Here is a 72,089-nt window from a genome sequence, read left to right on the forward strand (position 1 = left end):
ATCCAGGTTTGTGGGCTGCCTTGCTCGCACCTGCCTTTTAAGCTTTGCCCATAAATTTTCAATAGGATTGAGATCAAGGCTTTTTATTGAATGCCACTCCAGAATATTGATTTTGCTATCCTTAAGCCACTTTGTTACCACTTTGGCAGTATGCTTTGGGTCATTGTCCATTTGGAAAACTCATTTCCACCCATGCTTTAACTTCCTGGCTGATATCTTGAGATGTTGCTTCAGTATTGCACATAATCTTCCTTTCTCATGATGCCATCTATTTTGTGAAGTGCCCCAGTACCTCCTGCAGCAAAACAACCCCACATCATGATTCTGCCACCCCCGTGTTTCACAAATAGGGATTGTGCTCTTAGGCTTCCAAACTTCTCCCTTTTTCCTTCAAATGTAACGATGGTCATTATGCCCAAAAAGTTCATTTTTTCTTTCATCAGACCACAGACCAGGGATTCAAGCTTGAGGAGGATAATTTGCATATTCCAGGTTCCTTCTGGGAAAAGCGAAGAGTCTCCCTCAGCAAGAAGATCGTTGGGTACAGCTGGGACCAGCTGCTTGGAAAGCATCACCAAACCAGGGATTCAAGCTTGAGGAGGATAATTTGCATATTCCAGGTGCCTTCTGCAAAAAGCGAAGAGTCTTTCTCAGCAAGAAGATCTTTGGGTACAGCCGAGACCAGCTGCTTGGAAAGCATCACCAAACCAGGGATTCAAGTTTGAGGAGGATAATTTGCATATTCCAGGTGCCTTCTGGGAAAAGCGAAGAGTCTCCCTCAGCAAGAAGATCGTTGGGTACAGCCGGGACCAGCTGCTTGGAAAGCATCACCAAACCAGGGATTCAAACTTGAGGAGGATAATTTGCATATTCCAGGTGCCTTCTGGGAAAAGCGAAGAGTCTCCCTCAGCAAGAAGATCGTTGGGTACAGCCGGGACCAGCTGCTTGGAAAGCATCACCAAACCAGGGAATATTTGCCTGTTGGACATTATTGCATGAAAGCTTGGCTGAGTAGATTACACAAGAAGGAAAACACACAGCAAGTCAGCAGGATCTAGGAGCAACATGGCAGATGTGACAACCTACATGGTGAGCTGCTGCATGTGCTACATGTTCACAGATCGACCAGAAGAAGAATCCAATTTCACCTGTCAGAAGTGTAGACTAGTGGCCCTTTTAGAAGAAAAGGTGCGGGGTCTGGAAGAAAGAATATCAACTTTGAAACTCATCAAAGAGAATGAAGACTTCCTAGACAGAACAGAAGCATCTCTACTGGTCACAGAAGGTGAAAAAAGTGTCAGAGAACTTCCAAAAGCAGATGAGTGGAAGCATGTGACCAAAAGAAGCAAGAAGACCATAGAGAAAACACCAACCACACAACTGAAGAACCGATATCAAATCTTTGTAGAGGATGAAGATGGCACACTTAAGGATGAAGCAATACCAGCAAGCAAAAAAGAAAAGAGCACACAGCAAGAAGTGACAGCAAAAAGTACAGCCAAGAAGCAACGAAGAGTGGTGGTGGTGGGAGACTCACTACTGAGAGGCACAGAAGCAGCCATCTGCAGACCGGACATAACCGCAAGAGAAGTATGCTGCCTTCCAGGTGCGATGATCAAGGATGTGACCGATAGGATACCAAAGCTCTTCAGCTCCAAGGACGTCCACCCATTTCTTCTGATACATGTTGGCACCAATGACACGGCAAGGAAGGACCTACCGACAATCTGCAAGGACTTTGAAGAGTTGGGGAAGAAAGTAAAGGAACTGGATGCACAGGTAGTTTTTTCTTCTATCCTTCCAGTAGACGGGCATGGCACCAGGAGATGGAACAGGATCCTTGATGCGAACAACTGGCTAAGACTATGGTGCAGACAACAAGGATTCGGATTCCTGGACCACGGTGTGAATTACTTGTACGATGGACTCCTCGCCAGAGACGGACTACACCTCAACAAACCTGGGAAACACACATTCGACAGAAGACTCGCTACACTCATCAGGAGGGCATTAAACTAGAAGAAGAGGGGACAGGAAGAAAAACATTAGACTCGAACAAAGAAGACCCAGGAAAACATACTCAGAAGGGAGGTAAGAACATTTCTAAAACAATCCACAGCGAGGAGATTGGAACAAAACAAAATCCTCTAAACTGCATGCTCGCAAACGCCAGAAGCCTGACAAACAAGATGGAAGAATTAGAAGCAGAAATATCTACAGGTAACTTTGACATAGTGGGAATAACCGAGACATGGTTAGATGAAAGCTATGACTGGGCAGTTAACTTACAGGGATACAGTCTGTTTAGAAAGGATCGTAAAATTCGGAGAGGAGGAGGGGTTTGTCTCTATGTAAAGTCTTGTCTAAAGTCCACTTTAAGGGAGGATATTAGCGAAGGGAATGAGGATGTCGAGTCCATATGGGTCGAAATTCATGGAGGGAAAAATGGTAACACAATTCTCATTGAGGTCTGTTACAAACCCCCAAATATAACAGAAACCATGGAAAGTCTACTTCTAAAGCAGATAGATGAAGCTGTAACCCATAATGAGGTCCTGGTTATGGGGGACTTTAACTACCCGGATATTAACTGGGAAACAGAAACCTGTGAAACCCATAAAGGCAACAGGTTTCTGCTAATAACCAAGGAAAATTATCTTTCACAATTGGTGCAGAATCCAACCAGAGGAGCAGCACTTTTAGACCTAATACTATCTAATAGACCTGACAGAATAACAAATCTGCAGGTGGTCGGGCACCTAGGAAATAGCGACCACAATATTGTATAGTTTCACATGTCTTTCACTAGGGGGACTTGTCAGGGAGTCACAAAAACACTGAACTTTAGGAAGACAAAGTTTGACAAGCTTAGAGATGCCCTTAATCTGGTAGACTGGGACAATATCCTCAGAAATAAGAATACAGATAATAAATGGAAAATGTTTAAGAACATCCTAAATAGGCACTGTAAGCGGTTTATACCTTGTGGGAATAAAAGGACTAGAAATAGGAAAAACCCAATGTGGCTAAACAAACAAGTAAGACAGGCAATTAACAGTAAAAAGAAAGCATTTGCACTACTAAAGCAGGATGGCACCATTGAAGCTCTAAAAAACTATAGGGAGAAAAATACTTTATCTAAAAAACTAATTAAAGCTGCCAAAAAGGAAACAGATAAGCACATTGCTAAGGAGAGTAAAATTAATCCCAAACTGTTCTTCAACTATATCAATAGTAAAAGAATAAAAACTGAAAATGTAGGCTCCTTAAAAAATAGTGAGGAAAGAATGGTTGTAGATGACGAGGAAAAAGCTAACATATTAAACACCTTCTTCTCCACGGTATTCACGGTGGAAAATGAAATGCTAGGTGAAATCCCAAGAAACAATGAAAACCCTATATTAAGGGTCACCAATCTAACCCAAGAAGAGGTGCGAAACCGGCTAAATAAGATTAAAATAGATAAATCTTCGGGTCCGGATGGCGTACACCCACGAGTACTAAGAGAACTAAGTAATGTAATAGATAAACCATTATTTCTTATTTTTAGGGACTCTATAGCGACGGGGCCTGTTCCGCAGGACTGGCGCATAGCAAATGTGGTGCCAATATTCAAAAAGGGCTCTAAAAGTGAACCTGGAAATTATAGGCCAGTAAGTCTAACCTCTATTGTTGGTAAAATATTTGAAGGGTTTCTGAGGGATGTTATTCTGGATTATCTCAATGAGAATAACTGTTTAACTCCATATCAGCATGGGTTTATGAGAAATCGCTCCTGTCAAACCAATCTAATCAGTTTTTATGAAGAGGTAAGCTATAGGATGGACCACGGTGAGTCATAGGACGTGGTATATCTTGATTTTTCCAAAGCGTTTGATACCGTGCTGCACAAGAGGTTGGTACACAAAATGAGAATGCTTGGTCTGGGGGAAAATGTGTGTAAATGGGTTAGTAACTGGCTTAGTGATAGAAAGCAGAGGGTGGTTATAAATGGTATAGTCTCTAACTGGGTCGCTGTGACCAGTGGGGTACCGCAGGGGTCGGTATTGGGACCTGTTCTCTTCAACATATTCATTATTGATCTGGTAGAAAGTTTACACAGTAAAATATCGATATTTGCAGATGATACAAAACTATGTAAAGCAGTTAATACAAGAGAAGATAGTATTCTGCTACAGATGGATCTGGATAAGTTGGAAACTTGGGCTGAAAGGTGGAAGATGAGGTTTAACAATGATAAATGTAAGGTTATACACATGGGAAGAAGGAATCAATATCACCATTACACACTGAACGGGAAACCTCTGGGTAAATCTGACAGGGAGAAGGACTTGGGGATCCTAGTTAATGATAAACTTACCTGGAGCAGCCAGTGCCAGGCAGCAGCTGCCAAGGCAAACAGGATCATGGGGTGCATTAAAAGAGGTCTGGATACACATGATGAGAGCATTATACTGCCTCTGTACAAATCCCTAGTTAGACCGCACATGGAGTACTGTGTCCAGTTTTGGGCTCCGGTGCTCAGGAAGGATATAATGGAACTAGAGAGAGTACAAATGAGGGCAACATAATTAATAAAGGGGATGGGAGAACTACAATACCCAGATAGATTAGCGAAATTAGGATTATTTAGTCTAGAAAAAAGACGACTGAGGGGCGATCTAATAACCATGTATAAGTATATAAGGGGACAATACAAATATCTCGCTGAGGATCTGTTTATGCCAAGGAAGGTGACGGGCACAAGGGGGCATTCTTTGCGTCTGGAGGAGAGAAGGTTTTTCCACCAACATAGAAGAGGATTCTTTACTGTTAGGGCAGTGAGAATCTGGAATTGCTTGCCTGAGGAGGTGGTGATGGCGAACTCAGTCGAGGGGTTCAAGAGAGGCCTGGATGTCTTCCTGGAGCAGAACAATATTGTATCATACAATTATTAGGTTCTGTAGAATGACGTAGATCTGGGGATTTATTATGATGGAATATAGGCTGAACTGGATGGACAAATGTCTTTTTTCGGCCTTACTAACTATGTTACTATGTTACATGACTCCCCAAATTATGTCTCCTTCCTGAGCAGTATGTTGGCTGGACATTCCCATCTTGTTTGTACATGCATATAATTGTTTTGTTCACAATTACTGAATTAAAGAAAAGCTAATCTTTTAAGTTTGTCAATTTTGTTGACTTTTCCAAAATAATTTGAATTTCAACACCTTCAGGCACATTGCAATTGTATGCAAGGGTGAGCCAGGATTGTGCAAGTCCACAATTCTTTTCCTGATACCTTGGCAAATTTCTTGAGACTTTTCCCTAATGCTACACAAAGAAGCAGTGTGTTTCAGTTGTGCATTAAAATATATCCACACTGTTTCTCTAATTAACTCAGATGATGCAAAAAAAACAGAAGCTTCCGAACACATGACATCATCTTAAGGGCAGTCCAGAATTGTTTAAAAAGGCACGGATGATTGACCTCGTGGAGACCAAAACATCCAACACCACGGAGACACCATCATGTGTTTCTCAATGCAGTGATCCAGAACACTGCCCCCAAATATGCAAATGCATGTAGAGGAGCTGCGGAGACACCATCACGTGTTTCTCAACGCATGCAGTGAATAGCCAGGCCTTTCTCTGGGAAGGAACAAGCAAGGGAATAGCAGCATCCAATAAAGGAAAACATCCAATAAAGGAAAACCACCTATGCCAAGCATGGTATCCATCCACAGACAGCTGTTTCGGGGTTTTTGCTCCTCATCAGTGTGGAGTAGGAAACTGGCTATCAGGAGCAGTGCCTAGTAGAAAGTCTATAAAGGCACGGATGATTGACCTCGTGGAGACCAAAACATCCAACACCACGGAGACACCATCACGTGTTTCTCAACGCAGTGATCCAGAACACTGCCCCCAAATATGCAAATGCATGTAGAGGAGCTGTGGAGACACCATCACGTGTTTCTCAACGCATGCAGTGAATAGCCAGGCCTTTCCTTGGGAATTGTTTAAAGGCATAGTAATCTTTGCAGTAAGTAATAATGCCTTAAAACATTCTCTCTCTCTCTCTCTCCATCTCATCATTCTGGCATTTGGCAAATATTAATAATTATGAGATTTTTGGTTAAGCAGATCAATTCCCTCTGCCTAACAACAAATGCCAGGAGATAGGTACACTTCTTCCAAATGCAGCAACAGTCCTTAATACAACAATGGAATGTACTGTTGCAAAATTAGATTCATAGTTAAACAAACAGTTATGCAAAACACTAACAAGTTTTTGCATTTTTACAGTTGTACTCAAAGGTTTACATACCCCAGTAGAATTTTTGCTTTCTTGGCCTTTTTTCAGAGAATATGAATGATAACACCAACATTTTTTCTCCACTCATGTTTAGTGGTTGGGTGAAGCCATTTATTGTCAAACTACTGTGTTTTCTCCTTTTAAATCTTACTGACAACCCAAAACATCCAAATGACCCTGATCAAAAGTTGACATACCCTTGTGATTTTGGCCTGATAACATGAACAAAAGTTGACACAAATGGGTTTGAATGGCTACTAAAGGTAACATCATCATCTGTGACCTTTTTGCTTATAATCAGTGCATGCATAAAAGCTGAGTGAGTTTCTGGAATCCAGACAGACTCTTGCATCTTTCATCCAGCCACTGATGTTTCTAGATTGTGAGTCATGGGGAAAGCAAAAGAATTGTCTCCGTATCTACGGGAAAAGGAAGTTAAAATGGATAAAACAGGAAAGGGACACAAAAATATATCCAAGGAATTGATAATGCCAGTCAGCAGCTTTCAAACTGTGATTAACAAATGGAAAATCAGTGGCTCTGTAAGAACAAAACCACGGTCAGGTAGACCAATAAAAATGTAGTCCACAACTGCCAGGAAAATTGTTCAGGATGCAAAGAAAAACCCACAAATTACATCAGCTGAATTACAGGACTCTCTGAAAACCAGCAGTGTGGCTGTTTAAAAATGCACAATAAGGAGGCAATTGAAGAAAAATGGGCTGCATGGTTGAGTCACCAGAAGAAAGCCATTACTGCGCAAATGCTACAAAGTCTCACCTACAACGCACAAAACAGCACAGAGACAAGCCTCAAAACTTCTGGAACAAGGTAATTTGGAGTTATGAGACCAAAATTTAACTTTTTGGCCACAACCATAAATGGTACATTTGGAGAGAGGTCAACAAGACCTATGATGAAAGGAACACCATTCCTACTGTAAAGCACAGAGGTAGATTGCTGATGTTTTAATGATGTGTGATCTACAAAGGTACAGGAAACTTGGACAAAGTTGAAGGAAAGATGAATGCAGCAAGTTACCAGCAAATACTGGAAGCAAATTAGAACTCATCAGCCCGGAAACTGCAGATGGGACGTACTATGACATTACAACATGACAACGATCCAAAACACAAGGCCAAGTCAACCTGTCACTGGTTACAGCAGAACAAAGTGAAGGTTCTGGAGTGGCCATCTCAGTCTCCTGACCTCAATATCATTGAGCCACTCTGGGGAGATTTCAAGCACGCAGTTCAGGCTAGACAGCCCAGGAATTTACAGGAAATGGAGGCATTTTGCAAAGAAGAGTGGGCAGCTTTGCCATCTGAGAAAATAAAGATCCTCATCCACAACTACCACAAAAGACTTCAAGCTGTCCTTGATATTAGAGGGGGCAATACACGGAATAAAGAAATGGGGTATCTGAACTTTTGATCAGGGTCATTTGGATGTTTTGGGTTGTCATTATGATTTACATTTAAGAACACCTAGAAAAGTAAGTGGTACATCACTGGAATCAGGGTCTGTTTTCCTCCATCATGCTGCTCTCAGATGAGGTAGCAAATATCTTGTGACAGATTCACTTTTAAAATAGAGGGACTGCATGCAAGAAAATAGAAAAGTGAAACTTTAGGAAGGGGAGGATGGTGACACTTTCTCAAATTTAGATAAAATTGCAAAAATTAGAGCGCTCTCTTATGTAAATGTAAAAGAATTCACAAGAATCAGCAGTAACCATGTAAGCAAGAATAAATATTTAGTAGTCTACATCTTATCTTTAACCCTTATCCGGCTGAATAGGTACAATTGTAACTGTTCCGTTTTAAAATTGCAATAACTTTTTTTTGAAAAGACGTAGAGGGCTGAAATTTCGTGACATCTCTACATTTTTGGTCCAGAATATATTGGCCAAATTTCAATAAAATATCTCCACCCGCTTCCGAGATAAGGGGTCGAGATCTTTTTGCATCCATAACAAGCTGCATAGGTACAAATGTACCTCATATATTTTGAATGAAGATAATGCAAGGGAAAAAGCATAAATTTTTTTTTAATGATAATGCTATTTAACTATTATAAACAAGTAAAAAACTGTTCATTTACATTATAAAAGAAAATGTAAGAAACTTTTTTTTATTGATTTTCTTTGCAAGTAATGCATGTTGGCTTTGCTACAGAGTGTTCATCGCAAATGGGTTTCACACAAACCACACAAGACTTTCTAGTCTTGCGTTGTTTTCGCCTCAGGTCTCTGCAGACATAGCAACTACCAACAACAGGGGAGGGTCCACGACTACCATGAGGTATTTTGGGGCCAGCTGCTGGCTGCGATGCTACCACAATGCATCGTCCAAGCACCATTTCTACTGCACCTCGAAGAAAATGGTTTCTCATTATCATTTTGTTTGTACTACGATCTTCAATTGCAATCATACACAGCTGATTTGCGAGATCTTTCAGGAACTTTCTTCGTTGATCCTTTGCCCTGAAGCTTGGATTGTGTTCTCTGTAGATGATGTAGGATGCTAACCCACTGACATCAATCATATTGTAGAAAAATGCCAAAGTCCAACGTGATGTTCGTCGTTTCACAGTGTACTCTCCCAACATTTTATCCATAACATCAACGCCACCTTTTGTTATGTTGTAGTATTTTATTATCTCTGGCTTGGCTGCTAGTGTCTCTTCAACTTCTCCCGTCATGTGCATAGATGATAGAAGCACGACTGATTTGTTCTTCTTTGGTACATATGAACAGACTGTTGCATCATGATTGTAGGCAAAATTTGTCGAGTATACAGGCCTTTCTTTGGCAGGCTGCATGTTGTTAGGTAGGAACCTTTTGTTTTTTCTCACTGTACCAACTAGTGTCATGTTCCAGGAGTTCAATACCTTAGCTAGTTCCATGGTTGTAAAGAAGTTATCGGTGGTGACATTTCTTCCAGAGCCTTTATACGAGCTCACTAGGTCCAATACTGTTCGTTCTCCAATGTTTACTTGTCGAGGACCATCAGTTGGTTTCCCAGTGTAGAGCTGACCTTGTAAAGGGTAGGCATTTGATGAGTCACAAGCCCAGAAAATCTTTATGCCATATTTAGCTGGTTTTGAAGGTATATACTGGGTAAATTTAGTATGACCTCTAAATGGAAATAATTGCTCGTCGACGGTGATACAATGATATGGCTTGTAGGCTCTCTCCAGATTACTGTTCAGCATTGTCCAGATGTCCCGTATTGGTGCAGCTTTATCTGTTTGCACACGTTCTGCACGTGTATTTTCGTTGTCAAACCTGATAAATCTGAGTATCATCTTGAAGCGGTCACGAGACATGGCTGCACGTATAAGAGGCAGAGCAGCAACATTCCACATTTCCTCCAGATTCTCTTTGTTGGCTCTGTGCACACCAGCAGCAATCAGTATGCCCAAAAATGCATGAAGTTCAGTTTCAGTAAATTGCTTGAATGTTTTTTGTGGTGGCCGTTTGGAAGAATCAGCAAAACGTTGTACCAGTTCGTTGTTGTAAGCATCACAAACTCTCTTGGCCTTTCGATTCGTTTCCCATAATATGATGTCACACATCTCGGGAGTCATGATGGACTTGAATAGCTCTTTTGCTGTATATAGGTTGCTGATTGCTGCAGGGCCACCTCTTTGTCGTAGGACATTACAAGATTTTGTTTGTGCATTTGGCAGTGGATTACTGCACCATTGAGTTTCATCCTTAGCAGTCCAAATGTCGCCTGCACTTTGAGGCACAGAATCATCCTCAACACTTTCGTCTGATTCGTATTCATTTTCATGCTCTATGACCATTTCTTGTTCAATGTCTGAATCTTCTTCAGTAACATCCACTTGTGGTACATAGTTTTCATCATCAGATGGAACATATGGTTCATCCTCATGCTCAGAATCAGATTCTTCTAGCATTCGCATTATTTCGTCAGACGTAAATCTGTAAATATGAAAAAATGTAAAATAAATAATTTTCCGAAATACTACATTATTGGCTTTTCACAAAATTATACTAACCTGCAAACACGTTTTCTTGGATTATGGCGGAAACTAGATCCAGCATTACTATCACTCATGATGACTTGCTAGATGAATTTTGGCTTCGTATTTTGTGCTGAATATAAATAAAACATCGTAAAACAATATGTAGATACTAATTATTATCCATTTTTCGTATAAAAATTATACCTATAGTGATAAGTTTCATACAAAATATATGTAAGCCAAGTCCAGGCTGAAAGACAATTTGACTGTTCTGTCCCCACATAATGAGAATAAAGGTATAACTGGCTGTTAGATGCTGTGAGACTTTCCTACCTTCGTTTCCAAGAAATTGAAGACTTCACAAGCCTAGAAATGTGTGCTCACAGCAATGAGATGAACAGCAAAATGGCTAATGAGAGGAGGGAGGCAGGAAGACAAGTAGAAGCCACTCCCAGTTTGAATTAACTTAATTGACAGCAACATAAGTGACCAGTAACAACACTGAACAATAGATATCAGCATAACATTTGTAGCTGAATGAACTTTAGTTTCTGAAACCAAGTAAAGTCTTCCCACAGTGGAGGTATATGTGAAGGTACAATTGTACCTATGCAGCCTGTTAAGGTTGTAAAATTATGCAGCCTGACAAGGGTTAACACTGTCTTTCTGAATCATATACATATCTATGATGGTCCAGTTCTGTAAAACATTTGGTAATCTGGCATATGAGATGTCTCGCCAATGTTGTATTAAGGTAACTTAATTGTATCTAAGCAGACTATGTAATGTAATACACTTTGACATGAATCTTTTCAGGCAATAGCATATAAGGGGTTAATCATTAGTTAATTTGTCATTGATAAAGAAGAATGGAAAGATCTGCCCATGTAACTGATACAATAGCATGTGATTTAATTGATTACCTTACTATCGTCAGTCTATTAGTTCGTACATTGCACACTATCAAAAATAACAGGTTCCGAGGGCTTCTTCCCCCGAGTGCTTCAATTCTAGAAAGATTAAGGCTAAAGGTGACAAAATATATGGGGAGGGGGGAAGGTGATAAATGGGATGAGTACACCAGGTAGTCAGTCCTTTTGGTTTCTTATTAGATTTAATGAGCAGGTGTAAAGTGAGGTAGGAGATATGATAGATGAGTATTTGTGCTAATGTACTGTAGGAAGCACTACATCCCTGACCACTGCTTAGTTCATTTTCCTAATGCCTGTGAACCATTTGTTGTGCTGTCTACCACAGTGGTTGAGCACATCTTTCTAGCAGAATGTTAATTATAACATATCTAGATAGATTACTGATATTAATATCAATTTTGATATACTAAATATGAAGGATAGGTGTTCAGAGTCAAACGTAATACAGCTATCCGTTAGGAAAAGTAGCATCCAATTTGGAAGTTGATCACTTTAATGTGTTATCTATGTTGTCTTAGTAAATAGTAATTGCAGCTCGTATGCATTCGAAAAATAACGTAACAAAAGGAAGCGCCGGCATAATACGCTCCCAGGTGCTTCATAAATTACACAGGTTACAGGAACCATGATGCATTCAGGCTTCTGGAACATTGAAATCCTTAGAGGTTGCCCACGATCTCAGACTGGGATAAACTCCTACAATAAATGGGTTTACCCTAAAAGAAGCAAAGATTTTGTTATGCCGGCTATAAAAAGGTAACAAAAGTCACTTACATGAATATAGTCTTCTTTCACGCCAAGACTATCCCAAATAGGCCGTTGCTACATTGTAAACTTTTACTGGCTCATATAATGACAGTCTCTTGGCTTCCTCTACAATACTGTTATAATGTTTCCTCATGTATATAAGTCTCCAAAGTCTGTTTAGACAATGCCAGTCAGCACATTACCGAAATCTGGAATACATCACTCTCAAAGTAACAGTAGTCAAGAACATCACGCCATCATATGTGATTATGAAGTTGTTAAGTCTACCCTGAATATGTATATTTAACAAGGAAAATAAGGAAGTTATTCTATTTCCCCTGATTTACTAGTCAAATGTTTTCTCATTTTCTAAAAAATCTGAAATGTTAGGCCAATGTCACACTTGCGAGTGCAATGCGAGAAACTCACGCGAGACTCTCGCATCCATACCCAGTGCTGCCGCCGGCGCTCGGGACCGGAGTGTGCGGCTGCATGTATTTCAATACAGCTGAACGCTCTGGTCCCAGTGCCAGCGGCAGTTCCGGGTATTGATGCGAGACACTCGTGCGAATTACACTCGCAAGTGTGACACTGGCCTTAAGATCCGAATTATATTGATATTTATTGAAAAACAATTTCAGGAAAAAAAAAAATTTCTAAAAATTTCTCTATTGGGGGTGAACAAGTGAACAACCTTCGGCTCCGGGGTCACTTGTTGTTCTTTGTGGATAACAATCATCTAGTTGCAGTCATGTTTGTCCATGTCTGTATTGACAAAAGAAAAAGATATTACAAAATCAGAGATGTCTCAAAAATATTGGAAATGTTATTGATTCAAAAAACAAGCCAGAAATACTTTAAGAACACTTAAAAAGCCCATAGCCTAGCAATACCGACCATGTAGGTGACTGCTTATGTGTATTTCATGCCAGAGAGAAGAGGAATGACATGTAAGTGTGAGCAGTGTTACATAATGTTTCACTTTGTGACCATCTCTGCCACTCCCATATAGTGCAGGTAATGGAGAAACAAATGGGTTAAATCTGCACAGTCATATGGAAAGGATGAAGGATGCTAATCGTGAGAATAAGTGGTTTTTTAGGTAACGCGTTTCGAGGTATGCATACTTCTTCCTCAGGACAACCACGTATTGGCATCTTTCATCCTTTCCACATGGTAGCGCAGATTTAACCCACTCTTTTCTCCATTACCTGCACTGTCATCTTCTCGTGTGTCTGCAGCAGCCTAAGTGTTATCAGCGGTTGTGTGCTCACAACCCGACCAAGTGAGTACCTTTAGACAATTCTTTTGACATTTGTTTCCCAGATAAGACCCTATCTGCACTTTGTGTCTTTCCAGTCTTCTTTTATTTGACTCCCATAGAGTGGCAGAATAGCAATCACCTGGATCTTTTGTGGCACTTCAATAAGAAATGGATGAACAGGAAAGGTGGCAATATACCGTGCTTTCCCGAAAATAAGACGTATTCCAAAAATAAGCCCTAGCATCATTTTACAGGATTTGAGTATGCTTCAAATATAATACCTACTATAAAAATAAGTTCTAGATAAAGTCAGGGCCGGGATTAGGTGTAAGTCGAGCAAATAACCAAAGCCCCCTCACTTAGTGGCCCCCAGCAAGATTATGACTGCTTAAGGACCTTTAGTGACATCATGGTCATGTAACCATGATGTCATCAAAGGTCTTTTGACTTTAGGAGTTTAGAGAAACTGAAGAGAACACAGGCTGGAATACAGGGCCTGCATTAGGGTAAAGGGGGAAAGCTGGGCAATTTCTCAGGGCTTCGAATTTCTTAGAAGACCCCAGCATTTCTATTCCAAAGTTAAAGGGACACTGTCACCTGAATTTGGAGGGAACAATCTTCAGCCATGGAGGTGAGGTTTTGGGGTTTTTGATTCACTCTTTCGTTACCCGCTGGCTGCATGCTGGCTGCAATATTGGATTGAAGTTCATTCTATGTCCTCCGTAATGCATGCCTGCACAAGGCAATCTTGCCTTGCGCAGGCATGTACTATGGAGGACAGAGAATGAACTTCAATCCAATATTGCAGCCAGCATGAAGCCAGCGGGTAAGGAAAGGGTGAATCAAAAACCCCAAAACCCCGCCTCCATGGCTGAAGATTGTTCCCTCCAAATTCAGGTGACAGTGTCCCTTTAAGATTGCTTAAGGACCTTTGGTGACATCACCATCATGTGATCATGACAATGTTGGATATCATTTTGCTGAATTCATGCAAATCGAATAACAAAAATTTGTGTCTACATGTATTCTTTACAGATCGAATGGCTCATCTCTACACTTGACTCTTTTGATCTACATATAGAGAAATCACTGCCAGAGGAGCTAGGCAGTCTATTACTTGGCTCTGCCAATGAACAACATGAAAATTTAGCTGAGCCAAATGTTCATGTGCATATGGGAGAGATAGGTGTCTGCCTAATAAACATTTACCAACAGTTATCTAAGCTGAATCGGAAGCTTAAAGCACCACTACATTTTTTTTAAGCGCTGGAGTGGTGCTTCTAACCTGAGGTTTCTACTTGTAGTCTTATACTTACCTGCCGCCATCTTCACCTTCTATCAGTGTTGCTCTCATTGACTTGCATTGAAAAGTGATCTCCTGCTCCCCCAGCAAACACTGGATTGATCCGGCATGTCACAAACTGCTGGACATAAGGATGAATGACCTCGGGGAGATCAAAACATCCAACACCGCGGAGACACCATCAAGTGTTTCTCAATGCAGTGATCCAGAACACTGCCCCCATCCCTTATGGGAAATATGCAAATGCATGTAGAAAAGCCACGGAGACACCATCACGTATTTCTCAACGCAAGCAATAAAGAACCAGGTCTTTCACCGGGAAGGAACAACCACGGGAAGGGCAGCATCCAAAAAGAAAACCACCTATGCCAAAACATGGTATCCGTCCACAGACAGCTGTTTCGGGGTATTTGCCCCTCATCAGTGTGGAGTAGGAAACTGGCTATTAGGAGACCAATAGAAGGTGAAGAAGTCCACAGATAAGTATGAGAGTAGATTAGAAGCATCACTCCAGTATTAAAATAATAATAAAAAAGACACTGATGTAGGTTAGGTTTACTTCCCGTTTATAAAGCTCACTTATGCACTATAGATATTTAAAGGACAAGTAAATGTTAATGTAAAATACACACACTCAATCTGTTTACCTTCTCCTACAATGTAACAATTCAGAAACTTGCCACGATATCTGCTACATAATGCATCATTCTGACCTTATACAAGCTATGCCAATATTATAATATACACACAGCAAATAATCACCCCAAATTTTAATTTTCTGCAAAAAACGATGATATTTTATTTCCTATTCATTATTGCAGTCACCGCAAACTAAAAAAAGAAGGTTGAACGAAAATCTTCAATTTAAATCAGGACATCTATGAAAAATAGATACCTCGGGCCTGAATTATTTCAAATGCAGCTCTGAAATATGAATTATTTATAAGCGCCCAGCAATAAAGGGGAGGACTCCTGTATACCTTGAGAAATGGTCTCATGTGGAGTTGAACATTTGAGAGTGCGATTGTTCTTCGAAGGACAATTGTTTCCTTTGAATCTCTATGTGTTTATGGAATGTTCTTTATAACTCGACTTTTATAGACATTTTAGTATTTGGCGTCTTATGCAAGTGACAAGATTTATCTGGTATTTTTTTTTAAGAAAATTGGAATGCTGTTCTAAATCTTAAATATTAAAATGCCTTTATGAGGTATACATATTTCATCAGTAGCTCTGCTTAAAGGGACATTTGCTCATCACATTACATAAAGCAAACTACAAGGATGAAGTAGGATTTTTTTGTATTTGTGCTTAGTCGATGCTTCAATGCATATGTATTATTTCAGAATAAAGTGCTGAGGAGAACCTTGACTTAATATGTAACAGTTTATAAGAATAAAATGTGAGGAATTGTAATTCCAAATATAACTATAATTTGTATACAAGATGATTTAATCTACAGTACAAGGGGATTGTATGTTTTAGACAATGACTTTTATTATATGGGTCCTTCATAAAGTAATGGTGTTTTTTCTGCTGGAACCTCCAGCAATCAGCTTTGTGGGAACCTGGTAAAATCTGTTCAATGCCTTCGCATTGGTACCATAGGGATGCATTGCATGGTCCTCCAGATAGCAATCTCTTCTCAACTGTGGCTCATTTAGGCTAGGTTCACATTGCGTTAGGGCAATCCGTTAAGGGCATAGCGCTAGCGGATTGCGCTAACGCAATGTTTCTAGAGGGTCGGCGTTCACCCTCCCCGCTAGCGCAGATCCCCGATCTGCGCTAGCGAGGAACGGGCCTCGGACGCTTGCAGCGTCCGAGGTCCATCACAATAGAACGGCACATCGCTAGCGCGTGCTGAATATGGTATGCGCTAGCGATGCGCTTCAGCTAAAAATAACATTGCTGTCAATGGGTGCGCTAACGGACCCGTTGCACGGCGTTAATTGCGACATTTTTGCCGTGCAACGTAGTCCGTTAGCGTTAACCCATTAGCGCAATGTGAACCTAGCCTAATAAAGTAAGCAAATGATTTGCTCACAGGAAATATCAGTCCTAATTTAAATTCAATAAATGATTTTCCTTTAAACAGTTAACTATTTAAATCTTTAAAGACAAGGATTATTTTATGTGTCATAGCACTTTTTTGCTTTCTTAAATCCCCATATTCTGTCATAAAATTTCATATGCAGGTGCAACATGAGAGTCTGTCTTGTTTGTTCATTTGTTCAATGGTGTTAACGAGGGGTACCTTTAATACTTTTAATCATTTTTGGGAGGGGTGGGGTGGTATGAGAAAAAATTATCAATTCCTCAACATTTTATTTTTTATAAGTAAAGGAGAGTGGAGTGCAGTTTAACCACTAAGGAATGTACTGCAATAAATAAATATGTGGGTATACTAATTATATACAGTTTATAAACTGTTTATAGCAGTGGGAGGTTTGTTGTTAGACCCCCATTGAGCTACATCTGTATTTTTAACAAAATTTGCTATGCTATTTTATATTTAATAAAGTTGATATATTTGTGAGATATATTCTAGCACCATCTTTATTTCGCTTTATCTCGTGATTAGTGTTGAGCGATACCGTCCGATACTTGAAAGTATCGGTATCGGATAGTATCGGCCGATACCCGAAAAATATCGGATATCGCCGATACCGATATCCGATACCAATACAAGTCAATGGGACATCAAGTATCGGAAGGTATTCTCATGGTTCCCAGGGTCTGAAGGAGAGGAAACTCTCCTTCAGGCCCTGGAATCCATAGGGATGTGTAAAATAAAGACTTAAAATAAAAAATATTGATATATTTACCTCTCCGGCGGCCCCTGAACTCAGCGCGGGTAACCGGCAGGCTTCTTTGTTCAAAATCAGCGCTTTTAGGACCTGAGAATCACGTCCCGGCTTCTGATTGGTCGCGGGCCGCCCATGTGACCGCCACACGACCAATTACAAGCCGCGACGTCACCGCAAGCTATTAACGCGCTCATTTTTAAAAATGAGCGCGGTAATGACTTTCAAAGACGTAGCGGCTTGTGATTGGTCGCGTGGCCGCGACCAATCACAAGCCGCTACGTCTTTGAAAGCCATTAACGCGCTCATTTTTAAAAATGAGCGCGTTAATAGCTTGCGGTGACGTCGCGGCTTGTGATTGGTCGCGTGGCGGTCACATGGGCGGCCCGCGACCAATCAGAAGCCGGGACGTGATTCTCAGGTCCTAAAAGCGCTGATTTTGAACAACGAAGCCTGCCGGTTACCCGCGCTGAGTCCAGGGGCCGCCGGAGAGGTAAATATATCAATATTTTTTATTTTAATTCTTTATTTTACACATCTCTATGTATCCGATACCGATACCCGATACCACAAAAGTATCGGATCTCGGTATCGGAATTCCGATACCGCAAGTATCGGCCGATACCCGATACTTGCGGTATCGGAATGCTCAACACTACTCGTGATATTTAGGTACATCTCTGTTCTTCAGCCAGATACCTTTGGCTACAGGAATATTGGTTGGTCTTAATACGGCAAGAATAAGATTTTTTATTTCTATAGTGCCAACATATTCTGCAGTGCTTTGCAATTCAGAGTATGAAGTGAGGTAGCATGTAAAAGTTTGCGCATCCCTGATCGAAATGACTGTCATTGTCAACGATTAAGCAAGTTGAAGATGAAATGATCTCTAAAAGGCCTAAGGTTAAAAATGACACATTTCCTTTGTATTTTAGGATATACAGTTATATGAAAAAGTTCGGGCACCCCTATTAATCTTAAGCTTAATATTTTATAAAAATAGTTTTTTTTGCAACAGCTATTTCAGTTTCATATATCTAATAACTGTTGGACACAGTAATGTTTCTGCCTTGAAATGAGGTTTATTGTACTAACAGAAAATGTGCAATCTGCATTCAAACAAAATTTGACAGGTGCATAAGTATGGGCACCCCACCAGAAAAGTGACATTAATATTTAGTAGATCCTCCTTTTGCAAAAATAACAGCCTCTAGTCGCTTCCTGTAGCTTTTAATGAGTTCCTGGATCCTGGATGAAGGTATTTTTGACCATTCCTCTTTACAAAACAATTCCAGTTCAGTTAAGTTTGATGGTCGCTGAGCATGGACAGCCCTCTTCAAATGATTCCACAGATGTTCAATGATATTCAGGTCTGGGGACTGGGATGGCCATTCCAGAACAGTGTAATTGTTCCTCTTCATGAATGCCTGAGTAGATTTGGGGCGGTGTTTTGGATCATTGTCTTGCTGAAAGATCCATCCCCTGCGTAACTTCAACTTTGTCACTAATTCATGAACATTATTGTCAAGAATCTGCTGATACTGAGAAGAATCCATGCGTCCCTCAACTTTAACAAGATTCCTGGTGCCGGCATTGGCCACACAACCCCAAAGCATGATGGAACCTCCACCAAATTTTACTGTGGGTAGCAAGTGTTTTTCTTGGAATGCTGTGTTTTTTGGCCGCCATGCATAACGCCTTTTTGTATGACCAAACAACTCAATCTTGGTTTCATCAGTCCACAGGACCTTCTTCCAAAAAGAAATTGGCTTCTCCAAATGTGCTTTTGCATACCTCAGCCGACTCTGTTTGTGGCGTGCTTGCAGAAATGGCTTCTTTTGCATCACTTTCCCATACAGCTTCTCCTTGTGCAAAGTGCGTTGTATAGTTGACCGATGCACAGTGACACCATCTGCAGCAAGTTGATGCTGCAGCTCTCTGGAGGTGGTCTGAGGATTGTCCTTGACTGATCTCACCATTCTTCTTCTCTGCCTTTCTGATGCTTTTCTTGGTTTGCCACCTCTGGCCTTAACAAGAACTGTACCTGGGTTCTTCCATTTCCTTACTATGTTCCATACAGTGGAAATTGACAGGTTAAATCTCTGAGACAGCTTTTTGTATCCTTCCCCTGAACAACTATGTTGAATAATCTTTGTTTTCAGATCATTAGACAGTTGTTTTGAGGAGCCCATGATGCCACTCTTCAGAGGAGATTCAAACAGGAGAACAACTTGCAAGTGGCCACTTTAAGTAACTTTTCTCATGATTGCATACACCTGGCTATGAAGTTCAAAGCTCAATGAGGTTAGAAAACCAAAAAAAGTGCTTTAGTAAGTCAGTAAAAAGTAGGTAGGAGTATTTAAAACAAGAAAATGATAAGGGTGCCCATAATTATGCACCTGTCAAATTTTGTTTGAATGCAGATTCCACATTTACTGTTAGTACAATAAACCTCATTTCAAGGCAGAAACATTACTGTGTCCAACAGTTATTAGATATATGAAACTGAAATAGCTGTTGCTAAAAAAAACAATTTTTATAAAACATTAAGCTTAAGATTAATAGGGGTGCCCAAACTTTTTCATATAACTGTATATATATATATATATATATATATATATACATGTATATATCCACTATATAATTGTCTAAGGGCCACTTCCGTCTGTCCTTCTGTCTGTCTGTCTGTCACGGATATTCATTGATCGCAGACTCTGTCTGTCATGGAAATCCAAGTCGCTGATTGGTTGTGGCAAAACGCCCATGACCATTGCCACGACCAATCAGCGATGGGCACAGTCCGGCGGCAAAACGGCCGCTACTTCCTCCCCACAGTCAGTGCCCGCTCCATACTCCCCTACAGTCAGCCCTCACACAGGGTTAACGCCAGCGTTAATTGACTGCATTATGCCGCGGTGTAACGCACTCCATTAGCACAGCTATTAACCCTGTGTGACCAACTTTTTACTATTAATGATGCATATGCAGCATCAATAATGTTAGGGGTTGAGTTCCCGCTTCTGCACAGGGCGAATCTCGGGCCATTTCTGCTGCGGTCTCCCATTCTTCTCCTGCTGCAGTGGAGCCTGCTCAGCGGAGACGTCGGTCCTTGCATCTGGCTCAGTCTCACTTTTGTGCTTAGGCTTGCTGTTGCTTTCCCAGCTTTTGCCATTAAAACCAGTGCTGGGCAGCAGCGAGCGGACGCTTTTGGGACACAGTCCTGCTTTTTCCCTTCTGAGCATGCCCAGGGTGAGATCTCCCATTGGAGATCGAGGGTCACATGCTCAGATGCTGCGGTGGTTCCCATTGGTCCTCCTGGAAGGTCCTGAAGGTGCTAACTTCTGTGGCAGCTTCCCATTGGTCCTTTATTGGAAGGTCCTGAATGTGCTGCAGCTATATAAGCTTCGCATGACCACACGGCCATGCGCTAGTGTACATTTGTATACGTGTGTTTGTTGTGAGTGCAAGTCATTCATTAAATACCCCTACCCTATTGTATGACTGTTCGCATAAGGAGTATGGCTGCTATCTAGCGCCCGACTAACCTCTCAACGTGTTACACACTAATCAGCATCTATTGCTGTGACCGCCAGTGCGGCGCCACGTGCCAGTAGTGCGCTTCCTAATCCACGTCCGGGTGCTTAGTGGTGTCTGCCAGCACGGCACAGTTCGCACTTCGGTGCTCTAACTATATCTAACAGTTACCTAACACAGCCAGTTGCGGTGTTGTGCGCAAGTAGTCTGTACAGACTTCAACCCTGAGTCTTGGGATTGAGTTTGCTGACTCCTTGCTTACACTCATTAGTGTGGTATTGCGGACCTGTGGCTTTACAGGGTTCGCTTCCACCGCCATATAGCGCTGCCATTTACTAGCAGCAGGTTTTCACCTGCACGGTGGACCCCGGACTGCGAATGCACCAATATTATTTCACCTTATACTTGGTGCGTTCCGCCAGTCCTAACAAATAGTAAAAAGATCTAATGTTACAAATAATAATAATAAAAAAAAGGTTATTCTCACCCTCCGACATGGCGCGCTGTCCTCGGCAGTGCAAGCGGCAGGTTCCGGTGCCAAGGATGCTATGCGAGAAGGACCTTCCTTGACGTCACGGTCATGTGACCACGATGACATCACAGGTCCTGCACTCATACCAACACTGGCACTGGAAGCTGCCACGTGCACCGCACACAGGCGCCAGGACTTCAATTGGCCTTCGGAAGATGAGTATATGTTTATTTTTTATTTTAAGTCTTTTTTAACCATGCATATAGTGCTCACATTGCTATATACTATGTGGGCTGTGTTACATACTGCGTGGGCTGCGTTATATACTACATGGCTCCTATGTACTGCGTGGGCAGTGTTATATACTATGTGGGCAATGTTATATACTGCGTGGACTGCGTTATATACTACATGGCTGCTATATACTACATGTGCAGTGTTATATACTGTGTGGGCTGTGTTATATACTACATTCCTGCTATATACTACGTGGGCAGTGTTATATACTATGTGGGCAGTGTTATATATTGTGTGGGCTGCATTACATACTGCATGGCTGCTATATACTACGTGGCCAGTGTTATATACTGCGTGGGCTGTGTTATATACTGTTTGGCCTGTGTTTTATACTGCGTGGCCACTGTTATATACTGCGTGGCCACTGTTATATACTGCGTGGCCTGTATTAATGCATCGGGTATTCAAGAATATGTCATGGCCTGTGCTCTATACTATGTGGCTGTTATATATATACGTATTCTAGAATACCCGATGCGTTAGAATTGGGCCACCATCTATATATATATACACACACAGTACAGACCAAACGTTTGGACACACTTTCTCATTTAAAGATTTTTCTGCATTTTCATGACTATGAAAATTGTACATTCATACTGAAGGCATCAAAACTATGAATTAACACATGTGGAATTATATACTTAACAAAAAAAAGTGTGAAGCAACTGAAATTATGTCTTATATTCTAGGTTCTTCAAAGTAGCCACCTTTTGCTTTGATGACTGCTTTGCACACTTTTGGGATTCTCTTGATGAGCTTCAAGAGGTAGTCACCGGGAATGGTCTTCCAACAATTCTGAAGGAGTTCCCAGAGCTAGTCATGAAAATACAGAAACATCTCTAAATGAAAAGGTGTGTCCAAACTTTTGCTCTGTACTGTGCGTATATATATATATATATATATATATATATATATATATATCTGGGATGATGCAATTGTTTGGGCGCCCTTGGAGATTTGTGTGCTCAGATAATTTTGACCAAGGTTTCAGACCTTAATTAGCCTGTCTAGATTATGGCTTGTTCACTATCATCATTAGGAAAGGCCAGGTGATGCAAATTTCCCAGCTTTAGAAAAACCCAGCCTCCTCTAACCTTGTGTCAAAAAACAGCAACCATGGGTTCTTCTAAGCAGCTGCCTAGTAGAAATAAGCAAACTTAAATGTTTCAAATTCAACATGAACGTAGCTCATTCACATTCGTGATCGGCTTCCTCAAAGTCGGCTAAATTCGGGAGCAGTTTGGTGAACGATAGCATTTCCACTAATGCTTTCATTAGGACTTTGCCTAGGATAGTAGTGCTGTATGCTGAGCTGGGGAAGGCATGTCTTATGAGTAGCATTCCGATACCACAAGTATCGGGTATCGGCCGATACTTGCGGTATCGGAATTCCGATACCGAGATCCGATACTTTTGTGGTATCGGGTATCGGTATCGGATCCATAGTGAGGTGTAAAATAAAGAATTAAAATAAAAAATATTGATATATTCACCTCTCCGGCGGCCCCTGGACATCACCGCGGGTAACCGGCAGGCTTCTTTGTTTAAAATGAGCGCGTTTAGGACCTGAGGAATGACGTCGCAGCTTCTGATTGGTCGCGTGCCGCCCATGTGACCGCCACGCGACCAATCAGAAGCCGCGACGTCATTCTCAGGCACTAAACTCCTCATTCTAGGAATTTAGGACCTGAGGAATGACGTCGCGGCTTCTGATTGGTCGCGTGGCGGTCACATGGGCGGCACGTGACCAATCAGAAGCCGCGACGTCATTCCTCAGGTCCTAAACGCGCTCATTTTAAACAAAGAAGCCTGCCGGTTACCCACGGTTATGTCCAGGGGCCGCCGGAGAGGTGAATATATCAATATTTTTTATTTTAATTCTTTATTTTACACATTAATATGGATCCCAGGGCCTGAAGGAGAGTTTCCTCTCCTTCAGACCCTGGGAACCATCAGGATACCTTCCGATACTTGGTGTCCCATTGACTTGTATTGGTATCGGATATCAGTATCGGCGATATCCGATACTTTTCGGGTATCGGCCGATACTATCCGATACCGATACTTTCAAGTATCGGACGGTATCGTTCAACACTACTTATGAGGGGAGAGGGGAGCAGCAGACTGTTATTTATTTATTTTTTTAATTAACTTAATGTGTGTAGAGTCTGGCAGCCAATCAGGGCACAGAAATCATCCACAACATCCAGGAACAAGGGCATCTATCATTGGCTGCCGAAGTCACCTGTCCCTCTCCACATAGAAAGCAGTCATGTTGTTTTGTTGGTGCCATTTACTCAGTTTAACAGCACAGAAAGGGTGCTCCTGCTGTTGTAAGTTTTCATATAGTTAGATAGGATGCTGTTCTGTGTGAAGTTGATGTTCCAGCATTTATCCAGTTTGTGCTAATAGTGTTGTGCTAATTAGTGTTCCTAATCCATATGACTTGCAATCAGGACTGAGTAGGTCACATTTAGTAATCAAAATTGTTTGGGCTAATATTGAGGTGCAGGCCCCATGCCTCATTTCATAATCAAAATCATTCGGGCTAAAACTGTGTTGCAGTCAGGACTGAGGATGTCACATTTAGTGATCAAAATCATTTGTGCTTATACTGTGTTGCATGCACCAGGCCTCATTTCAAAATACTCCAATGCAGGCACCAGGCCTTTGTTACGCAATCCAAATTGTTTGGGCTAATACTGTTTTGCAGGTAGGACTGAGGAGGTCACATTTCCTAATCAAAATCGTTTTGACTAATGTTGGGGTGCAGGCACCAGACCCCATTTTCTAATCCAAACCATTTGTGTTAGTACTGCGTTGCAGTCAGGACTAAGGAGATCACATTTCCTAATCAAAATTGTTTGGGCTAATAATGGTGTGCAGGCACCAGGCCAAATTTTCTAATCAAAATTGTTTGGTCTAATACTCTGGTACAGGCACCAGGCTTCATTTTATAATCAAAAACGTTGGGTCTAATAATCTGTTGCAGACACCAGGCCTCATTTCATAACTCAAATTGTTTGGCCTAGTTCTCTGGTGCATTATAAAAATCATTTGGGCTAATGCTTTGGTGCCAGCAGAAAAGGGGGAATAGGCTTGGTGCTTGAGGGGTAAGTGGGGTAGGTGGTAATGTCACTGAAAGCTCTACTCAACAAATACCAGATTGTACTATCCAAAGACAACTGACAACTTCTGTTACTGGATGGGCTACTCGACTCCCTTTCTTTAGTAGCCACACAGAGATATGGCTTCTTGATGAGTCCCAGACAGAGCATGTGCTCCAGTGGATAGGAAGTGCTGCATCAAGTGGTCTCTCCTCCTGTTCCTCAACCATAACATCACACACAGTACAGTCCTCAGAGGTGACACCACAATTACCCTTATTTCCTCCTGCATCACAACTCTCCAACCGACCAACTGACTCAGAGTACAAATAGTATAATTGCGCAGCATGGATTCATGGGGCAGGCCAGGGGCAGGGCTTGGACAAGCATTTATGGTTAGGGTACCAGCAGAAGCAAACTGGGTTTCGATGTTAGTAATTTCCTCTTTGGTTTGGGAAATGGCTGTTTGAAGATGTTTAATAGTCAGTGTCATTAAGGCAAACGAACACTTGTGTTCGAATCGAATTTGAGGCAATATTCAGAAGAATCACAGAAAATAGTCGGTTGTAATGGTACCCTGAGACCTCTTGGAATCCTCTTCACCTTAAGGTATTCGGTAAGAGTAGCATGATAGACCATTGATGCATAAGTCTTGGACAATGCTTTTAAAATCATTTTCTCAAAGTAAGCCATTATTTCAGTTTTTATGACCATGAGTTGAAGCTCAGCTGTAATGTCTGACTAGCATTACCTTTTGTAATTAAGTAAGGTAATATGTTTATTGTGAAATGCCCAGAGTTCCTGAGCGGTCAATCACTGACATTAATAACTGTAAGCAAGTAAAAACAGGCACAGTATTTGGAGGGTACATCAATACCTGCTCATGTCAAAGCATGTTGGAATTAGTATAGGTGGAGTAAGTAAGCCATTTAAAAGGACATTATGAAGCATAATTGTGAAGTGAAGAGCCTGAAGGAATCAACAGTTCCACTGATAAAAACTGACCTTCTATGACGGGATACGCATGAACATGTACCAGCAAACAAATTAAGTTGTGAAGAATATGTGATGAACAATTTAGCTTTTCAAGTGCTATCAATAGAATATGACTACTTAGGAATGAATGCATAATTTAATAATGTTCAGCCCTGAAACTGGCTAAGCCTCACTAGTTATCTAGGGAACATTTGAAAATGTATCTTAGTCACAATGAATGAACACTCATTAATCCAATGAAAAATTATCAACTACCTGCAAATCAAGTGAATAATTGGATCTACAGGTATTTTGCTTTGTTTAAATTTATTTACCTTTAGTTACATCTTCATTTGCATTTTTTGTATGTTTATTCATTTTTTTCTGCAAAGATAGTCTTTGCTACTGGTGCTTGTTAAAATGAAAGCTCATAAAGAAATGATTCCATGAGACAACATTAGTATAAGTGCCCCTTTAGATGATATGGATGTCATAGCACAGAGCTGTGGCTTGGCATCTCAGCTGTCGCATGTTGGTGGTGCCAACTGGCATTTAGAACCTGGATCCTGGTCTCAAAAGTATAAGTACCATGTAATAATACTCATGTATGGTTGGTTTTAGCTTTCAATGGATAAATAAGAATCTATGCTGGCGTTTTGGCTGCTGGAGCTAAACTCAGGGGCGCTTAACAAGTAAACCTAAACTGAAAAAAAAAATTTAAAAATATTTTTATTAAATGCTTTTTAAAATCCAGAATAATAATACAACACAAACAAACACATGCATATGCACTGAATTGAGGGGGTATTCAATATGCTATGAGGTCCCTAAATGGAACCCTATTCTTACCCCTACCTGTCAGCAGAGGTTGGCACCCTAATAGGTTATTTACATGGCTAACCCACTCAATGTAGGCTGACCCTTTAAATCACTATACAGCCCTAAATCCTAAAAATAACATCAAAAAGAGATAATATCAGTTGTCAATGGTGTCAAGCCACCAACATAGAAAATAGAATCACTTTTTTTGAACCATACTATCAATTTGCAGAGGGTGAAATGGCCAAAAAGGTATTTGGAACAGAAGCGTAAAGCAGTTTCTCCATAGCACCTACATTCAACTCTATTCTTCATCTGCCTGACAGCCTAGGCTCACACCATAATACAGTCATGGCCAAAAGTATTGACACCCCTGCAATTTTGTCAGATAATGCTCAGTTTCTTCCTGAAAATGATTGCAAACACAAATTATTTGGTATTATTATCTTCATTTAATTTGTCTTAAAAGAAAAAACACAAAAAGAATTGTCCTAAAGCCAAATTGGATATAATTCCACACCAAACATAAAAAAGGGGGTGGACAAAAGTATTGACACTGTTGGAAAAATCATGTGATGCTTCTCTAATTTGTGTAATTAACAGCACCTGTAACTTACCTGTGGCACCTAACAGGTGTTGGCAATAACTAAATTACACTTGCAGCCAGTTGACATGGATTAAAGTTGACTCAACCTCTGTCCTGTGTCCTTGTGTGTACCATATTGAGCATGGAGAAAAGAAAGAAGACCAAAGAACTGTCTGAGGACTTGAGAAACCAAATTGTGAGGAAGCATAAGCAATCTCAAGGCTACAAGTCCATCTCCAAAGACCTGAATGTTCCTGTGTCTACCGTGCGCAGTGTCATCAAGAAGTATAAAGCCCATGGCACTGTGGCTAATCTCCCTAGATGTGGACGGAAAAGAAAAATTGACAAGAGATTTCAACGCAAGATTGTGCGGATGTTGGATAAAGAACCTAGACTAACATCCAAACAAGTTTAAGCAGCCCTGCAGTCCGAGGGTACAACAGTGTCAACCCATATTATCCGTTGGCATCTGAATGAAAAGGGACTGTATGGTAGGAGACCCAGGATGACCCCACTTCTTACCCCAAGACATAAAAAAGTCAGGCTGGAGTTTGCCAAAACTTACCTGAAAAGGCCTAAAACGTTTTGAAAGAATGTTCTCTGGTCAGATGAGACAAAAGTAGAGCTTTTTGGGCAAAGACATAAACATAAGAGTTTACAGGAGAAAAAAAGAGGCATTCAAAGAAAAGAACACTGTCCCTACAGTCAAACATGGCGGAGGTTCCCTGATGTTTTGGGGTTGCTTTGATGCCTCTGGCACTGGACTGCTTGACCGTGTGCATGGCTTTATGAAGTCTGAAGACTACCAACAAATTTTGCAGCATAATGTAGGGCCCAGTGTGAGAAAGCTGGGTCTCCCTCAGAGGTCATGGGTCTTCCAGCAGGACCATGACCCAAAACACACTTCAAAAAGCACTAGAATATGGTTTGAGAGAAAGCACTGGAGACTTCTAAGGTGGCCAGCAATGAGTCCAGACCTGAATCCCATAGAACACCTGGGGAGAGATCTAAAAATGGCAGTTTGGAGAAGGCAGTCTTCAAATATCAGGGACCTGGAGCAGTTTGCCAAAGAAGAATGGTCTAAAATTCCACCAGAGCATTGTAAGAAACTCATTGATGGTTACTGGAAGCAGTTGGTCACAGTTATTTTGGCTAAAGGTTGTGCAACCAAGTATTAGGCTGAGGGTGCCAATACTTTTGTCTGGCCCATTTTTTGAGTTTTGTGTGAAATGATCAATGTTTTGCTTTTTGCTTCATTTTCTTTTGTGTTTTTTCATTTAAGACTAATTAAATGAATATAATAATACCAAAGAATTTGTGTTTGCAATCATTTTCAGGAAGAAAATTAGTATTATCTGACAGAATTGCAGGGGTGTGAATACTTTTGGCCATGACTGTATATACGGCACCCCCACTCCATGTCGATTGACCCTGTTAGTCCCTTGTACAACCCTGTTTCGCACATTTAGTATGTATACCGCACATGGACTTCTAATGGAACTAGAGCGAGTAAAAAGGAGGGCAACGAAATTAATAGAGGGGATGGGGCAACTACAATACCCAGAGAAAATATCAAAATTAAGAATATTTAGTCTAGAAAAAAGATGACTGAAGGGCGATCTAATAACCATGTATAAGTATATAAGGGGACAATACAAATATCTCTCCGAGGATCTGTTATACCAAGGAAGGTGACGGTTATAAGGGGACATTCTCTGAGTCTGGAGGAGAGAAGGTTTTTCCACCAACATAGAAGAGGATTCTTTACTTTTAGGGCAGTGAGAATCTGGAATTGCTTGCCTGAGGAGATGGTGATGGCGAACTCAGTTGAGGGATTCAAGAGAGGCCTGGATGTCTTCCTGGAGCATAACATTATTTTATCTTACAGTTATTAGGTCGCCACACCTTAAGTACCACTAGTGCCAGCACACAAGAAAATGTATATACATACACATTTACAGAACAGAAAAAGACAAAAGTTGTGACCAAAAAACTCTCCCCAATTAGGATGTCAGAAGACTTAGATAAGGATTCATACTTATCCCCTTTAAAAACTTAATAATCATAACAGCTCTAATAGGTTTCAATCTCTCATTATAATTACTGCACAATAACTCTTTAATTTGGGTAACATAATCACTATTCAATGATTTTTAAATAAGGGTATATACTTAATTTTTAAAAGACCAGATCACAACACTTTCCCCCCCTTTCCTCATTTCTGGTGTTCATCATGGGACAATGGTGAAAAATAAAGGTGCTGCAATTTGCACCAAAGTATGCAAGAAGAAACCCAGTGGACGATCTACTAATAGATGCTCCTTTTCTCGTGCGGCGGTGGGCTGTTATTTTTAGGCTGTTTGCTTTAGATTGCCCGGTTGTGAAAAATGGGGGGACACCACACCATTTTATTTTATTATTTATTTAAATAATTAAAAAAATTGGGGTGGGACCCTTGTATTCTTGATAACCAGCCATGCTAAAGCTGACATCTGAGGGTTGACATCTCCTGATGAAGCCTTAGTGGCCAAATGCACGTCGAGGTGCCCACCAGTGGGATAGCAGGGGAGATACACCATCTTCAGCCATTTCCACAGGTACTACATGAATATTTGTTGAAGCTATGACCAGCTCTCATCTTTCTACAAGCTGGAAGCTGTACTTAGTTAAAAGTTTACAAAGGTTCCATCATTTATGTACTGTTAATGGGACTTATGCTATATTAATGATGTTATAACGGTACAGTTCTTTCACTTGTATAGACATAATTTGATATCTTAAAAATTCTGGTCCTAGTTACTTGTATTTCGTATTATAGGTATGCATATGTTTCCTCTTATTGGTTTTTTTTCATGCCTTCCAGCTCTAGTGCCGATGGCCAATAAGCACCCCTGTTTAGTCCCACTATGGTGGATGTTGCTGTTACATTTCGTTATATATGTACAGATTATTATTCTGTCTCCTTTTCAATCTATATAGCCTGGGATGCACTTAACAACATTATCTTGTTGTGGCATATCTAAGACTATATGGCCATGGGTAAAATGTGTATACATCGATTGTTGTATTTGGGAGCTCTAAATATATTTGGAAGCGTAAATTTATAGGTTTTGTCACAGCTGTCAGTTTTGCCTGCGCTGGTTATCAAAAAAAGAAGAGACCCCACATCATTTTAAAATGTATTAATTTATAGCACAGGCTCCGGCTGATGAATAACTCAATTGGCGGCGCCAGCTCTCGCTGTTATCAGCTAGATATGGTTGTTTATTATTTTCTGTCTTATACAGGTGACATGAGCATTGGTGGATTAGGCAAAAGTGAGTATAACTTTGCCTCATTGCTTTATTGTTTATAAGACACCCCCTTTACTAACCTCATATTTACATTGTAAAAAATACACAGCCAGAATAAAGTCATTTCACTTAAATAAATACACTGACACCTTTATTTGAAAAAAAAAAACAAAGTTATACTCACCTTATGTCTAATCTACCAATACCCATGTCACCTGTAAAAGACAGAAAATAAAAAACAGCCATAATACTCACCTTACGCCTATTCAACCGATTTCCATGTCCCCTGGAATAGAATCATAAACAACCATATCCCTCACCTGTCCAATGTGAAGTTAATCCATACTGTGTACAAAAGGAAAAAAAAGAGAATGAACTGCACCTCCAAAAATCATACGTTGATCTAAAGCCGCTAGGCAAAAATTTATATAACTAAACATGAGGTTTTCAGTTTAACATTCTGATCAGACTGTATGAAGCCCACTGCCACATCACGGAAAACCTCGTAGTGGGTCCTACTGCCCTAATTGAGTTTCAGTGCTTCTTTCATTTTTGGTGCTGGTGCTGTGTGGTGACCATTGTTGCTGTGGCTTTGTGCTGGTGGGGCGGCACGGTTTGGAGTCATGGGGCTCAGTCTTGCAGCATGGGTGCTGTGGGGCAACAGGCCATCTGCCTTGCTGGTGCATTGCTGCTGTGGCGTTGGTCACCACATGGCTCCACTCTGTTATCAGTGACAGCAGGTGTAGGCTGATGGGAGTAATACTCTCTTATCAGCCGATGCCTGTGACTGATGGTAACCTTTTTACCGCCGGTCACAGCTGCTGGCTCATGCTGTCATCTGTCAGTCGATCAGAGCCCGTGTTTGCCACGCTGTCATGCAGATGGCAGTGTGGCAAACAATGAATGTTTGAGCCCCCCCATTCATCTGAATGGGGTTCGGGTTTGGGTAACATTCTGGCATCCAAGCCAAACTTTTTTTAGATGTTTGGCCGAACTCACCGGAGCCGAACATCCACGAGTTTGGCCATCACTAGTTAATGCCCTTTTAGTTTATGATTTTTTTTACAGGTAAACTGTATATGAATAGGATATAGTATTAACTAGATCTACACAGGCTTGGACTGGCCTATAGGATTACAGGAGAATAATATTAATTTAACACTGCTGTTCTGATCGCATTTACTATACACTTGCACTGGTTCGGGTCAATATGACCCGACTTATTAAAATGTTGATTTTAGCTACTGTGTTTTATTCAATACATATTTCATTATTAAACTGTATGTGAACATGGTTGATCATAAACAAATGAAAAATGAAATTAAAACATAATTTTTATTTATTTTTTGGGGAAAAAGGTTACATGGGCTGTTTGCAATTATGTTCGCTTTATAGCATTCTGCACACAAGTAACAAACATGCTTTAGAATCCTATTACTATAATATGAAATCTAACTAAATATAACTTTGTGTTAACGTATTTTATAAAACAACAGATGAAAAATAATGAAAACTTCAGTTTTTCTTTTATATCTCTAAAAAAGTTGAACAGGTTCATGCATTTTACATTGAACACAATAAAAAACACATGTCCTTTACATACATATTTTACGCACCCAGCACATGTCAGATTTGCTTTATTGTCACAAGGAGATGGACAGAAGCTACATCTCTTCTTTTTTTGGCTAGTAGCTGTGCTGGTGGAGGCCGTGGAGTCTCTTTCTTGATCATGCTGCTGGGCACTCTTCACAATGGCTGCTGCTTCTTCACTTCTGGGGTTTTTCTTTTCTGGCTTCAATATATGGCCTAACTAGGGATTTTCCTAATTCTTCAAAAAATATATTTTATGCAGCTTATTTCTGTTCAAATTGGGTTGATTTTTCTCTGTACAACAAATGTGTTATATGCCAAAACATCCAGAATGTTGTAAAATATTATCATTGGCCAACGATTAGTTTTGCATTTGCACGAGTATGATGATATTGCTTGATCTAGTCTATCAACTGCCCCTTTTGTGGCATTATAATCTAATATCATGTCTGGCTTTCTGTCTTCTCAATTACTTATTGCATTGTCATGGTGCATTGTGCTCATTAGAATTACATGTTTATTGTTTTGGGAACGTAAGACACAACTGTTGTATCTCCAGTAAGGTAAAAATTAGAAATATACACATTTTATTTACTAAGGATACTTCGCGATTGTGATGTTCAAAATTGCAGGGTGCATCTGTGTGTGTGTGTGATGGGCCCTAAAACAGACCCTGTTCAAATCTGTACTCATTGCTCATCCATGCAATTAATATATTACAGCAGTGAGAATACACCCCCCCCTAGACAATCATTCAGTCTACACAAGCCTAAGGGCACCTTTAGACAGGCGCACATTAGCTTACATCATGACACAGTAATCAAAAAATGGCTTTACAATGTACAATCTTAGGCTACTTTCACATTTCCGTCGGTACGGGGCCGTCGCGATGCGTCGGCCCGACGTACCGACAGATGTCGTGAAATAAATGAACAACGGGGGCAGCGGATGCAGTTTTTCAACGCATCCGCTGCCCCATTGTAAGGTCTGGGGAGGAGGGGGCGGAGTTCTGGCCACGCATGCGCGGTCGGAAATGGCGGACACGTCGCACAAAAAAAGTTACATGGAACTTTTTTTGTGCCGACGGTCCGCCAAAACACGACACATCCGTCGCACGAGGGATGCGATGTGTGGCCATACGTCGCAATGCATCGCTAATGCAATTCTATAGAAAAAAACGCATCCTGCGGGCAACTTTGCAGGATGCGTTTTTTCTCCAAAACGATGCATTGCGACGTAGTCACTTTGACAGAAGTGTGAAAGTAGCCTAAAGAACAGAATTGAATCATTTGAGAAGAAAAGCATAGCTTAAATGCTATGTAAAGATATGTATTCACAGCTCAGTGTCCTCTCTCACAGAATCCAGGGTCTTCTCTCTCAGGACTGAAAGTGAAACTACTTGTTCGAAGAATTGAAAGAGAAATGACTGGATGAGTACTTGCTCACTGATAAGAACAGCGAAACCTCCACCCTTTTGAATAATGAGACGAAGTACACAGGAAAACAAATACATTTTGCAGGCAGAAATAATTAGTGACCTGTTGAACAGTATAAAATGTTATCAGGTCATATTGACCCGAACAGTACAAGTGCAACAATCAGCGTGTAGCAAAAATTAAACAAAAAAAAAACAACACTCATAGTAAGAAAAGTCAATTAATCACAAGTTTCAGATCCGCATAATCAATAATCTGCAGGGTCAAAAATTTCATTTCAGGTCACATGGACCTGAACAGAACAGCAGGGTTAAGCCCAGTTCATTGTAATGTAAATTTGTGATTGAGGATAATGTCACATTTGCATGAAGCTGAAAAGTGGGGACATGGAGTTGATTACTGGTGGGCCCTTGGCACCCCAGTCTGACACTGGATCTAGGGCCTTGTCCTGATCTATACGATCAGCAAAAATTTGCTGTAAGAGAATTGTCTATAAATTTGTTATTACTGTGTGTTTCCTTGATTACAAAGTAAGTGTGGTAATTGGGATGCCGGCTTAATTGGGGATGTTATTTTAATCCATTAAAAACTATTATTTACTGAACAACCCTTTTATGAGGAGACTATGAAGTTATTCAATATTATATTTGTTTTAAAAAAAAGTTTTGAAAAATTGATCAACCAAAGAACTTTCTTTGCCAAGGATTTAGATATTGTTTTCCATTAACTATTATACGTACCCTCAATACAATAAGCTTTTAGATTTCAGCTCTTGCATATACTGTTTAAGAATTTTGGCCCTGAGTCATCAAGATTAGCATTTTTTATGACAATCCTATTGGAAGGTGCAGTGACATAAGATGTGTAAAATTAAGTAATGTGTAATGAGCCTTTTAATTCTATATATATATCATAAATCAATAGTAAACGTGAACAGAAGACACTTTGTAATATTTCCTATCGGATATATCTGCTTCTTTCTCATCCAGGACTGATCTTTACTTCTTAAATTTTTCTTAATATAGATTTTTTTGAGATAAGAGATGACAGTTTATGCCTATAAATTTCTACTAGATGGTGGCCCGATTCTAACGCATCGGGTATTCTAGAATATGCATATAGATTATTTATGAAGTTTTCAGAATAAAGCAATTTATACACAGGATTCAGCCGGCCGGCCACGACCAATTAGCAAAGTGTGGTTCAAGTTCCACACCAATTTGCAGGTGGACTGCACCTGTCGCTGATTGTTCGTGGCTGGGCATGACCAATCAGTGAAGCCAGGGCCGGCTCCAGGTTTTTGAGGGCCCTGGGTGAAAGAAGTCTCAGTGGGCCCCCCTCTTTAACACATACCATGATTCGTGATGCACAGATTCAGCAGAGAAATATAGCACAGCCATGTAGCATACAACACAGCCCACATAATATATAACACAGCCAAGTAGCATATAACACAGCCACATAGTATATAGCACAGCCCACATAGCATATAGCACAGCCCACGTAGTATATTACCCAGCCACGTAGTATATAACAGAGCCACGTAGTATATAACACAGCCACGTAGTATATTGCCCAGCCACGAAGTATATAGAACAGACAAGTAGTATATAGCACAGACATGTAGTATATTGCCCAGCCACATAGTATATTGCACAGCCACGTAGTATATTGCATAGACACGTAATATATTGCATAGACACGTAGTATATAGGACTGACACGTAGTGTATAGCACAGACACGTAGTATAATGCCAGCCATGTAGTATATTGCCCAGCCACATAGTATATAGCACAGCCCATGTAGCATATAGCACAGAGATGTAGTATCTAACACAGCCCACGTAGTATATAGCAATGTGGGCACCATATCCCTGTTAAAAAAAGAATTAAAATAAAAAATAGTTATATACTCACCCTCCGTCGGCCCCCCCGGATCCAGCCAAGGCATTTACCGATGCTCCTTGCGACACTCCTGTCCCAAGAGTGCATTGCAATCTCGCGAGACCGCAATGCATGGAACGGTCAACGGAGCATCGCGAGGAGCGGGAAAGGCCTCTGCTGGATCCGCGGGGCTGACGGAGGGTGAGTATATAATGATTTTTTATTATTTTTAACATTAGATCTTTTACTATTGATGCCGCATAGGCAGCATCAATAGTAAAACGTTTGTCACACAGGGTTAATAGCAGCATTAATGGAGTGCGTTACACCACGGCATAACGCGGTCCTCTAACGCTGCCATCAACCCTGTGTGAGCGCTGACTGGAGGGGAGTATGGAGCGGGCGCTGACGGCAGGGGAGTAGGGAGTGGCCATTTCGCCGTCAGACTGTGCCTGTCGCTGATTGGTCGTGGCCTTTTTGCCGCAACTAATCAGCGACTTGGGATTTCCATGACAGACAGAAAGACGGAAGTGACCATTAGACAATTATATAGTAGATGGAGAATTGCACCAGTCGTTTCAATAAAATTGGCAGCGGAATGTATATGTCTGCCTCTTGCCCTTCCCTCGTCCCTCCTGTGACAAAACACTCTGGGATCGCCTTTGCTGGGGTCAAAGGACACGTGGTTTGTGCATTGAATCTGAGGCGTACAGCAGGTTTCTGAGCAGGCTGACCTCAGGTCAGATTTATTAACGTGAAAGCAACACAAAAAACAAAACATAAAAATAAACCCTAGCCTGTCCGGCACTAACTAAACAAATACGTTGCTATCTCAACAACTGGGGGGGCTTCTCCCACCCAGCTAACATCATACAGATCTTGAGCAGAGCTCTTCACTCACGTTTGTCTCACACAGGCAGGCAATCTGTGTGCCCCAGGCAGACACTGGAAACACCCAGCTGGTCATCTTTTATTCCTGCAATCATTAACCCATTAGCACCCTGAAGATACTGAGTGGCCTAATTCACATAGGACAAACACCTGGGTGAGATATACCTGCCTCCATCTACCACACCAGCATGAGTCTTACATATCCCCCCCTTGCTCAGACCACTCCGGTCGAGCAAGAACACTTTTGAAACAGTGCACTCGGGATAGGGCATCGGCGTTCCCCATCTGCACCCCAGGTCGGTGCTCCACCGTAAAAGAGTAAGCCTGCAGGGCAAGGAACCACCTGGTTACCCGACTATTACGGTCCTTGTGGAGGTGCATCCACTTGAGAGGGGCATGGTCTGTGACCAGCCTAAACTTCCTACCAGCCAGGTAATACTTGAGGGAGTCGAGAGCCCATTTAATGGCTAGGCACTCTTTTTCAACCACGGCATACCTCTGCTCATGTACATTCAGTTTCCGACTGAGATAGAGGACCGGGTGTTCGAGTCCGTCCCTCACCTGGGAAAGTACAGCTCCGACACCAGTATCAGAGGCATCAGTTTGTACCACAAACTCGCTGCTGAAATCAGGAGTCACTAGTACGGGCTGAGAGCACAAAGCCCGTTTCAGGCTGTGGAAGGCCTCTTCAGCAGCTGAGGTCCATTTTACCATGACGGAACCCTTCCCCTTGGTAAGATCCGTCAAGGGAGTAGCCATGGCTGCAAAATTGGGTATGAACCGGCGATAATAGCCGGCAATCCCCAGGAAAGCCTGCACTTGTTTCTTGTTCACTGGTTGTGGCCAGCCCTGAATTGCCTGTATTTTGTCGATCTGGGGTTTAACCACTCCTCGGCCAATCACGTAGCCCAAGTATCGGGCTTCTTCAAGCCCGATGTGGCATTTCTTGGGGTTTGCCGTTAAACCTGCATCTCGCAGGTCATCAATCACGGCTTGTACCTTCTGGAGATGAGTTTCCCAGTCCATGCTGTAAATTACGATGTCATCCAGGTAGGCAGAAGCGTACTGTCTGTGAGGCCTCAAGACTCGATCCATCAATCTCTGGAACGTTGCGGGAGCTCCGTGAAGTCCAAACGGCATATAGACATACTGGAACAGACCTTGAGGTGTAGCAAATGCCGTCTTCTCTCTGGCCGCCTCGGCCAGAGGAATCTGCCAGTACCCCTTTGTTAAATCCAGGGTCGTAATGTATCGGGCTTTACCAAGCCGGTCGATCAACTCATCGACCCGGGGCATAGGGTACGCATCAAATTTAGAAACTGCATTCAGTTTCCTAAAGTCATTACAAAACCGGATGGAGCCATCCGGTTTAGGTATCAACACAATTGGACTGGACCAGGCGCTGTGTGACTCCTCAATGACTCCTAAGTCCAACATTGCCATCACTTCCCGGGAGACGGCTTCACGGCGGGCTTCCGGAATCCGGTAGGGCTTCACATGAACAGTGACGCCAGGCTCTGTGACAATCTCATGTTTCACCAACTTCGTCCGGCCAGGTTTTTCGGAGAAAAACTGTCGGTTCTGTAACAAAAATTGCTTAACCTCAGATTTTTGTCGTTCTGAGAGAGTCTCAGCAACCTACACCTCTGGTACAGTAGGTGAACAAACCGGACGGGGCAGATCCGCCGTTAGGGCAGAGCGGTCTTTCCAGGATTTTATCAGATTCACATGATAAATCTGTTCCGGTTTTCTCTTACCCGGCTGGTACACTTTATAGTTCACTTCACCAACTCTTTCTCGGACCTCAAATGGGCCCTGCCATTTCGCCAGGAATTTACTATCCACCGTAGGGATTAGGACCAACACCCTATCGCCGGGTGCAAATGTACGGACCTTAGCGCCTCTATCATAACTTTGCCTCTGTGCTCCCTGGGCCTGTAACATATGGTCCCTAACAATGGGCATGACAGCGGCAATACGATCCTGCATTTGTGTTACATGGTCGATCACCGTTTTAAAGGGAGTGACTTGACCTTCCCAGGTTTCTTTTGCGACGTCCAGCAGTCCCCGGGGACGACGGGCGTACAACAGTTCGAAAGGCGAAAATCCTGTGGAAGACTGGGGAACTTCCCTAATGGCAAACAGCAAATAGGGTAACAAGTAATCCCAGTTCTTCCCATCTTTGTCTATCGCCTTCCGGAGCATCTGTTTTAAGGTTTTGTTGAAGCGCTCAACCAGGCCATCTGTTTGAGGGTGATAGACAGACGTACGCAACGGGTCTATTTGTAAGAGCCTGCAGAGCTCCTTCATTACCCTCGACATAAAGGGAGTCCCCTGGTCGGTGAGTATCTGTTTTGGAATTCCCACCCGACTAAACACTTGTACCAATTCCTTGGCGATCGTCTTGGTAGCTGTGTTACGCAAAGGGACGGCTTCCGGGTAACGAGTGGCATAGTCCACGATGACGAGGATATGTTGGTGCCCACGTGCGGATCGGGGAAGGGGCCCAACCAAATCCATCCCAATTCTCTCAAAAGGGACCCCGATGATAGGAAGGGGTACCAAAGGGCTACGGAACTGAGATTTAGGGGCCGCGATTTGGCACTCTGGACAGGACTCACAATAGTTACGCACATCACAATGTATTCCAGGCCACACAAAACAATGCAATATCCTTTCTGTGGTTTTCTGTACCCCCAGATGTCCCCCCATTATATGTCCGTGGGCCAAATCCAGTACCTTCCGCCGATAAGGTTTGGGTACCACTAACCGTTGCACTGTGTCTTCCCCTTTTTTTTCTACCTGGTAGAGCAAATCATTTTCAAGAACCATATACGGGTACGCTAGCCTAGTGTCAGGTTCTACGGGTACCCCATCTATCATTTTTACATTTTTCCTAGCCGGAGTCAGGGTAGGATCTTTCATTTGCTCGCTGTGGAAGTCATCCACCTGGACTCCCAAATCTGGCAGGCAGGGTGCCGGATGGCTGTCTGCCTCCGCCTCTCGCTGAGGTTCCTCAGTTTCCTCTGTTTCCCCCGCCATGACGGAGAAGGGGTACTGAAGGTTAGATTCATTAACCTCCCCAGCAACATCTTCCTGTGGGGTCTCCTCTAGGGACTCGGGACCTCCAGATGGCATGGGAGAAGATTCACGGGTACAGCTACCGTGAAGGAGTAACTGATTCTCCCACAACTGCCAGAAATAGGGAAAATCCCTGCCCAGGATTACATCATGTAACAATGCGGGAACGAGTCCCACTTTGTGCTGCACTGACCCATAGGGAGTAGAAATCCATATGACCGCTGTTAAGTACGAGCGGGTGTCACCATGCACACACGTCACAGAAAACTTGTCAGACGGACCAGACGGAAGTGCCACCAGACTAGCTTTCACCAGAGTCACCACACTTCCAGAGTCTAGTAATGCCACAACATTTTTCCCATCAACAGATAATTCACACAGGTGTTTCACTGTATCATTTTGACCCGCATTCACACTCACTAGCTGTGTAACCAAAGACATGCGTTTTCTAGAGTCTATAACGTCGCACTGCATGGGTTCAGCGGTAACAGGACAGTTCGCAGAAACATGACCCTTCTCATGGCAGCGGAAACACCTAACAGGTCCCCTACTGAGACCACCGTCCAATACTCTTGGTCTCGGAGTGCGAGCAGTCCCGGACTCCTCCCCCACAGTTTTAAGCGATTTTCCTTCACCCGTGGTCCCTGGAACAGTCTTACCGGTTCCACGAGGAGGAGGCACAGTCCGGGGTTTGGCGGTGTCGTCGGGAAGTCCTTCTGCCACGGAATAACGCTCGACCAACTCCACAAGTTGATCCGCTGTCGTGGGATTTCCTTGGCTTACCCACCTTTTCAGCGCTGGGGGTAGTACTCTCAGGTACTTGTCCAGGACAACCCGCTGGATTATTTCGGGTATTGTCAGTACCTCGGGTTGCAGCCATTTCTTTGTCAAGTAGATCAGGTCGAACATCTGAGACCGCGCTGGTTTATCTTGCTGGTATGTCCACTGATGTACCCTCTGTGCACGGACAGCCGTCGTCACACCCAGCCGGGCCAGGATCTCAGCTTTCAGCTTCTCAAAGTCCTGAGCGACCTCCGGGTCCAAATCATGGTAAGCTTTTTGGGCCTCGCCGGAGAGAAACGGGGCAATCAAATCGGCCCATCGTGCCTTCGGCCACTTCTCTCTCAATGCCGTCCGCTCAAAAGTTGTCAGATATGCCTCGACGTCATCTTCTGCAGTCAGCTTTTGCCAGTATCGACTCACATGGATCCTTCTGGACTCTGCTTCTGGGTCAGCGTCAGGCATGCTCACCAGGCGCTGCGCCACCTGTTGGAGAAGTTGGCGGTCTGCAACCGTCATGTCCAGTAACTCCTTCAGCTGTGCGGCCATCAAGCGATTAGCTTCGTGCTGTGCGGCAGTGGCCTGCTGCTGTACGGCAGTGGACTGTACTAAGGCTTTCACCACGTCTTCCATGCTGTCGCCTGTGCCACGGTATGCCCGCATTCTCCACCACAATGTGACAAAACACTCTGGGATCGCCTTTGCTGGGGTCAAAGGACACGTGGTTTGTGCATTGAATCTGAGGCGTACAGCAGGTTTCTGAGCAGGCTGACCTCAGGTCAGATTTATTAACGTGAAAGCAACACAAAAAACAAAACATAAAAATAAACCCTAGCCTGTCCGGCACTAACTAAACAAATACGTTGCTATCTCAACAACTGGGGGGGCTTCTCCCACCCAGCTAACATCATACAGATCTTGAGCAGAGCTCTTCACTCACGTTTGTCTCACACAGGCAGGCAATCTGTGTGCCCCAGGCAGACACTGGAAACACCCAGCTGGTCATCTTTTATTCCTGCAATCATTAACCCATTAGCACCCTGAAGATACTGAGTGGCCTAATTCACATAGGACAAACACCTGGGTGAGATATACCTGCCTCCATCTACCACACCAGCATGAGTCTTACACTCCATAGAATTTTATGATCGCCAACACTCATCTTCTATTTCAGTAATGGGAAAATCTGTCTTCACTAAATACAGATATAACAGATTTTACCCAATAATTGGGAGTGAAATAACAGTCCAGGAGGAGAAATAAGTATATTTCCCTGATAAAATATTTTGTAAAGTTGCTTATTTTCATATGCATTATTAATTTATGTAATAAAACTTAAAATCACGGCCATTCTTTCACGGATGTTACCCTCTCAATGAGTAAGGTTAATCTTTCAGCTGCAATGTGCCACCTTGAGAAACGTACACCAGTCAGTGATTTGCTCAGAAATTTGGTGACATTTTAAGCAGTTTTATGCAAAATAATAAGCATAAATTGATATACATTGCTTGGTGAATCAAACTCCCTGGCTTAGAGAATGTAAATGAGCGAAAATAGAAAGGTGACATCAATTTATTTATTTATTGTTATTTTTAATACATATACATGAAATAAAAACTTTGCCTGAATACCTATACACTTACCTAATCCAAAAGTACAATATAATTATATATATAATGGGATACAAACCACTTTACCACTTATAAAACTGCTGAAAACTTATGATCTATGGACAATGACAAGCAGTCATTGGTCATGATTGATAAGAAAAGACAAGCACATGTGGGTGAAATACACTATTAAAGGAGACCAAGAATGGAGATTAATTAAAAAAATGAAATACAATAGTATCAATATATCAATATTTTAACATTCCATAATCGGATTATCAAGGAAAATCCACGCAAACAGACAAATTTAAAGTTTGCCTAATGTGTTTATCTTTACATAGTTATATCAAAATGAATTGGGAAAAGTCAGCTCACTACACAGCATTTAATCTGAATTATCCAGATTTATTATTTCAGTAGGTTCAGGGACATGAGCTAGAGTCCTTGTGAGAATAAATGTTGACTCTTATTATCATTAATGTTCAATTACCGCCATTTATTGACTGGCTGCTGATTAGCTATTGTATCTGTTCTACTATCTTTGGGAAACAAAGGCTCAATGTTTGTTAATATGTTGATGACTGATAGGTGCTCTGCAAATATCAAGGACAAACTATGCATGTGGTTTGAACACTCCAGCAGTGAGGAATGGCCTCCTTCCATCTTCCCCCAAGCCTGTGGTGGAATGCCTGCATGAGAAGTTGTGAACCATAAAAAGGAAGATCTGCCTGTGTCTCTGCATTACAGTAACCATGGCATCATTGCTCCAGCTGAAGAAATACAGAGCTGCATCATTGACCATCACTGACCCGTCAAAGAAGTTTAGAGAATCCAGGTTGGGACAATAAAGTCACCTGGCCTCATACATCAATGGATTGTCAGCTTTCTAAACTTGTTACCTTCTCTCAGTTAATGCCCAACAAACGTGGGGTGCCACAGCTGGGGTATATAGCCCTAGAATGCCCCAAAGTTGAAGTTGCTCTAATCCCATCGAGCCAGCGGAAAGGTGGGACTCTGTAAGGTGCACCATCTTGGGTTTTTGCTGGGACTGTTATATATGTTATTGTTTGTTGGTGGTTCAGTAAATTATTGCCACACTATTTCACCCTCACCCTGTATTGTGTGAGTAGTATTATGCCCACAGTAAAAATAGAGCAGGTATTCAGTGGGATGATCCAAGATCCATGCGGTCTCAAGACGAGAGCATCTACTGACTCCGCGTGTCTTCACATGAGGCTTTTTCATTTGAAAGAATGGATGTCATCAAATACACTGTCAGAGTACATCATACTGTATAAGCCACATCTGAGCTCCAATTTGAAATGATAAAGAACTTTCCAACATTTGCAAAACAAGTGTTAGATGAAAGACATTCTGAAAGCAGAGCTTTTTCTACTGTTATATAGCACTGAGATGTTGGGCACATACATTTCTGTTCAAATACAGGCTTCTCAGAAATGATTTGTGCAAGAAAATATATACTGTGAAGTAATTTTTGTGTATGAAGAGTTGGAGAAGGACTGTATAAAATGAGGTTCTTTTTAAAGTTTTAAAAATGAAAACAGGATATCAAATCAGTTCTACTCTTTTTTTTGGTACATTAAGATTTGTGAAGAAGGAGTTGACCATATTCTGAAATGCCTTGTTTGAAAAAGATTCTGGAAACGCAGATCTAGGGTCAGCATTTTCTGGCAGCATCTGTGAAACAGAGCTCCAATTTTTCTTTTGAATCCTTCACAGCTCTTTCCAACAGTGTGTGGGTCAGTGGCTCGAATGGTATTCTACCCTATTGGTACACTAGTCTCGGATTCAGAGTTGTGCTGGGTCACATCTCATGTAGGTGAGCGAATAGTCTTATCTGCTCACTCTATTTAATTGTTTGTGGTAACACACTTGGAGCAAATCACGGAATGTGAAAAAAGGCAATTTATAAGTTATAAAAATGCAAGCCTAGCCCTTCCATTTAGACTTAAAGGGACTCTGTCAGCACAAAATGACTGTTCAAACCAAGTAGAGATGCTTGGTGCTTCATGGCCGGGTCAATTATTTAAGTTCACCTTCCCACCTGCTTGTTTTTCATTTATCTCTGCCCTTCTCTGGCTCTATGAAGCCAGAGCTGTCAATCAAAGAAAAGTGGGTTGTAGATTGAGGAAAAACAAGCAGGTGGGAAGGTGTGTTTCAATGTGTGGCCCCACCGTGAAGCACCAAGCGTCGGGCCTTAGCTTGAACTGTCATAATGTGCTGACAGAATCTCTTTAGGATAAAGCAGTTAAACTTTTAATAAATGTTATATGTTGGTAGCCAAGAATTTAATATTTCTGAAAATTGTATGCATCATGATATGTGTCCTTGTCCCCACACTTAATACATATTCCTCATGAGTATATCTCAGCAGTGCCGAGGTATTATTTTTATACCTTCTTTTATTGACATGAAAAAAAAATAAAATCATATTTGGCTGTATATAATAGAAAGATGAATTCTGTACTTGTAAAAATTCACATTACAGAAACATATTATCAAATGACCAATAAATGCCTGCTAAAAAATGGTAAGGTTTCTCCTTGTGGAGAGTGACATACCAGCTCTGGCTTGTCAAGGTAAGAAGGCTTATTCACCGTGCAATGCTCCTCTGGGAAATTTAATATGCAAATTGCCTCTTAAGAGAAAAAGAGGACTTGAACTCTATAGCACCACCTATTGGAAGTAGAGATCCTATAAGTCACAGTCAACTCTTTAACAAGTCTTGCAATATGACTTAGTATAAATAGGCAAATCAGTATCTCAATTCGCAGTATCTCAACACCGTGTCTGCGAATTGAGATTCTGATTTGGCTTTTATCCTAAGTCATATTGCACGACTCGTTATAGGGTTGATTGCGACTTGAAGGATTGCTATTTCCAACAGGTGGCGCTATAGAGTCCAAGTCCTCTTTTTCTCTCTGAAGAGTCAAAGTGCATGCTAAAAAATAGACATTAAACAGTACAGTATTACAGGACGTCTTACTGCTTCATAAGAATACACATTATAGAATGTACTTTAGTAGTGTTCTGTGGTCACAAGTCCAAGAATAAGTATCTGGCAGAGACGCACTTAAGCATTTCCATATCCACTATATGGTGTCGCCATTGTTAGGAGTCAAGTTTCCTCTGCTGCACAGGGGGAATCTCGATCCGTGTCTTCTGCGGTCTCCCATTCTGCATCAGCCGCAGTGGGGTTTGCTCAGCGGAGATGTTGCTCCCAGCGTCTCGCTGAGGCTGATTCTGTGCATAGGGTTACTACTGCCTCTTTTGGCTCTCCTATTGTACCCTGCACTGATCTGCGGCGAGCAGGCTTCTCTGGGGCTAAGTCCCTATTTACACACACTGAGCATGCCCAGGGCAAGATCTCTCAGTGGAGGTCTAGGGTCACATGCTCAGGTACTGCAGCGACTCCCATTGGTCCTTCTCACGGAAGGTCCTGCAGGTACTAGGACTAGTTCTGCTTTGCACACTGAGCATGCCCAAGGCAGGATCTCTCAGTGGAGGTCTAGGGTCACGTGCTCAGGTGCTGCAGCAATTCCATTGGTCCTTCTTTCACAGGTCCTAGACGTGCTGCAGCTATTTAAGGCTCGCATGGCCGCACGGCCATGCGCTAGTATTGTCTAAAGTTATGTGCTTTGCGCCAGTGTGGTCACATGTGAGTGTGTTCAGGGACCCGGCTGAAATAAGCCCCTAGAATGCTGGCTCCTCTGGCGAGGAGATTGAGTCTGTGTGTATTCAGGGACCCGGCTGAAATAAGCCCCTAGAATGCTGGCTCCTCCAGGGAGGAGTTTTGTGTGACTGCGTGACCACTGACTGCTCTCTGTTTGGGCAGTTAGCCTGTGCCTCTATGGAGTCTAACAGTGCTTTCCTTTCACGGCTACTCAGTGAATTAACTGAGTTAGTCTATACCGCCATATAGCTCCGCCGTTTGCTAGCAGCAGGTACTCCTGCACGGTGGACCTAAGGCTGCGAACGCACCAATACCAATAAATCATCTCTATTTACTCGGTGCGTTCCGCTAGCCTTAACAGAATACTAGCGCCAGGGTCTGGCTAGTAAATGGCGGACATTCAGCAATCTTTGCGGTATATCCAGCAGCTGGAGGGTAGGTTTGCGGCTCTCGAGAGCTCAACCACAGCTGTGGATGTTACCGCAGTTGCTGTACAGGCTGCTAGCGTGGCTGCAGCAACCTTGTCCACTGCCACCCCTGTTCCGACATTATCTCGCCTCCCGCTGCCAGAAAAATTTTCTGGAAATAGCAAAACTTGTAGGGGATTCGTGAGTCAGTGCTCTATTCACCTCGAGCTCCTGGCTGCATGTTTTCCTACAGAGCGGGCTAAGGTGGGATTTATTGTGTCTCTCTTGTCGGACAGGGCGTTGGAGTGGGCTACGCCGCTGTGGGAGCGTGGTGATCATGTGGTGCAGAGTGCTCCATTGTTCCTGAGCACTCTGAAAAAGGTCTTTTTAGGACCTCAAGTCACCCATGACACAGCGCTCCAACTACTGGCATTAACTCAGGGTGAGTCCTTGGTCAGCCATTTTTCCGTCCGCTTCCGTACTTTAGCTTCCGAGCTGGAGTGGTCGGATAAAGCCCTTATCCCCATATTTTGGAGGGGACTGGCTGACCACGTTAAGGACGCTCTGGCCACTAGGGAGATTCCTGCCACACTGGAGGAGTTAATAACTGTCTCTACTCGTATTGACCTCCGTTTTAACGAGCGGAGGTTGGAGCGAGCCCAGTGTAGGCAGAGGTTTCGGCTTGCTCCCACCTTCGCCAAACCTTTGGAATCTCCAGTCCAGGCATCCGAGTCACATGAGGCCTTAGAGGTGACACGAGCGGGATCCAAGTCTCAGTCCACCCGTGCACATAAGGTCCGTCATGTTTGCCAGCAGTCAGGACATCTTGCCTCCAAGGGTCCTCAGCGGTCGGGGAAACATCAGCGTCTAGTGGCAGTTGGAGGAGGTACACTAGACACGGCGACGTTTGCCTCAAAGTTGTCATTCAAGGGGACAATTACCATAGGCCCATCCACTCTTGTGGTCGAGCTATGCGTGGATTCTGGGGCAGAGGGTAACTTTATGTCTTCCGCTTTTGCCCAGCGTCACGCAATACCCTTGGTAATGTTCGCCAAGCCAGTAACCGTTCGAGTGGTAAATGGGTCAACACTAGTGTTGAGCATTCCGATACCGCAAGTATCGGGTATCGGCCGATACTTGCGGTATCGGAATTCCGATACCGAGATCCGATACTTTTGTGGTATCGGGTATCGATATCGGATCCATAGTGAGGTGTAAAATAAAGAATTAAAATAAAAAATATTGATATATTCACCTCTCCGGCGGCCCCTGGACATCACCGCGGGTAACCGGGAGGCTTCTTTGTTTAAAATGAGCGCGTTTAGGACCTGAGAATGAAGTCGCGGCTTCTGATTGGTCGCCTCACTATGGATCCCAGGGCCTGAAGGAGAGTTTCCTCTCCTTCAGACCCTGGGAACCATCAGGATACATTCCGATACTTAATGTCCCATTGACTTGTATTGGTATCGGATATCGGTATCGGCGATATCCGATACTTTTCGGGTATCGGCCGATACTATCCGATACCGATACTTTCAAGTATCGGACGTTATCACTCAACACTAGTCAACACTACCTTCACAGATTACCCACCAAACCATTCCTTTCACGCTTTCTGTGTCTCCATCTCATCAGGAGATAATCTCCCTATTAGTCATTCCTGAGGGAATTGTATGAGGTCCTGTTGGGGATACCATGGCTTCGCTACCATTCTCCTCATATTGAGTGGTCCTCTGGGAGAATTTTGGGATGGAGTAAATCCTGTGAGGGTAGATGTCAGAGGGAGTGCGTTCAGGTTGCTACTACACAGGTACCCGCAGATCTTTCCTCTCTCCCCAAGCACTATTGGCCCTATGCAGACGTGTTCTCCAAAAGAGCTGAGAGACCCTTCCGCCTCACCGCCCCTATGAATGTCCTATTGACCTCTTGCCTGCTGCTGAGCCTCCACGGGGTCGAGTCTATCCATTATCTCTCCCGGAGATGGAGGCAATGTCTCAGTACATCCAAGAGAATCTGGCAAGAGGATTCATTAGGAAGTCAGTGTCACCGGCAGGGGCTGGGTTCTTCTTCGTACAGAAGAAGACTGGAGACTTACGTCCATGCATAGACTACAGGGGTCTTAATGCCATCACAGTTAAGAACAAGTACCCATTACCCCTGATACCCCTGATACAACCGTGGCACACGCTGCAAACACGTTTCCTGCAGCGGTGCTCCAGGTGCGCAGAACGTCTGTGGAGAAAATCTAATCTACCCGAAGATTTCATCCATTATAAGTTCATGCTAAAGACATACAATTCTGCCCTTCACCTCTCCAAACAAACCTACTTCAACACCCTCATCACCTCCCTGTCCAATAACCCTAAACGTCTCTTTGACACGTTCCAGTCCCTACTCAACCCAAGAGAGCAGGCCCCAACCACGGATCTCCGTGCTGACGATCTGGCCAATTACTTCAAAGAAAAAATTGACCACATTCGACAGGAAATCATCTCCCAATCTCTTCATACCATGCACTGTCCTCCCTCCCCCACTGCATCTAGTTCACTCTCTGACTTTGAAGCAGTTACAGAAGAAGAAGTAAGCAGGCTCCTTGCATCTTCGCGCCCGACCACTTGCACCAGTGACCCCATTCCGTCACATCTCCTCCAGTCCCTTTCCCCGGCTATCACCTCTCACCTAACAAAAATATTCAACCTTTCCCTCACTTCCGGTATTTTTCCCTCCTCATTTAAGCATGCCATCATACATCCATTACTTAAAAAACCATCCCTCGATCAAAACTGTGCCGCTAATTATAGACCTGTCTCTAATCTTCCCTTCATCTCTAAACTCCTCGAACGCCTGGTCCACTCCCGTCTTACCCGCTATCTCTCAGATAACTCTCTTCTCGACCCTCTTCAATCTGGCTTCCGCTCTTTACACTCTACTGAAACTGCCCTCATTAAAGTCTCTAATGACCTACTAACAGCTAAATCTAATGGTCACTACTCCATGCTAATTCTCTTGGATCTCTCTGCAGCATGTGACACTGTGGATCATCAGCTCCTCCTCACTATGCTCCGCTCCATCGGCCTCAAGGACACCGTTCTCTCCTGGTTCTCCTCCTATCTCTCTGACCGATCCTTCACTGTATGTTTTGCTGGTTCCTCCTCCTCTCACCTTCCCCTTACTGTTGGGGTTCCTCAAGGATCAGTCCTAGGCCCCCTACTCTTCTCGTTGTATACTGCCCCTATTGGACAAACAATCAGTAGATTTGGTTTCCAGTACCATCTCTATGCTGACGACACCCAATTATACACTTCTGCTCCCGATATCACACCGACCTTTTTAGAAAACACCAGTGATTGTCTTACCGCTGTCTCTAACATCATGTCCTCCCTCTATCTGAAACTAAACCTGTCAAAAACTGAACTCCTCGTGTTCTCTCCCTCTACTAACCTACCTTTGCCTGACATTGCCATCTCCGTGTGCGGTTCCACCATTACTCCAAAGCAACATGCCCGCTGCCTTGGGGTCATCCTTGATTCTGACCTTTCATTCACCCCCTACATCCGATCACTGGCTCGCTCTTCTTACCTGCATCTCAAAAACATTTCTAGAATTCGCCCTTTTCTTAATTTCGACTCTGCAAAAACTCTGACTGTTTCACTTATTCATTCTCGTCTGGACTATTGTAACTCTCTACTAATCGGTCTCCCTCTTGCAAAACTCTCCCCGCTCCAATCTGTCCTGAATGCTGCAGCCAGGATCATATTCCTCACCAACCGTTACACCGATGCCTCTACCCTGTGCCAGTCATTACACTGGCTACCCATCCACTCCAGAATCCAGTACAAAACTACTACCCTCATCCACAAAGCACTCCATGGCTCAGCACCACCCTACATCTCCTCCCTGGTATCAGTCTACCACCCTACCCGTGCCCTCCGCTCCGCTAATGACCTCAGGTTAGCATCCTCAATAATCAGAACCTCCCACTCCCGTCTCCAAGACTTTACACGTGCTGCGCCGATTCTTTGGAATGCACTACCTAGGTTAATACGATTAATCCCCAATCCCCACAGTTTTAAGCGTGCCCTAAAAACTCATTTGTTCAGACTGGCCTACCACCTCAATGCATAAACCTAACGATCCCTGTGTGGCCTATTTATAATAAAAAAAAAAAATAAAAAAAAAGGTTCCTCGCATCATGTTCTCATACACTTTATGCAGTATTAGCCCTCTGTGTCTGTACTGCTACATACTTAGGCAGGTAACTGGTTCATGCAGCTTTACATGAACACCTGAGCCTTACACTATAGCTGGTCCGAATAACTAAAGCAATTGTTACCATCCACCTCTCGTGTCTCCCCTTTTCCCCATAGTTTGTAAGCTTGCGAGCAGGGCCCTCACTCCTCCTGGTATCTGTTTTGAACTGTATTTCTGTTATGCTGTAATGTTTATTGTCTGTACAAGTCCCCTCTATAATTTGTAAAGCGCTGCGGAATATGTTGGCGCTATATAAATAAAATTATTATTATTATTATTATTATATCTGAGCTTTTTGATAGGCTACGGGGAGCAAGGGTATTTACAAAGTTAGATCTGCGGGGTGCTTACAACCTGATTCGCATCCGTGAGGGGGATGAATGGAAGACGGCTTTTAACACCATGGATGGGCACTATGAATATCTGGTGATGCCCTTTGGGCTCTGTAATGCCCCAGCCGTTTTCCAAGACTTTGTGAACGACATCTTCTGGGATATGCTCACCACCTCGGTCGTAGTCTATCTGGATGATATTCTCATCTACTCTCCAGATATTGACTCCCATCGGAGAGATGTTCGCAAAGTCTTCGACCTCTTACGGGCAAACTCCCTCTACGCCAAGTTGGAGAAGTGTGTGTTTGAGCAGGAGTCCTTACCTTTCCTTGGTTATATCATCTCTGCCCAGAGTTTGGCTATGGATCCTGCCAAGCTACAGGCGGTAATGGACTGGCAGGAACCCCATTCTCTTAAAGCGGTGCAGCGCTTTATGGGGTTCATTAATTACTATCGCCAGTTCATTCCACACTTCTCAACTTTGGTAACTCCCTTGGTTGCCCTCACCAAGAAGGGAGCAAATCCCAAGTTGTGGTCAGAGGAGGTCTCCAAAGCCATTCTCTCGATTAAGTCACACTTCACTAGCGCTCCCATCCTACATCGCCCCGATGTAGATAAACCATTTATCTTGGAGGTGGATGCCTCATCCGTTGGTGCTGGAGCAGTCCTTTTCCAAAAGGATGCTCAAGGTCGGAAGCATCCTTGCTTCTTCTTCTCCAAGACCTTCACACCAGCGGAGAGGAATTATTCCATCGGGGACGGGGAGTTGCTAGCCATGAAGTTGGCTTTTTCAGAGTGGAGACACCTCTTGGAGGGAGCTCGCTTTCCCTTCCAAGTCTTCACTGACCACAAGAACTTGGTGTATATACAGACGGCCCAGCGGCTGAATTCTCGCCAGGCTAGATGGTCCCTGTTCTTCTCCCGGTTCCATTTTACTCATTTTACTCTCCATTTTCTCTCCGGGGAGAAGAACGTTCGTGCCGACGCTCTCTCCTGCTCCGTAGTGTCATCTGAGGAGGAGGAGGAGCCTCGGCTTATTGTCCCTTCTGAGAGCCTGAGAACTGTAGCTCCGGTTTCGCTAGAGTCTGTGCCCCCGGGCAAGACTTTCGTGCCAGCTAACTTGCGACCGGAGGTTCTCTCTTGGGCTCACTCCTCCAGAGTGGGTGGGCATTTTGGGACCAAGAGGACATCTGAGCTTTTGGCGAGAACATACTGGTGGCCACATATGGCCCGAGATGTCAGGGACTATATTCAGGCGTGCGTTTCTTGCGCCCAGAATCGGTCTCCTTGGCAACGGCCTGCTGGGTTGCTTTACCCTCTACCGGTGGCAGACAGGCCCTGGGAGATGGTTGGGATGGACGTTGTGGTGGGCTTACCCAAGTCGCGTGGCTGCTCCGTTATTTGGGTTGTCACCGACCATTTCTCTAAGATGGTGAATTTGGTGCCGCTTCCTCGGTTACCTTCTGCACGGGCCTTGGCGGTGTTGTTCATTAAGCACATTTTCCGATTACATGGTATGCCTGATAAGATTGTCAGCGATCGGGGTCCCCAATTCGCGTCTCGGTTTTGGAGAGAGCTCTGCCGTTTAGTCAGCATAGAGTTGAACCTCTCCTCTGCATATCATCCCGAGACGAATGGGTTGGTGGAGAGAACCAACCAGACTCTGGTGACATATTTGCGACATTTCATCTCTGCTAGGCAGGATGACTGGGCATCTTTGCTACCTTGGGCGGAATTTGCCTTGAACAACGCTGTAGCCGATTCCACTGGTCAGACTCCTTTTCTCCTTAATTACGGCCAGCATCCGCGTGTCCCTGTGCCAATGCCGGTGTCATCCACCGATTCTAGGGTGGCAGACTGGGCGGTGGAGGCAAGTGACATCTGGGACCGCACACAGGATGCCATCCGGGCCTCCAAGGAGAGAATGAGGGTTTCGGCAGATACACACCGGCGCCCCACTCCGATCTTTGCTCCTGGCGACTTAGTGTGGCTCTCCGCCCGTAACATCAGGCTGCGAGTTGAGTCCACTAAGTTTGCTCCTCGCTACATTGGCCCGTTTAAGGTTCTGGAACAGGTCAACCCTGTGGTCTACCGTTTGGCTATTCCTCCACGCCTTGGTATCACCGATACTTTTCACGTTTCCCTCTTAAAGCCCGTTCATTTGTCCTGGTTTTCTGAGTCTTCTGCCGGGACATCGTGTTCATCCACGGATGAGTTTGAGGTGAATGCTATCGTGGGGTGCAAGGTGGTACGTGGCAAGAAATTTTATCTGGTGGACTGGAAGGGTCACGGCCCAGAGGATAGAACCTGGGAGCCTGTGGAGCACATTCGGGCTCCGCTGCTTATTGCAGCTTTTGAGCGTAGCGAGGCTCAAGGAGGGGGGGCCCTAGGAGGGGGGTAATGTTAGGAGTTGAGTTTCCTCTGCTGCACAGGGGGAATCTCGATCCGTGTCTACTGCGGTCTCCCATTCTGCATCGGCCGCAGTGGGGTTTGCTCAGCGGAGATGTCGCTCCCAGCATCTTGCTGAGGCTGATTCTGTGCATAGGGTTACTACTGCCTCTTCTGGCTCTCCTATTGTACCCTGCACTGATCTGCGGCGAGCAGGCTTCTCTGGGGCTAAGTCCCTATTTACACACACTGAGCATGCCCAGGGCAAGATCTCTCAGTGGAGGTCTAGGGTCACATGCTCAGGTACTGCAGCGACTCCCATTGGTCCTTCTCATGGAAGGTCCTGCAGGTACTAGGACTAGTTCTGCTTTGCACACTGAGCATGCCCAAGACAGGATATCTCAGTGGAGGTCTAGGGTCACATGCTCAGGTGCTGCAGCAATTCCATTGGTCCTTCTTTCACAGGTCCTAGACGTGCTGCAGCTATTTAAGGCTCGCATGGCCGCACGGCCATGTGCTAGTATTGTCTAAAGTTATGTGCTTTGCGCCAGTGTGGTCACATGTGAGTGTGTTCAGGGACCCGGCTGAAATAAGCCCCTAGAATGCTGGCTCCTCCGGCGAGGAGTTTTGTGTGACTGCGTGACCACTGACTGCTCTCTGTTTGGGCAGTTAGCCTGTGCCTCTGTGGAGTCTAACAGGGCACAGTGCTTTCCTTTCACGGCTACTCAGTGAATTAACTGAGTTAGTCTATACCGCCATATAGCTCCACCGTTTGCTAGCAGCAGGTACTCCTGCACGGTGGACCCCGGGCTGCGAATGCACCAATATCAATAAATCATCTCTATTTACTCGGTGCGTTCCGCTAGCCTTAACAGCCATATGACAAAATATTACATTACATATACAAGTCTTTGTGGAATGTATGTCTTCAATGTTGTTAGTCTCTTTTTAAGAAATGGCAATAAAATATGGTGCTGGAGTAGAGCAAAGGATAAAAAGGATAAAATCAAAATTAGCAAATACCCTGTAGTAAGTAAATAAATGGTAATAGCACATGTAAATAGCATAGGGTACTCAGTTGACTATATTTTGATAAAAAGAACGTAAAAGCCATCCCATCACGACAATGTGTACCCAATCGGGATGGTCCCTCTAGTAGTTTACCTTGCTATGTGACAGCAGATATTGTAGAAGACGAGGGAAGAACAAGACCCAGACCAAACTGTTTTGCACCTGCCCATGGAAATCTATATAGACAAGATGCACAGCCTAAAAAGGGGGAGACAAGCCCCTATATCTACAAGATACAAAAAAGCAAACTAAACTTAAGCAAAACTAAAGAAATGAGCTGCAACACATATTTGTATAAGTTCAATATGTAGGTGCTCATTCACACCTTGGCGGTTTAACTGACAGAAACAAGGTTAAAACAAGCTAAGCAGATACCCTGTAGTAAGTAAGTACATAGTAATAGTACATGAGTACATGGAAGCAACATAGGATATACAGCTGACCTTATTTTGATCTAAAGGGCGTAAAAGACATTCCAGCACGACAATGTGTTTCCAATCAGGATTGACTCTAACACTTGTATTTCACCATGCTATTTTTCAGCAGACCTTAAATTAGTATCATTTACTCTGTTATTTAGATGTACTACTACTATTTACTTACTGCAAGGTATTTTCTTATTTTGTGTTTTTCCTAGGTTTTTTCTGTTTTTAGATGGCCACAGTGTAAATGAGCACCTACATATCCCACTTATAATATCAGGTTTTCTGGCTCTTTTCTTTTGATATGGTGGTAGAGTAGCATGCCAACCTATGTGCATAGTGTGCCACTGATTCATATGAATGAGAATAGCTGTGATACTCAAGTAGTGTAGATTGCCTAGCTGCTCAATGCCATAAACGATGCATGCCAGCCATCAAGCTGGTGGTTGCTGCATCATTATAAATTACAGCATCTGGAACCATATTTTGACATTAAAACAGAAACTTGGGCTTTGATTCTTCAAATCTTTTATACCAGAATACTGTTGTGTTGTTAAAAATGTTTTGTGCAATGTGAGAAGCAGCAAAATTTAGCAACACTTGGCATTTTCATGCTATTTTCGTCCAGCTCCAACATAGTGGGGGTTGCTGGGTCAGGATGAAGCATGGCGACCCACACTCGTCAAATTGTCAAAGGAATTGAGTGCTGGAGTAAAATGTGCCACATTCATTTTCAGACATGCACCTATTAATACATTTGATACTTCTTTCAAATGCCGTGCTCTACCAACTGAAGTTTTATGCCAGTCATCGGCTGGGGTATATTTATGTCCTAATTTATACCCCCCCAAACCTTGCTCTATTCTCAAAACATTGTTGGAGCTGGCAGAGAATGGTGTGAAAATATCAAGTGTCGCAAAATGTTGCAACATTTGACACTGTTTTATGCCTGAATTGTGGTGAAGACAGCCTGATGAATTTGACCCTCTGTCTCAGATTCGATTTTCATTTTAACTGTTTACATTATTTTTAAAATATTTCTTTTCCACCAATATCTAATCTACACTATGATATGTTATCAAATCCCCCAAAATTCAGCTTGTATCAAATCCCCAATGTGAAATTTCAATTACTAATCTATGGGTCACTAGGTAATACTGCAAACATTTCCAAAGTTTTCATGTTGCTCTTTTATTATTGTAATTTGACATTTCCGGTGTAAATGCAGATCTGTTGTTTTAGCCAAACAGCTGTAAATGAGTCCAGTACCCAAGAGAGTATGATAGTCTTGAATCTCAAATAGTAATAGAAAGACCATGAGAGACTGACCATATTTTATTATAATTTATGTTAATAGTCAGCAAAATGTGTGTTTCTCTTCATATTAACATATTTTGGAAATTAGCCATTCTTGCTTTACTTAAATATTTTGAAAACATTTAAATTAATAAACATTAATAAACAACACAAGTCTATAGCAGAGATTTAACAGTAGTATTAAAATATGCAAAAAAAATATAGCAAATGTAGCTGAAATGATCAAAACAACACACATAGCATAAGTACTGTTGCATCTATTGAAGCATGATAGAAATATAGCCCTTCAAAATGCTACCTGACACTTTGACACCTTGTTATTGTTTGAATTTTTTAAATTGAAAACAGCAAAAATGTTGCACCTTTTTGCTAAAAAACTTAATTTGCTATAAAGATTGAATCATTTTTATTGCAACAATACAGCCACCTATATATCCAGAGAGGATTCACTCACTCCCTTACAGCAATTCAAAACAGCCTTTTCTCGGCGCAAATGAATAACAAAAAAAAAAAAATTCCTTCCACTGGGTATGTATAAATGGTCTGACCCCTTTAGATTATACTTCACCTCTCAAGGTCTGCTACTTGCTCACTTAGAATGGGCATCTAAACTGACTGCTTCTCCAACACCACCTACTTGAGCTAATTTAGCACCCATATATAGGAGTTTCAAAAGCTGAACTGGAGATATGGGAGCTGTCATTCCCACCCAACCCCTGGCCGCTGCTAAATGCTGTACACAAAATCCAGTCCCATTAAAAACTTTTCAGCAATCTATCATTGCTGGAACCTTCATCTCCAGGATCTACATCACCGAGGCTAAAGCATATACCAAATATGGATCAGACCAAAGGATACAAAAGATAACCGGGAATATTAAAATATATTATTTTATTATTGTGCAATAGCAAGACAAAAAATAGAAATTAAAATATTACATAAATCTATACAATCATATATACATATATATGTATATATGTATATAATACATGTGTACTTGTATTAATTTATGGGCACAAAAAAACCTCAATATATGAATTAAATGGGCAGGTCGAAAAAATAACAGTAAAAATATATAATCTGGATACCCAGTAATTAAAAAAGTAAGCAATATCTATAAAGAATATATAATAAAAAATATATCCATATCTGGTCTAACTGGCTATAAAGTGCTAAGTGTAAACATATGTGGGAAGACCCTATAAAAAGGTGCAATGTGCTGGTAAACAATAAGGCGTGAAGGTTCACATAAGGCCCATGCTGTAAGGGAAAGTGCAGTGTGCTAGTTATATTGTGCTAGTTATAATGAGATATGCCAGATACACCGAGCACTATCCATCCAGGACAGTGATAAATATGTGAATGAACGGTTACTACTTACTATCAAAGACTGGGGGATATCACCAGGACCGCCAAATGTATGAGGATGTGCACCCAGACGCGCGTTTCGGACCCAGAAGTTCCTTCGTCAGGGGGTACTTTAGGTCGAGACCGAGGGGTTTATATAGCTCGCATGTAATGAGTCACAGCGCCAATGTCAGCGTCCACAGCATGCACGGCGCATGCGCCGCCCGAACACACCGGAAGTCTGAGATCAAGCATCACGTGACCGGACGCACGTGATAGCACATGGCGTTGCCAAGGTCACTATGACGCTATGATCCGGACCGCAGAGTGTCGGGCGCGCACGCGCACTGCTGTGGGCCCGATATGAGCAAGTAAGGAGAAATGACTCAGCCGATGCTTAATGCTGGCTGTGTAAGTGGCGCATGCGCTGTCCAAACAAAACCCGGTGCCCGAGACAGACCATGGAAACCACTGCCACAGAAACGTAACATGATCACCAAAGACAGCTCGAACACCGCGGTGTCAGACGCGCACGCGCACCACGTCCAGCACAACATGGGCAGTTATGAGGACACAAATATATAATATAATAATAGGAAGGAGCAAGGACTATACAGGTGCCGCATAAGTACATCGTCTATGCCGTGCGCTCATAAACCAAAACACAACACCACGTGGACAAGCCACGGGGGGTCGCGTCCCGGAAACAACGCACCAGCACACACGGGCACAGCTACGACAAAATGTTGGTGAATGGTACTAAAGTTGCATGTATACCTACACCAAGTACATTAAAAGAAAGGGGGAACATATGTCTAGTGTGACAATAGTATAAATATGTATATGAAGTGCCCATAAATTGGAAGTATATATATACACATACATACACAATAACTATGCTATGCATATATTATTCAATAATAGCTAATATGGCATAATATCTTTTCCACAGTTGGATCAAACATTCGACGAAAAAAGTCCATATAATTCAATCCGCCATGACAAGGGCATAGACCATCGAAAGTCCAACAGGGAGCAGCATGGAACAGGCATTCAAACAGGTAAGTAACGGGTAAGCTGTAGAATATCAGATAAAAATTGTTAAAATCATCTTTAGTACCAATGTCGGTCAAAACATTAAAAACTATTAAAATGTTAATATGAAGTTATAAAATTATACTTTAAAAATACAATATACACATGTAAATAAAACATGAATGGATACAATAAAAGATTATATAGTTTAATAAAATAATGATGGAAGTAAAGTAACCACTTATAAGAACGGAGCAAAACTCAGACTTTCGTTAAGGCCATTGGGGGAGACTGTGTCAAGCAACCAGATCCATTTTGTTTCAAGTTGAGCCAAAGGTATACTGATTTTACCCCCTCTCTCATTTGGTTTAATTTGGTCAATTCCGAAAACTTGCAAGACGGAAGCGTCACAGTTGTGAAATAATTTAAAATGCTTGGGAATGGTTTTTAAATTTTCTATATCCTCTATATCCTTTGCTGCCAATATCCCACGCACATGTTCCCGTGTGCGGATTTTTAGTTGACGAGTTGTCATTCCTATATAAATCAAGGGGTCCTTCTACCTACATCTCCAGGGCACCGCCATGGGCGCGTCATTTGCGCCGCCGTATGCAAATCTTTTCCTGGGGCTGTGGGAGAAGGACCTCTTGATGTCTGACCTGATGCCAGTTATGGATAATATCCTTTTATGGGTACGTTTCATTGATGATGTTTTTATGATCTGGCAGGGGTCTTTGACATCTTTGGAATCATTTATGCTTCAACTCAATCAGAATCCATATAACATACATCTCACGTATAAATACGACCGGGATCAAATTGAATTCTTAGATGTATGTATCAAGAGGGGAGCCGACAATTTTCTCGAAACCGATCTGTACCGTAAACCTACAGCAGTAAATTCATTTTTGCATGCTACATCTTCTCACCCTAAGGCCATGATCAACTCCATACCGATTGGCCAGTTTTTGCGCCTTCGGAAAATATGCTCAAACAAAGAGGACTTTGAGAGACAATCAGATATCCTAAAGAATAGATTCTCTGAACGTGGATATAGTCACAGATCAATTAAGAAGGCTTATAATCGGGCAAAACATACCACTAGACATGAAGTTCTATACACCAGGAAATCAAGTGACAAGAAACAGCCAATAAGATACATCACTCAATTTCATGGCCAAATAGATTTGATGCGGCATTATTTATCCAAATCTTGGCCTGTTCTCCAAAGTGACCCTGTAATATCAAAATACATTGGGAAAAGTCCCGAAATCACATTTAGGCAATCACAGAATTTGAGTGACTCCCTCGTCAAGAGTCATTATGTGAGTGATCAAACATCATCTTCTACTTTTCTTAATAATATTAAACCCCAAACAGGTTGTAAACCATGCGGAAAATGTGTGGCTTGTCCCAACATTGTAAGACGCCAATCCTTTAAAAATGCAAAGGGAACTAAAACATATAAAATTAAATATCCCATCACGTGCACATCCCGCTCTGTAATCTACTATGCAGTATGTCCTTGCTCCTTGATTTATATAGGAATGACAACTCGTCAACTAAAAATCCGCACACGGGAACATGTGCGTGGGATATTGGCAGCAAAGGATATAGAGGATATAGAAAATTTAAAAACCATTCCCAAGCATTTAAAATTATATCACAACTGTGACGCTTCCCTCTTACAAGTTTTCGGAATTGACCAAATTAAACCAAATGAGAGAGGGGGTAAAATCAGTATACCTTTGGCTCTACTTGAAACAAAATGGATCTGGTTGCTTGACACAGTCTCCCCCAATGGCCTTAACGAAAGTCTGAGTTTCGCTCCGTTCTTATAAGTGGTTACTTTACTTCCATCATTATTTTATTAAACTATATAATCTTTTATCGTATCCATTCATGTTTTATTTACATGGGTATATTGTATTTTTAAAGTATAATTTTATAACTTCATATTAACATTTTAATAGTTTTTAATGTTTTGACCGACATTGGTACTAAAGATGATTTTAACAATTTTTATCTGATATTCTACAGCTTACCCGTTACTTACCTGTTTGAATGTCTGTTCCATGCTGCTCCCTGTTGGACTTTCGATGGTCTATGCCCTTGTCATGGCGGATTGAATTATATGGACTTTTTTCGTTGAATGTTTGATCCAACTGTGGAAAAGATATTATGCCATATTAGCTATTATTGAATAATATATGCATAGCATAGTTATTGTGTATGTATGTGTATATATATACTTCCAATTTATGGGCACTTCATATACATATTTATACTATTGTCACACTAGACATATGTTCCCCCTTTCTTTTAATGTACTTGGTGTAGGTATACATGCAACTTTAGTACCATTCACCAACATTTTGTCGTAGCTGTGCCCGTGTGTGCTGGTGCGTTGTTTCCGGGACGCGACCCCCCGTGGCTTGTCCGCGTGGTGTTGTGTTTTGGTTTATGAGCGCACGGCATAGACGATGTACTTATGCGGCACCTGGATAGTCCTTGCTCCTTCCTATTATTATATTATATATTTGTGTCCTCATAACTGCCCATGTTGTGCTGGACGTGGTGCGTGTGCGCATCTGACACCGCGGTGTTCGAGCTGTCTTTGGTGATCATGTTACGTTTCTGTGGCAATGGTTTCCATGGTCTGTCTCGGGCACCAGGTTTTGTTTGGACAGCGCATGCGCCACTTACACAGCCAGCATTAAGCATCGGCTGAGTCATTTCTCCTTACTTGCTCATATCGGGCCCACAGCAGTGCGCGTGCGTGCCCGACACTCTGCGGTCCGGATCATAGCGTCATAGTGACCTTGGCAACGCCATGTGCTATCACGTGCGTCCGGTCACGTGATGCTTGATCTTGGACTTCCGGTGTGTTCGGGCGGCGCATGCGCCGTGCATGCTGTGGACGCTGACATTGGCGCTGTGACTCATTACATGCGAGCTATATAAACCCCTCGGTCTCGACCTAAAGTACCCCCTGACGAAGGAACTTCTGGGTCCGAAACGCGCGTCGGGGTGCACATCCTCATACATTTGGCGGTCCTGGTGATATCCCCCCAGTCTTTGATAGTAAGTAGTAACCGTTCATTCACATATTTATCACTGTCCTGGATGGATAGTGCTCGGTGTATCTGGCATATCTCATTATAACTAGCACAATATAACTAGCACACTGCACTTTCCCTTACAGCATGGGCCTTATGTGAACCTTCACGCCTTATTGTTTACCAGCACATTGCACCTTTTTATAGGGTCTTCCCACATATGTTTGCACTTTATAGCCAGTTAGACCAGATATGGATATATTTTTTAATATATATTCTTTATAGATATTGCTTACTTTTTTAATTACTGGGTATCCAGATTATATATTTTTACTGTTATTTTTTCGACCTGCCCATTTAATTCATATATTGAGGTTTTTTTGTGCCCATAAATTAATACAAGTACACATGTATTATATACATATATATGTATATATGATTGTATAGATTTATGTAATATTTTAATTTCTATTTTTTGTCTTGCTATTGCACAATAATAAAATAATATATTTTAATATTCCCGGTTATCTTTTGTATCCTTTGGTCTGATCCATATTTGGTATATGCTTTCTCTGTTCATGTAGTGGTTTCACTACAATTTTTTGACACAGGTGGTACTGGGTATAGCAGTGATACTATACATAGGGTATACATACTATTTAGTGGTAATAATCTGTATATATATATATATATACCTGGTAAATACTCCTGTGTTTCTTTTATCACCGAGGCTAGCAAACTGGATGACACATACAGTGATGACCGAAAGTGTTGGCATCCTTTAAATTGTACCAGAAAATGAATTATTTATCCCAGAAAATTATTACAGTTACACATGTTTTGTTATACACACATTTATTTATTTTGAATGTATTAATACAACACAAAAAGAGAAAGGTAAAAAGGAAAATTTGACATAATTTCACACAAAACTACAAATATTGGTCAGACAAAATTGTTGACACCTTCCCAAAATGTTGGGTTAGCAACTTTGTTTCAAGCATGTGATGTTTGTTCAAAGTAACCTGTGGCAAGAAAGAGGTGAGAGGAATATGAAAATCACACCTGAAACCAGGTAAAAATTATAGAAATAGACTCAATGTTTGCATTATGTCTTTCTGCCAACCACAATAAGCATGGAGACCAGAAAGAAGAAAAGAGAACTGTCCAAAAAAATATCAACAATCTCAAAGTTACAAATCCATCTCCAGAGATCTTGATGTTTCTTTGTCCATGGTGAACAACATAATCAAGATGTTTACAACCCATGGTGCTGTAGCTAACCTCCTTGGACATGGGCGGAAGAGAAAAATTGATAAAAGATTGCAATGAAAGATAGTCTGGATGTCCTGCAGGCTCAGGCTGCATCAATATTTGCATGAAGTGTCAGTTGACATTTGAATGAAATATAATGCTCTAGCAAGAGACCCAGGAGAACCCCCTGCTGACACAGAGACATAAAAAGCTATACTGCAGTTTGCAAAAATGTTCATGAGTAAGCCAATATCTATCTGGGAAATCCTCTTGTGGACATATGAGACCAAGATAGAGCTGTTTGGTAACGCACATCATTCTACTGTTTACAAAAAATGAAATGAGGCCTACAAATAAAAATAACACAGTGCCTACAGTCAAATATTGTAGTGATTCAAAGAGGTTTTGAGGGTTGTTTTGCTACCTCTAGTACTGGGTGCTTTGACTGTGTTCAAGGCATCATGAAATCTGAAGATTACAAAAGGATTTGGGTCAAAATGTAGTGCCCAGTGTCAGAAAGCTGGGTTTGCTTCCTAAGCCATGGGTCCAGCCATACCATGACCCCAATCATACTCCAAAAATCAGAAATGGAGAAATGGATGGAAATGAAACACTGGAGAGTTCTGAAGTATCCAACAATGAGTCCGGATCTAAATCCCAATGAACACCTGTAGAGAGATCTTAAAATTGTTGCTGAGAGAAGGCAACATTCAAATATGGGAGACCAAGAGCAGTTTGCAAAAGAACAGTGGTCCACTTGAAAGGTGTAAGAAGCTTGTTGATGGTTATATGAAGTGATTTATTGCAGTTATTTATTCAAAATGGTGTGCAACCAGATATTAAGTTGAGGAAGCCAACAATTTTGTCAGGACCATTTTGGTGAGTTTGTGTGAAATTATGTCCAATTTGCCTTTTTCTCTCTACTATTTTGTGTTGTTCGATAACACATAAAGGAAATAAAAATGTGTATAACAAAGCATGTGTAATTGAAATTATTTTCTGGGAGAAATACTTCATTTTCTGGAACAATTTCAAGGATGCCAACACTTTCCCCCATGACTGTATGTCCCATCTATGACTGTACCACCTTGTCCATCACACCCCTTATATACCCTAAACTATTGGCTGTCTTTGCTAATACACCAAAATGGACCAATGGATCCAAATAACAAGGACCTGTGTTTGGGGAAATACATCCCTAATATGGTAACATTAGTAGAACTGCTTCTTACTTTCTAGAAGTAGATAACTAGCTTCTTGATATTTTTGTATTGGTGGTGGCACACACTTGTATGAAGATGGTCACTGTGGTGGGTAGTTTCTGCTGTTGTACAATGACACTGAAGTGCCAATATACCTGTATGTTTTTTTTATTTGATAACATGTATACTATCCTATTTGTGCATTATTTGTTGTCTTTTTGAGAGTCGTGTTCTAAATTAGCATTTTTACCTTATACTGTTGTTCACCAGACATGTACAGAGTACAGTAGAGATCAGACTAAGATACCAGTCCTAAAACATATTGGGAAAGATTTTAAAACTAACAAGATAGGAAACATTCAACAGTTGGCAATAGCAATTTATGAGATGTCCATTCATTTTAGAAAGTGAAAGCATTTACCAGCTTTGAAAAATCTTCCTTGCGTAATTTGATGCTATTTTTTAAGGGGCACTCCTATGATAGTAATGATGGAATATCACTTGAATATGGCATTACCTATTTATTACAGGACTGTCTGTCAAAATAAGGAAAAAACTGGAAATGACAAACAGGGCTATAGGTCTTATCTTGGTAAAAAAATTGGAATAGGTATGTACAAATGTGCTCCCCTAGTAGGGTTGTCTGCACGAAAACTACAAAAAGAGGAAAAAATCCTACAATATTAAGAAAAAAAAATAGGCAGAGATGGTTACCTGTCTTACTGGGCCTCAATACAATTGCAATGTACTCAAGTGCAGCTGTATTGAGGCCCATTTAGACAGGTAAGCATCTCTGCCTGTTTTTTGTTTTTTTCTTGAATATTGGAAGATTTTTACCTCTTTTTGTGGTTTTCATGTTAGAGTAGGACTGGTAAACGTAAGGACCCTTGACGTGGGTTGCCAGCTTACATATTATGGCCAGAATATCAACCAATGCCTTACATATATTGTTTTTTTTTTGCACATTATATTTTTTCGGGGTGCAGTTGGGCCTAAATGGTTCTGTAAACTGTGGCCTCTGTTCACACAGGATGCATTATAGTTAGCACTGGGCAGCCTGCCATAGCGCGTTATTAATAGGCTGAGAACCAGATGCTCTGCATTCCTTGTGTGAACATTGCCACATACAGATTATATTTTTTTGCATTGGTGTGTCACACTGCCAATCCCTGATTGAAGGCTGGCTGTTTCATTTGTTATTGCACCTGTGCAGTTGCCATTTTACTTGGGTCCGCTGCACCCTGGTAGTGCAATTGTATTGAGACCCAGTTAGACAGGTAAGCATCTCTGCCTGTTTTTTTTTATTTTTTTAGGGTTGCATGCACACAACTACTGGGAAGGCTTATAACCCACTAGATGGTGGCCCGATTCTAACGCATTGGGTATTCTAGAATATGCATGTCCAGGTAGTATATTGCACAGCCCACGTAGTATATTGCCCAGCCACGTAGTATATTGCCCAACCACGTAGTATATTGCCCAGCCATGTAGTATATTGCCCAGTCACGTACTATATTGCCCAGCTACGTAGTATATTGCCCAGTGATGTAGTATATTGCCCAGTCACGTACTATATTGCCCAGCTACGTAGTATATTGCCCAGTCATGTAGTATCTTGCCCAGTGATGTAGTATATTGCTCAGCCATGTAGTATATTGCCCAGCCACGTAGTATATTGCCCAGCCATGCAGTATAATGCCCAGTGATGTAGTATATTGCCCAGCCACGTAGTATATTGCCCATCCACGTAGTATATTGTCCAGTCACTTTGTATATTGCCCAGTCACGTAGTATATTGCCCAGCCATGTAGTATATTGCACAGCGACGTAGTGTACAGCACAGAGCCACGTAGTATACAGCACAGACACATAGTATACTGCCCAGTCACGTAGTATATTGCCCAGTTACATAGTATATTGCCCAGCCACGTAGTATATTGCCCATCCACATAGTATATTGCCCAGCCACGTAGTATATTGCCCAGCCACGTAGTATATTGCCCAGCCACAAAGTATATTGCCCAGTGACATAGTATATTGCCCAGTTACATAGTATACAGCACAGAGCCACGTAGTATATTGCCCAGCCACATAGTATATTGCCCAGTGACGTAGTATATTGCCCAGTGACGTAGTATATTGCCCAGTGACATAGTAAACAGCACAGAGCCACGTAGTATTTAAATACATCAGATAGGGATTACATACATTAGTTAGGACTGCTCTGATATGGGTATACCTTGACTAGTGTTGAGCATTCCGATACCGCAAGTATCGGGTATCGGCCGATACTTGCGGTATCGGAATTCCGATACCGAGATCCGATACTTTTGTGGTATCGGGTATCGGTATCGGATACATAGAGATGTGTAAAATAAAGAATTAAAATAAAAAATATTGATATATTTACCTCTCCGGCGGCCCCTGGTGAGTCCGCGGATAACTGGCAGGCTTCGTTGTTCAAAATCAGCGATTTTAGGACCTGAGAAACACGTCCCGGCTTCTGATTGGTCGCGGGCCGCCCATGTGACCGCCACGCGACCAATCACAAGCCGCGACGTCACCGCAAGCTATTAGCGCGCTCATTTTTGAAAAATGAGCGCGTTAATGACTTTCAAAGACGTTGCGGCTTGTGATTGGTCGCGGCCACGCGACCAATCACAAGCCGCGACGTCACCGCAAGCTATTAGCGCGCTCATTTTTGAAAAATGAGCGCGTTAATGACTTTCAAAGACGTTGCGGCTTGTGATTGGTCGCGGCCACGCGACCAATCACAAGCCGCGACGTCACCGCAAGCTATTAGCACGCTCATTTTTGAAAAATGAGCGCGTTAATGACTTTCAAAGACGTAGCGGCTTGTGATTGGTCGCGGCCGCGACCAATCACAAGCCGCGACGTCACCGCAAGCTATTGACGCGCTCATTTTTAAAAATGAGCGCGTTAATAGCTTTGAAAGACATAGCGGCTTGTGATTGGTCGCGTGGCCGCGACCAATCACAAGCCGCTACGTCTTTGAAAGTCATTAACGCGCTCATTTTTCAAAAATGAGCGCGCTAATAGCTTGCGGTGACGTCGCGGCTTGTGATTGGTCGCGGCCACGCGACCAATCACAAGCCGCTATGTCTTTCAAAGCCATTAACGCGCTCATTTTTAAAAATGAGCGCGTCAATAGCTTGCGGTGACGTCGCGGCTTGTGATTGGTCGCGGCCACGTGACCAATCACAAGCCGCTATGTCTTTCAAAGCCATTAACGCGCTCATTTTTAAAAATGAGCGCGTCAATAACTTGCGGTGACGTCGCGGCTTGTGATTGGTCGCGGCCGCGACCAATCACAACCCGCTACGTCTTTGAAAGCCATTAACGCGCTCATTTTTAAAAATGAGCGCGCTAATAGCTTGCGGTGACGTCGCGGCTTGTGATTGGTCGCATGGCGGTCACATGGGCGGCCCGCGACCAATCAGAAGCCGGGACGTGTTTCTCAGGTCCTAAAAGCGCTGATTTTGAACAAAGAAGCCTGCCGGTTACCCGCGCTGAGTTCAGGGGCCGCCGGAGAGGTAAATATATCAATATTTTTTATTTTTATTCTTTATTTTACACCTCCCTATGGATCCCAGGGCCTGAAGGAGAGTTTCCTCTCCTTCAGACCCTGGGAACCATGAGAATACCTTCCGATACTTGATGTCCCATTGACTTGTATTGGTATCGGATATCGGTATCGGCGATATCCGATATTTTTCGGGTATCGGCCGATACTATCCGATACCGATACTTTCAAGTATCGGACGGTATCGCTCAACACTAACCTTGACGCTTGGTAGAGCGGCTTAATATACATTTTTTGCAAAAAAACGTATCAACCAAATACCCTGTTTTTTCCATCTTTTTACTAGCACTTGCTGTCCACTGTGATTTTTTTGCAACAGTGTGTTTTTGGTTTTACTGTGCTTTTTTGTGTTTTCAAGTCTCTTGGTGGTGTGAACATGTCTCTACGGGCTTGTTCACTGTGCGCGCAGCTCATGTGTTCTGGTTTCATATAATTGTTTTCTTGTGTCCACAAGACTGGGGAGGCCTCCACCCCTCTTTTTTTGAGCTGTGCGCACAGGAGCCGTTCTGTCCAGCATGTCCAGATGGACATTCCTTTTCTGAATCCTGCTCATACAGGTATTGTACATATGACCAGGTTTTAAATACATCAGATAGGGATTACATATATTAGTTAGGACTGCTCTGATATGGGTATACCTTGACGCTTGGTAGAGCGGCTTAATATACATTTTTTGCAAAAAAACGTATCAACCAAATACCCTGTTTTTTCCATCTTTTTACTAGCACTTGCTGTCCACTGTGATTTTTTTGCAACAGTGTGTTTTTGGTTTTACTGTGCTTTTTTGTGTTTTCAAGTCTCTTGGTGGTGTGAACATGTCTCTACGGGCTTGTTCACTGTGCGCGCAGCTCATGTGTTCTGGTTTCATATAATTGTTTTCTTGTGTCCACAAGACTGGGGAGGCCTCCACCCCTCTTTTTTTGAGCTGTGCGCACAGGAGCCGTTCTGTCCAGCGTGTCCAGATGGACATTCCTTTTCTGAATCCTGCTCATACAGGTATTGTACATATGACCAGGTTTTAAATACATCAGATAGGGATTACATACATTAGTTAGGACTGCTCTGATATGGGTATACCTTGACGCTTGGTAGAGCTGCTTAATATACATTTTTTGCAAAAAAAGTATCAACCAAATACCCTGTTTTTACCATCTTTTTACTAGCACTTGCTGTCCACTGTGATTTTTTTGCAACAGTGTGTTTTTGGTTTTACTGTGCTTTTTTGTGTTTTCAAGTCTCTTGGTGGTGTGAACATGTCTCTACGGGCTTGTTCACTGTGCGCGCAGCTCATGTGTTCTGGTTTCATATAATTGTTTTCTTGTGTCCACAAGACTGGGGAGGCCTCCACCCCTCTTTTTTTGAGCTGTGCGCACAGGAGCCGTTCTGTCCAGCGTGTCCAGATGGACATTCCTTTTCTGAATCCTGCTCATACAGGTATTGTACATATGACCAGGTTTTAAATACATCAGATAGGGATTACATACATTAGTTAGGACTGCTCTGATATGGGTATACCTTGACGCTTGGTATGGGTATACCTTGACCAAATACCCTGTTTTTTCCATCTTTTTACTAGCACTTGCTGTCCACTGTGATTTTTTTGCAACAGTGTGTTTTTGGTTTTACTGTGCTTTTTTGTGTTTTCAAGCACAGACACATAGTATACTGCCCAGTCACGTAGTATATTGCCCAGTTACGTAGTATATTGCCCAGCCACGTAGTATATTGCCCATCCACATAGTATATTGCCCAGCCACGTAGTATATTGCCCAGCCACGTAGTATATTGCCCAGCCACAAAGTATATTGCCCAGTGACATAGTATATTGCCCAGTTACATAGTATACAGCACAGAGCCACGTAGTATATTGCCCAGCCACATAGTATATTGCCCAGTGACGTAGTATATTGCCCAGTGACGTAGTATATTGCCCAGTGACATAGTAAACAGCACAGAGCCACGTAGTATATTGCCCAGTGACGTAGTATACAGCACAGAGCCACGTAGTATATTGCCCAGTGACGTAGTATATTGCCCAGTGATGTAGTATTTTGCCCAGCCACGTATGTCACAGGTTAAAAAATAAAAAATAAACATGCTCACCTAACGATCCGAGGGCTCCTTGTAGTTTAACATACTCACCATTCTGGTCGCTGCTCCTCAGTGTCCCGTCTCTCCGCCTCCTGGGATCCAACAGCGCTGTGTCGATGGGCGCGTGGCTGCCGTCATCTTCCATTCCCAGGATGCTTTGCGAAATTACCCAGATGACTTAGCGGTTTCGCGAGACCGCTAGGTCTTCTGGGTAATTTCGCAAAGCATCGCTGGGAAAGGAAGATGGCGGCAGGCACGAGCGCCTTAGCGGACAATGGAGGGTGAGTATAGCAGGTTTTTTTGTTTTTTTAACATTACTTTTGTTACTATTGATGCCGCATAGGCAACATCAATAGTAAAAGGTTGGGGACACACAGGGTTAATAGCGGTGGTAACGGAGTGCGTTACCCACGGCATAACGCGGTCCGTTACCGCCGGCATTAACCCTGTCTTAGCGGTGACTGGAGGGAAGTATGGAGCGGGCACAGGGGAGAGTGACTGCGGGGAGCATGGAGCGGAGCGCCGGGGACACTGCGGGGAGTATGAAGCGGGCGCCGGGGACACTGCGGGGAGCAGGGAGTATGGAGTGGGCGCCGGGGACACTGCGGGGAGCGGGGAGTATGGAGCGGGTGCCAGGGACACTGCGGGGAGTAAGGAGCGGGCGCCGGCCACTGACTGCGGGGAGTAAGGAGCGGCCATTTTCTTCCGGACTGTGCCCGTCGCTGATTGGTCGTGGCTGTTTTGCGGCGACCAATCAGCGAGTTGGATTTCCATGATAGACAGAGGCCACAACCAATGAATATCCGTGACAGACAGACAGACAGAAGGACAGACGGAAGTACTCCTTAGACAATAATATAGTAGATGAGGAGAATTATAGAGAAACTGGAAAGGAATGGGTTAACCTGTGCTGCCATCAAAGCATGATGAGAAGAGCAGATTCCAAATTTATGTACACAGAGAAATATGGATTCCTGCTCTTCATTCTGAGGTGCACACACATACAAAAGAACATAGTAACATAGTAACATAGTTAGTAAGGCCGAAAAAAGACATTTGTCCATCCAGTTCAGCCTATATTCCATCATAATAAATACCCAGATCTACGTCCTTCTACAGAACCTAATAATTGTATGATACAATATTGTTCTGCTCCAGGAAGACATCCAGGCCTCTCTTGAACCCCTCGACTGAGTTCGCCATCACCACCTCCTCAGGCAAGCAATTCCAGATTCTCACTGCCCTAACAGTAAAGAATCCTCTTCTATGTTGGTGGAAAAACCTTCTCTCCTCCAGACGCAAAGAATGCCCCCTTGTGCCCGTCACCTTCCTTGGTATAAACAGATCCTCAGCGAGATATTTGTATTGTCCCCTTATATACTTATACATGGTTATTAGATCGCCCCTCAGTCGTCTTTTTTCTAGACTAAATAATCCTAATTTCGCTAATCTATCTGGGTATTGTAGTTCTCCCATCCCCTTTATTAATTTTGTTGCCCTCCTTTGTACTCTCTCTAGTTCCATTATATCCTTCCTGAGCACCGGTGCCCAAAACTGGACACAGTACTCCATGTGCGGTCTAACTAGGGATTTGTACAGAGGCAGTATAATGCTCTCATCATGTGTATCCAGACCTCTTTTAATGCACCCCATGATCCTGTTTGCCTTGGCAGCTGCTGCCTGGCACTGGCTGCTCCAGGTAAGTTTATCATTAACTAGGATCCCCAAGTCCTTCTCCCTGTCAGATTTACCCAGTGGTTTCCCGTTCAGTGTGTAATGGTGATATTGATTCCCTCTTCCCATGTGTATAACCTTACATTTATCATTGTTAAACCTCATCTGCCACCTTTCAGCCCAAGTTTCCAACTTATCCAGATCCATCTGTAGCAGAATACTATCTTCTCTTGTATTAACTGCTTTACATAGTTTTGTATCATCTGCAAATATCGATATTTTACTGTGTAAACCTTCTACCAGATCATTAATGAATATGTTGAAGAGAACAGGTCCCAATACTGACCCCTGCGGTACCCCACTGGTCACAGCGACCCAGTTAGAGACTATACCATTTATAACCACCCTCTGCTTTCTATCACTAAGCCAGTTACTAACCCATTTACACACATTTTCCCCCAGACCAAGCATTCTCATTTTGTGTACCAACCTCTTGTGCGGCACGGTATCAAACGCTTTGGAAAAATCGAGATATACCACGTCCAATGACTCACCGTGGTCCAGTCTATAGCTTACCTCTTCATAAAAACTGATTAGATTGGTTTGACAGGAGCGATTTCTCATAAACCCATGCTGATATGGAGTTAAACAGTTATTCTCATTGAGATAATCCAGAATAACATCCCTCAGAAACCCTTCAAATATTTTACCAACAATAGAGGTTAGACTTACTGGCCTATAATTTCCAGGTTCACTTTTAGAGCCCTTTTTGAATATTGGCACCACATTTGCTATGCGCCAGTCCTGCGGAACAGACCCTGTCGCTATAGAGTCACTAAAAATAAGAAATAATGGTTTATCTATTACATTACTTAGTTCTCTTAGTAACATAGTAACATAGTAACATAGTAACATAGTTAGTAAGGCCGAAAAAAGACATTTGTCCATCCAGTTCAGCCTATATTCCATCATAATAAATCCCCAGATCTACGTCCTTCTACAGAACCTAATAATTGTATGATACAATATTGTTCTGCTCCAGGAAGACATCCAGGCCTCTCTTGAACCCCTCGACTGAGTTCGCCATCACCACCTCCTCAGGCAAGCAATTCCAGATTCTCACTGCCCTAACAGTAAAGAATCCTCTTCTATGTTGGTGGAAAAACCTTCTCTCCTCCAGACGCAAAGAATGCCCCCTTGTGCCCGTCACCTTCCTTGGTATAAACAGATCCTCAGCGA

The sequence above is a fragment of the Ranitomeya imitator genome, chromosome 6, assembly GCF_032444005.1.
Source record: "Ranitomeya imitator isolate aRanImi1 chromosome 6, aRanImi1.pri, whole genome shotgun sequence".
Taxonomy (NCBI): Eukaryota; Metazoa; Chordata; class Amphibia; order Anura; family Dendrobatidae; genus Ranitomeya; species Ranitomeya imitator.